This window comes from Eucalyptus grandis, chromosome 7 (genome assembly GCF_016545825.1).
Source record: "Eucalyptus grandis isolate ANBG69807.140 chromosome 7, ASM1654582v1, whole genome shotgun sequence".
Lineage (NCBI taxonomy): Eukaryota > Viridiplantae > Streptophyta > Magnoliopsida > Myrtales > Myrtaceae > Eucalyptus > Eucalyptus grandis.
In genome coordinates this window covers 41,477,967-41,541,937 of record NC_052618.1, presented here as the reverse complement: position 1 = coordinate 41,541,937, position 63,971 = coordinate 41,477,967, and the positions used below count along the sequence as shown (strand labels likewise).

General features: G+C 40.1%; 4 protein-coding genes across 6 annotated transcripts; 3 read left to right on the top strand and 1 right to left on the bottom strand.

The window, feature by feature from the left end:
• Nucleotides 1-10,090: 10,090 nt before the first annotated feature.
• On the top strand, nucleotides 10,091-14,104 carry LOC104453531 (transcription factor ICE1). The gene is given in 5 exon segments (XM_010068117.3): nucleotides 10,091-10,596; nucleotides 10,599-11,614; nucleotides 12,133-12,357; nucleotides 13,082-13,252; nucleotides 13,754-14,104. Coding segments are annotated over 5 exon segments (1,680 nt in total). The 5' UTR covers nucleotides 10,091-10,412; the 3' UTR covers nucleotides 13,838-14,104.
• Nucleotides 14,105-15,730: 1,626 nt separating this feature from the next.
• LOC104453530 lies at nucleotides 15,731-16,568 on the top strand. Its single transcript, XM_010068116.3, has one exon. The coding sequence runs from the start codon at nucleotides 15,764-15,766 to the stop codon at nucleotides 16,337-16,339; it is 576 nt and encodes a 191-aa protein (XP_010066418.1). The 5' UTR covers nucleotides 15,731-15,763; the 3' UTR covers nucleotides 16,340-16,568.
• A 13,819-nt stretch (nucleotides 16,569-30,387) lies between these two features.
• LOC104453527 (pentatricopeptide repeat-containing protein At5g15300) lies at nucleotides 30,388-32,273 on the top strand. The gene has a single exon (XM_010068110.3). It carries the CDS (start codon nucleotides 30,541-30,543, stop codon nucleotides 32,194-32,196), a length of 1,656 nt encoding a protein of 551 aa, XP_010066412.2. The 5' UTR covers nucleotides 30,388-30,540; the 3' UTR covers nucleotides 32,197-32,273.
• Nucleotides 32,274-32,834: 561 nt separating this feature from the next.
• On the bottom strand, nucleotides 32,835-39,942 carry LOC104453528. 3 transcript variants are annotated; one of them, XR_005552912.1, is made up of 8 exons: nucleotides 39,818-39,942; nucleotides 39,603-39,662; nucleotides 38,862-38,941; nucleotides 38,449-38,766; nucleotides 37,533-37,848; nucleotides 36,664-36,990; nucleotides 33,269-35,913; nucleotides 32,835-33,081 (listed from the first exon to the last, which is right to left on the bottom strand). XR_005552912.1 is itself a non-coding variant. In XM_010068111.3 (7 exons), exon 7 carries the CDS (start codon nucleotides 35,889-35,891, stop codon nucleotides 33,546-33,548), a length of 2,346 nt encoding a protein of 781 aa, XP_010066413.1. In that variant the 5' UTR covers nucleotides 35,892-35,913; nucleotides 36,664-36,990; nucleotides 37,533-37,848; nucleotides 38,449-38,766; nucleotides 38,862-38,941; nucleotides 39,603-39,662; nucleotides 39,818-39,942; the 3' UTR covers nucleotides 32,835-33,545. The 3 variants fall into 3 exon arrangements, 2 of the variants coding, with proteins under 2 accessions (XP_010066413.1, XP_010066415.1); XM_010068111.3 differs by having other exon boundaries at nucleotides 32,835-35,913; XM_010068113.3 differs by lacking the exon at nucleotides 38,862-38,941 and having other exon boundaries at nucleotides 32,835-35,913.
• Nucleotides 39,943-63,971: the final 24,029 nt, after the last annotated feature.

Here is a 63,971-nt window from a genome sequence, read left to right as displayed (position 1 = left end):
CCCAACCACCGGGCTAGATGCCTCATTGACATCTCTGTTATTATTATAAGTGCATCATGAGTATGTACTCTACTGCCGTGAGAGATGCTCAAGTGGCAAGCGACTTAGTTTGCAAGTCGAACTTTGAAAGTCACAAGTTCGATTTTCTTGTCTATCCTCAGTTTCAAAAAACCTTTGTTAGTTTATATAAGAAGGGTGTGGTTAAGGTGTATGTCTATATTGGGCTCTCCACTTGCATAATAAGGGCATGGGTGGCAGACTCTCCCAATGGATAGCAATGCGTGGGTAGAATTACAATTTTAAACCAAATATTCTCCTATGGAGGATCTATAGTTCATCAACACTAGATAGCCTTTCAGGAAAAGAAAAACTCACTAGTTTATATTAACACGATGTTTAACTTGTTGATAAAAACGAAAGTGAAAAGATTGTCCAAAAAGTTATGAACCCGTTGTACGGCAATTCATTCATCATAAACATTTCAATTTTGTCAATTCGGTCATGAACATTTTGACAACTTACCAAATTAGTTATAAACTTTTTAATTGTACCAATTTAATTCTAAATCTTCAACAATTTGTCAAACCCGCACTAAATATTTTAACAAATTGCCAATTTAGTTATTTCGGCTAATTTTAGCCAAATATTGGTCACATGGTTGTCTAGTCAACGCTAACTGTCCTACATGGTATAATTAGTACTAATATGGGCAAATTTTTTACATTTTAAAAATTTTCAATTTTTTATTTATTTATTATTTATTTTCTTTTTTTTTCATCTAAAAAAAACAACACCACAGGGGGCCACCGACCATTGGTCCAAGGTTGGCGACCTCTGCCAGCCACTGAGTAAGGGCTAGCGACCTCTGCCAGCCATTGAGCAATGGCTAGTGACCCTTGCCAAGCCCTGAGGGAGGGCTGCAATGGCCTCATTGTGGTCCATGATGGCCTGACGAGGTGAGGGCGTTGCGACCCTCACCCAGGCCTTTGTTGGCCACAACGAGGGCCACAATTGTTGCTCGTGGTTGGCAAGGGCTTCACAGCCCTTTCCTAGTGGCACATTGGGTTGCCGATTCTTAGCTAGTGGCTAGGCCCCCGCCCTGTGTTTTTTTTTGGTAAAAAAGATAAAATAAAATAAAAATAAAAACATTCGAATTTTTTTTAAAAAGATTAAAAATTTGTCCATGTTAGCGGCGAGCACACCACGTAAGAAGATTAGCGTTGATTGGATCATCTCATCACCAATATCCGACCAAAATTAGTCAGAGGCACTAAATTAGCAATTCGTTTATGACTAATTTGACAAATTGTTAAAAGATTTAGGACTGAATTTGCAAGTTGTGAAAAAATTTAAAATTGAATTGGCAAAATTAGAAGGTGATAGGATTGAATTGGCCGCTCTATAATAGGTTTTTGGACAACTTTCCTGAAAAAAAGACCACTCCTTCTCTATCTTCTTATTTGTTCTGGTCCGCAGATACTAACTTTTACATCAAGTACTAAACTCAATGGATCACTTTTTGATGACCCGATCCTATGCAATTACTGTCGTTGTTTTAACATAAATAGTGACATATTCAAGAATAAAGTAAGACTTAAGTTTCTTTCTCTTACTTTCTCTGTTTACTTACCCTAATCTAGTGATACTCCATCATCTCTCCTCTTCTGGGGAGACCCAAAGATCTATCCCGCACACAATTTCGGTCCCCCACATACTGATGCCAATCTATGGTCCAAAGCAAACGTGGCATAGCCCATCAAAGGTATTCGATCCCTCGATTCAAATTTTGGGGGAAACAAAAGGGAAATTAATGTACATTGAATGCAAACGAACAAAAAGCAATAAGAGGGTTCATGTTGCTACTTGGACATGCCATATCCGCCACCAATCCCTGAGCAAGTAGAGAATTAGAGATGAAGCTGGTGATGGTAAAGTGAGGGAGAGAGAGAGAGCTCTCTCTCTCTCTCTCTCTCTCTTCAATCATAAACAGCTCGTAGAGAAAGCGACCCCTCCATGTATTCACAGGAAAATATTCATAAGATTTTTCAATTTGGGGTCATTGAATGTGTGAGGTAAAGTGCAAATTAAAACTCTTATCTCCACAGTAGATCTAAAAAGCTCATTCACTATTATAAATATTTTAATGAAACGAGTCACGAGATGTGCAACCCAAGTGTTAATGTGCAAATGCCCCACTGCATAAGTTGCCAGAGAATTCCCTTTCCTGGCGTACCACCCAACCCCACAAGCTGTCACTGTAGATAGGTTCCCATGCAAGCCTGTCATGTTGGGTCGCTGGTACATCTCCACGTCCATTTCAAGCCTACAGTACTTCCTGGAGTTTATGGTAGGTCAATCATCGTGGGGAGAGGCCTCTTTGAGGAAACCCTATTGATCTTAATAGGCTACCTTTTAGCTAATTAACTTTTTTTTTTTTTTGGGGTGGGGGCGGGCGTGAAGGAGGCATGTTCCGTGTTCCTATGTCCCGTGGCTATCGATTCCCATGATCTCCGACTAGTACCGCAGTGGAATTCTTATTCGCGAACGAATAGGGAAAGCCAACAGAAAGCTTCGACTATTTGCTTCATGGCACCGGTGTTGTTGTTGCTTGTGAGTAGAGCCAAACCCCATTGATGGATGGACAAGATAGTTGTGCTAATGCCTAGAATCAAGTTTTTGTTAGGACGCAGCGTCTTTTCTCCCCCATTTGTTAGTAGATTGATGGGTTGCATGCTCGTCACTCATATTCTAGTCCAACATATCATTGAATGTGGGATAATTATTAAAAAAAAATTTCTAAATCAATTGCATAATACCAATTCAATCCAAAATAATTTGATTGTACTAATTAAAATCTTGAATATTTTCACGTCTTGCCAATTTAATCAATTGGGCTAATTTTGACTGAAAATTACTGAAGTTAACATAACATGGCTAACGTTGAAATCAACATTTTTAAATAATAGTTTGATAATATTTTTTAATAATTTTATTTTGGTTTTTATTATTTGTTTTTTTTTTTTTTTTTTTTTATCAAGTGGCAGCGAGGGTTGGCTTGGCATTGGGTGAGGATTGACCACATGTGTGGTTGGCAAGGGCAGCCCTCGCTTGATTGTGGTTGTCGAGGGCGACCCTCATCTAGGCAAGGCGTCCCTCACTTCGGAGTGGGTGAGGGCAACCTCGCCTACTTTCTTTAGCCATCACCTACGACCGGCTATTGGCAAAAAGGAAAAAGAAAAACAGAAAAAGGAAAAAAAATGGAAAAATTATAAAAAGTTGTCTATGTTAGTATTTTCAAGTTAAAATTGGCTAGATGAACTCAATTAATAAAACAAAAAGGGTTTAGGACTCAATTGTCACAATTAAAGGGTTTAGAATTGAATTGATATAAGTACAATAAAATTTAAGATTTTTTTTTGGTAATTTTCCCTTGAATATGCATCATCATTTACACGATTATTTACTACTACAAAATGCCATTGAAATCCTAATTCTCTCCTGAGCCTCGCCATTGCTGTCTTGTCAACAGCACGGAGAGAGAGAGAGAGAGAGAGAGAGAGAGAGAGAGAGGAGGCTCATTCACGAAGAAGATGAACCCATGCTGCATGGTGAAAGACGGGTAAAAGGATTGGTGGAGGGCAAAGGCATGATGGTAGTGAAAATATTGGTAGGGATAATGGTCCGGAGCAGAGACAACATGTCCACTGGCTATGGTACGATTAGGGGTGGGGGCAATGATCCAGGTTGAACACGAGATTCTTCGGGAACTAACCTAATTGGTCCGATTTAGGCCGGTTCTTAAAAGTCCTATGATTGAAGAAAGGTTAGGTTTGTCAATAAAAGTAAACATTTAGAAAAATCTCCAAATGTGAGATTAACTATTGGTTCGAATTTTGACATTAGTTTGGAAATAAGTTTTGATTCTCTTTGAATTTCATTCAATACTGAATTTATTATGACCTTATTATCAAGTCATTCACCTAGTTGCTCATAATTTTTTCCTTGTAACATAGGGTAGGTCAACTGATTTGACGGATGCATGCATCTCGCATTGTCCACTTTCATCAGGATAAGACTTCACCCTAGGTCGGCTGGCATGGCCTTAAAAAGTTGATATGAGTAAATGATCTTGTCATTAAGGACAAATAGTCAATTTTGAAAGAACTTATTGTCAACTTCTTTTAGATATGAATCTATCTGATTTAGAAAGGAATGACTTGTATCAGTATCTCAATTTCAATTCAAACATGGGTTTGATTCACACTCCATGTTCTGAGAAATATTTACCATCTGAAAAGAGGAAAAAACAGAGTTTTTGTCTAAAGAAATGGGTTGAGAAATGACAGGTGTATAAAACTTGATCTATTGAATTCCAATCAAACACTTAACGACTCAGTCAATCCCTTGAAGAATTCCGTCTGTCATGCATTTAGCGGGATCTTGTTCGATGTTGTGTGCGGTTTAGGGAGACGTAGTTAGACGACAACTTCGTACGGCATTAACAGTTCGAACCGAAGAAGTTCGATTCGTTCACTGAAAAATCAAACGGATGAAAGCTGGTTTCACATGAAAGATGAAAGCTACTTTTACGATCGGGCGGCGGTTTGGCCTCTAGTGGTCAAATTGCTTGCTCGCCAGGTTAGTGAATAGAAATCATCATTTGTCAACTGTTCTTGGTCAAGCTGTCCAAACTCATCTCTTGCTGTTTTCGTCCGATGCCATGGCTTCATCAGTCGAAGGAGAAATGCTTTTGCCGAAAGGTATAGGAAAACAACAAATCCATGGGGAAACGGGCGGGAAAAGTACCTTAAAAAGTCCTACAAACTTGCTGTATTATTATTAATTTAGTCTTAAACGTATAATTGGACCGATTTAATCCTAAAACTTTTCACATTGATACCATTTCAATCCATCAAGTCAATTTAAGTTAGAAATTATTGACGTGAAATACAATCATCCTACATAACATAACCAATACAAACGTTGATATGTTTTTTTTTTTGCCAATGGCTGGCCACTTGCCATAGCTAGCGAGGGTTGGCCTTGCCTAGATAAGGGTGAAGCTTGCCCTCGTGAGGCCACCTTGGCCTAGTAAGGATCGGCCTTGCTAACCATGGCTTACTAACATAAAGAATTGAAAAGAAAGAAAGAAAGCAAAAAATATTAAAAATTATTTTAAAAAATCTATATTGGTGCCAACTTTGCCACATAGGATGTTTGGCCTTTACGATAGTAGTTTTCGGTCTAAATTAGTCGAATGGATTGAATCGGTACCAATGATAAACATACCAAAAACAATATATTTAGGTGAATAACGCTTTTTTGAAAATCAGCTATAGATTATTCATTTAAAATGGGGATGATACCACGAAAAACCTCAAACTAATATACTTACGGAAAATTTACCCAAAATTAATTTAATAACGACTAAAAACCCCAAATTGATATATTCATGATAAATTTTCCATTCGTTAATTTCTAATGAATTAAATCAATAACACAAAAAACTACAAATCACTTTATTTATGACAAATGGAGGATAAAATCTTAAATCGAGGTGCCTGTTAATTGTCACTTGTCATCTAATTCAACAATTTAATGGTATAATTTCACGAAAATTAGTGAAGGATTAATTTGTGGAGGTATATTAATTTGGAATTATGATATTAGCTAACATAAAACGTGATGCTTGCGGCATTACTGCTCCGAAGGTTTTTTTTTTTTTTTTTTTTTTATCTTTTCCTTAAATCGCGCTTACACGACTCGTCAAGTTCGAGGTAATTGTAACGTTGCCGTTCGCCGTTTGTCTTCCTCGAGAATCAAAGACGGAGGGGGAGAAAAAGAGAAGAAACCGCCATTGTTGACAGCTCCGAGGGGGAGGCTTCGAAGGTGGCTTGGCCTTGGTTCCGCCCCCTCCGGAAAGCCCTCCCGGTCGGCTGCATGTCCGCCGCGTGTCCGACCCTAATCTTATCCCTCTCCCTAATGCAATTCAATTTTCACGTGAAGAGGGGGGACCGGACTCTCTCTTTCTCTCTCTCTCTCTCTCTTCTGGAAGTGAGCCGCCGTATACGGTCTTCTCTTTCAAGATTCGACTCTTGCACACTAACTTGTCCACGGCGATGAGGAGCCGCTGATTGAATCGTGATAGAATATTTAAGTTTTTAATATAATTATCAATAGTCCCATAAAATTTCATAATTCGTATATGCATTACATTACTAGAATTCAATGACAAATCGAGAGTAGTCTTATTAAACCACATCTTCATATAGTAGTTTAAACTTTTAGAACTATTAGTAGTAGTCCCATAAAATCTCACAATTCGAACATGCATTGCCAAAATTCAATTATGAACGAAGTTTCCTGAAGGCTTTCATGCGTCATTGTCTGAGCTATAGTTGTCCAATTGTTGACGTCACATCTCTTCACCGAAGTTTCCACGTATGTCGTTTCGAAGGGTGAAATTTAGTTTAACCAGTCGAGAATAATTCGGGCACGATTAGATGAGACCAACTCGTCTAACTCTAGGTCAGCCTCGAGATGCTCGAGTGCCTTTGGTCCAATCGCGAATACTCAACTTGACAAGTCTTGCAATCCTAATTAATCGAACAAGGTTGAGGTTCTAATTTTTTTTTTCGCAAAACATTTCTCTTAAAGAAAACAAGTTATGGGAATACCCTTGAAATTACATAATATACCCATATCGCTTGAGTTTTTTTTTAAGGTCTAGCTTCCGCTCAAGTTCTTCCCCAAGTTGATTGTAATTCAGGCGAGTTCGAGCTAGGGTGCCTCAAATTTCTAGTCGAGCCGATGCCGAGCAAAACTCAATCAAGCTCAAGTCAAATTTCAAGTATCGAGCATGCGAGTTGAGTCAAATTAAAACCTGGTTATGTATTGAATAGACTCTACTCCCGTTGCTATTTAGGGAGGGGAATTTCTTTAGAGCGATTTTAGGTACATTAAGATTGATATCAAATTGGCATACTAGATGATGGAACATACAATAGATTGGCCTGAATGAAAGCGTACCATCTGAATATGTACATCTTTTATTCCTAAGAACAAACATGTAGGGACCTATTTAAAGCTTGAAAAACAAAGTTGTACCATGCGGCTTATGCTATTTGGGATTTAATAATCCACATATCCAATTAATTATGTACAACCATCATTGAGAGAGAGAGAGAGAGAGAGAGAGAGAGAGAGAGAGAGGATTGATGGAGGGGAGAAGTGAGTAGGTGCGGTGAAGTGGAGTGGAGTCACGAGAAACTTGGGTGGGTCGCTATGCTTTCAGTCGAAGAAAAGGAAAAGAAGAGTTATTCCCCTTTACTTTCAAAGTCTCTTCCATCTTCCTCCTGGCGATCTCCAAATTCAAATCTCTCTCTCTCTCTCTCTCTCTCTCTCTCCCCTTCCCCCTCCCCAAAGCCACCACAGAGAATCAATTTCTCACGTTACCCATTGATTTTTATTCCGTTGACCGTTCATCAATGGAGCTTTTTCCAAAAGCTAATTGACATTGTTAGACACCCTAAAATTGACGAAAATAAATGTTGGCCATTTTGAGATGGACGCCGATCATATCGAGCAAGATATCGACTTCATAACTATACAATGTTATTGTTGAAATCATAAAAGCCAAGTTGTGATTAGCTTATGTTCGACTCATGATTTCGAAAAGGATATTTTCTGGGAGAAAAAGGACGATTCTAGATCGATACACATGAAAACGGACCAACACTAATTCTGAAGATTAAGGAGCGAGGAAGAAGACCAAAATTATCTGACAGGCATTGAGGCACACAGCAATCACCTATGGTACGATGAGCAATGACTAGAAAGGTGTAAAAGATAGATCAAGACTTAGAGAATACTCTCAACCAGATTACAAGATTATATTGCCTTGATCTAAAAGGTTTGAGTTACTTAACGATTTAGGCTGTATTCCTTTTTAAGTTGTATAATGTCCAATCAACAATACCAGAACAATATGTTTCACATATTTTCCAATTCTGAGCTCGTTCTTCATTGGGGAGTCTTTCTTGTGGGAGATTGACACCCATTTGATTTTACAAAAAAAAATAAATATTTTTCTAAAAATACTCGCATCAAGTAACACGGTTAATTAGTAATGATTTTTTCTTTGAGAAAGAAGTCTCATTACTACTAATCATAATATAATAGGTTTAGCAAATGAAACAATGACGTAGTAGAACTCCCTCTTGAGATTACTTTAATATAAACCGGAAACTTGGGGAGATAAAATATTTTATATGCATGATTAAATAAAAGGAACATGTATCTATGTTCTCTATTTAAAAATGGAAAATTAAATTAAAAAAATAGAATAGACTTACCGAAAATGAAACATTTGGAGTCCCAACTAGTTCCAAATTCCAATGTTCGACCAATTCGAGTAAGTATTTTATTCCAAGATATGTTATTTAATCACCTGTCCTTGCAAGAACACTCATACCTCGTATAATCAATGTAATCTAAATCATTTGTCCGACGTACAGATTTTAGTGTCGGCTAGTCACTTGTCCAAGCCCCACTGAACATGAGTTTGAGAATTTCATAACCGTTGACTTTACGGGGGACAAATTGAAATTGTTTTAGTTTTCTTGAGAAATATGATTTTTTTTTAGCATTTACAAGTATGTATATAAAAAAAAAAATTGAGTTTGTAGTGTTGAATGTAAGTCGAATTTCAAATTTTACAAGTTAATATTGAAGCAAAAGGTTGGAAGCATAACCATTTGAAAGGGAGCTATAAGTTATGTCAACTTCAATGTTCAAGCCAATGCTTTATTCCCGCATTTGAATTCACAGTCTATAATCTTGAGTCTCTTCTATTATTTACAATCATTAGAAAGTATTGGATAAATTTCATTTATGAATAATGTGACGGACAAAACCAATCTTCATGAAATCTCACTATTTGTTTATATGTGATTGATATGATTTATCACAACTAATATCTAATACTTGCTCAACAACTATAGAAGAAAATTTGAGAAATTAGCGTTAATTGCAAAAGGCCATATGAAGATTGCACTCACATATTAAATACCATCTCCACTTATGAACAGTTAAAAGGTACATTTTGAATTTTATCATTTTATATCTACTTGCATCTTGATAGATATTTACTTATGGAAGTTACTATTTTGCCCTTGCTTGAAAAAACAACCGGCAAATCCAATCCCCATGGCCTATCGCCAGCCTCGAATAGTCCAATTCGAAATTGGCTCGACTAGGTAGTGCTTTGGTCCCTCATGCCATAGCCAAGGGAAACTTCCTAGCTCTTAGGACAGAGTCCGCATGGCCACTGTGAACCCTATCGTGAGGCTCGCATTATCATCGCGTGATTAAGCTTGTGGATCAATCGAGTCAAGCTCTTAATGCATCGTCGGTTGCCGCCAAGGGATGGAGAGAAAGATTGCTATGATGTGGTGTGAGAGAGAATATGTGTATCGGAGATAAATGTGTCATGTCCGTTCGTAAATTATGTGAATCAAAGATTTTAAAAAGGATTTAATGCAAAAAAATTAAATTATGTTTGCCATAACACAAATACTCAAACTTTTTTTTTATATTTCCAACAATTCTAAACTTGTCTATTATGACACAAATATCTTAAATTTTTTTGTATCGTAAAACATCCCGAATTTATACTAATGTAACAAATGTATTGTGAATGGAATCAAAATATATATAAATTTGGCTCTTTTCTTGACATAAAGAAAAAAGATCGTGGGGGAGTAAATATGGGATCTTTACTAACACGAAATAAAAAGTGCAATTGACATAATTAGAGGGTCTTTTTTGTGCATTTGCCTTTAATGAAAAGGCCAGAAAATGCTTTATTTGGGCGAGTGGAAATTTCGAGCGGGTATTCTCACAATATTCCTAAATTAAGCCTCTCCCAAAAATAACGGCTCGCCAGACCCGGAACAGCAGCGTAATAACGACGGCACCGGGAGGGGCAAATCCGTCCGCCGGGGAAAAATCTCGGAAAACAGAAGAAGAAGAAGTAGTCCCTACAGAAAAAAACGAGCTTCCCACCAAGTTTCATCATCGTCGTCATCAGCATCAACAGCAACAGCAGAAGAGAGAGAAAGTAGAGAGAGAAAGCAGAGAGAGAGAGAGAGAGAGGGAGAGAGAGAAGCACGCAGACAGATAACCGCTAAGCGCCACCGTCTCCACTCATTTTTTCACCCCCCTCCTCCTCCACCTCCTCCTCCTCCTCTTCTTCCCTGGAGTACAAAAAGGGCGACAGTGAAAAACCCTACAGCCCTTTTCACCAGTACTTCTCCTTCTCCTTTCTCTCTCTGTCTCGGTCTCTGTCTCGGTCTCTGTTTCTCTCTCTGTTTTTCTCTCTCTCTCTCTCTCTGTGAGCAGAAAAGGGAGAGATGGTTCTGGGTCCCAGCGGCGTCGCCTGGATGGACAACGTGGGCGAGGAAGACGAGGTCTCCTGGACCCGGGACGCCGCCGCCGCCGCCGCCGCCGCCGCAGCCGCCGCCCACCACCACCACCACGACGGCGGCGGCGGCGGCAACGACGACGAAGCGGCGCGGCACAAGGAAGGCGAGCTGGCCATGGAGGGGCCTCGCTGCCCACCTTCAAGTCCATGCTCGACGCCGACTGGTCCTACTTCGCCACCAACCCGCCTCACCATTCCCAGCAGCAGCAGCAGCTGCAGCCCGCTCCGGAAATGGCCGACCTTTCCTTCTCCTCCGCCGCCCCGATTCCCGATAACGCCCTCCTCCTCCACCATTCGCACCACCCGCACCCGCTCGACTCGTCCTCCTCGTGCTCGCCGTCGCAGGCCTTCGTCCTCGACCCCTCGCAGACCCACCAGCCCTTCCTGCAGCCCAAGCACTGCTTCTCCTCCCTCCTCAACGTCGCCTGGAACAATTCCTTTGACAATGGATTCGATTTGGGCTGCGACGCCGCCGGGCTTTTTGGCTCGGTGCAGGGCAATCAGACCTCGAGCGCGCCGCTTCTCATGGGCGGTTCCGAGCTGGGCTCCGGTTCCGAGCTGCTGCCCGTGCCCAGTCGGCTCGTCCCGCTCGGTGAAAACTCAACCCAATTGCCAGGCGGCGGGTTCGGGCTGACTGGGTTCGAAGGCTTCGAGAGCCCCGGCAACCCACTGTTCACGAACAGGTCTACCAAGGTCCTAAGGCCTCTTGAGGTTTTCCCCCAGACGGGCGCCCAGCCGACTCTGTTTCAGAAGAGAGCTGCCCTGAGAAATGGGTCTGGCAGTAATGGCGGCGGGGCTGAGAAATTGGGGAATTTGGAGATCTCGGTGTCGAGGTTCGGCGAATTGGACAAGAAGAGAAAGAAGATTGATGATGGTATTAATGACGAATTGAGCTTTGATGGGTCCGGTTTGAATTATGATACCGATGAGGGTAATGAGAGCGGGAAGGCTATGGAGGACTCGAAGCACGAAGGGTGCAATTCGAATGCAAACAGCACGGTCACAGTCGGCGATCAGAAGGGGAAGAAGAAGGGGCTGCCGGCGAAGAATCTGATGGCTGAGCGGCGCCGGAGGAAGAAGCTGAATGATAGGCTGTACATGCTTAGGTCGGTAGTGCCCAAGATCAGCAAGGTGGGAACTTTCTCTGACAAAGTTGCAATTTTTTTTTTCAAAAGTTTCTCTTTGCGAGTGTTTTATTGATTAAATGGGTGTTATTTGCATGTTTGTGGCCAGTTCGTCCTTCGAGAGCGGTAGCTTATCTATATAATACCTGCGTTTTGTCTGAGATTGCTTTTCATGTTTTAGTGCCTAGTCTTGTGTTGCCATGATCTCTTATGTGGACCATCTCTGCCTATTGCACAGAGAAGTAGCCATAATGGCTCTTTACTTTACTAGCATGTCAGTTGTGGATTAGAAAGGGTTTTACGAGTTCTTGTGAACCCTTGGGATCTTCAGATACAAGTGCTATGCTAAAAAAGACGGTGAATAAAGCAACTCTCCGGCCATATTTTAAAATAATAGATGATAAATAGATTCGATGCGTCTTAGGATAGGATGTGAGAACTTTGTGCACTGATTAAAGAATAATTTTTTTGGCTTTCTGAAGCTCTGTCATCGTAACTTCTGATGTTCTGAATTATGTCTGGCAGATGGATAGAGCTTCAATTCTTGGGGATGCTATTGACTACTTGAAGGAGCTTCTGCAAAGGATCAATGACCTCCATAACGAGCTAGAATCGACCCCGCCTGGAACCATGTTGCCCCCTTCGACTAATTTTCATCCATTGACACCAACTCCGCCCACCCTTCCTTGCCGTGTGAAGGAAGAACTGTGCCCGAGCTCCTTGCCAAGTCCCAAAGGCCAGCCTGCAAGAGTAAATTTCTATCATCTGATCATGTTTGCTGTTTTAATCTTGATGTGTTGCTTCAGTTGCATCGTGCACTAAACTTTCTTGAAAATTCTGAGCCTTAGGTGTCTGGTGCATTCATGGAAACTTCGGGTTCCAATGGAGTGAATTTTTGAAATATATCTACCATCACGAAATTATGTTCTCCTTCGCATTAAGGAGGTTGAGAAAATGGTAATTAAAGTGGTCCTTTCGATTGACTCAAGTTACAGAGAATACTAATTTGATGACAGTCCTCTTTGTTTTTACCTTTTAAGTCAAAGATTGCTTCATATTTGATTTTTGTGAGAAACCTTAATTTATCGCCAATCAAATTTTGATTTCATTCACTTCTCTAAATTTTGAACTTGCTTTCAAATGGTTTATAAGGGATTACACATCCAAGATTGGTCTAACCATCATTTCATTTATTTATGTTATAGCACTAAAATCCTTTTGCAATGTAGTTTCTTCCTTCGAAGTTGAATGCAAAACAAGGACGCATGGATTTGGGTATTAAGTATTAAGATCTACTTTAAAGCATCTAAGTAGCATTAATACCTAATCTAGCCTTGGATTCACAAAATAATATGTCCTCCCTTTTCCACAACCAAATTATTATTTTACATCAATCATAATAATTTCTTTTACATAGTTCATGTACATTACAATTTCTAATCTGTGCATAAGCACCCTGTTTTGCTTTTTGCAGGTGGAGGTTAGAGTGAGGGAAGGGAGAGCAGTGAACATCCACATGTTTTGTGCACGCAGACCGGGGCTCTTGCTCTCCACCATGAGGGCTCTAGACAACCTTGGGTTGGACATTCAACAGGCTGTCATCAGCTGTTTCAACGCATTCGCTATGGACATTTTCCGAGCTGAGGTGCGTTTCGTTCTCTTTCTCCTTGTCCTAGTCATAGTTCAACTCAGCACGCAAACTATGCTAAACTAGCTTTCGCTAGAGGTGCTGAACTCGTGTTCTGCTGCCACGCGCCTTTCATTCTTGCTGATGAGCTAGCATTGAGATGGCTAACTGAAACATAAATGAAGATGATGCACATCATGAAATGCACGATGCAATAGGAAACGGAAGAAAAGCAGAAGAAAGGATAACTCGTATTAGCATTAATTAGAACAATATGGCTGTAACAAATTAAGTAAAAATATTGTTGTGACGTCTTTAAAGATACTACCATCTATGCATCTCCATTTGGCAATCTGTCAGCCTGTTCTCATTCACAAGACGATACCAAAACATATGCATTTTCCAATGAAATCCTTGAAATGCACCATCATAATTGAAGCATTGCAGCTTATGTTTGCCTTCTTTTTCAATTGTCATTTGTTAATCATTTCTCCGATTTTGGTGCTTCTCGTGTCTCAGCAATGTAGGGAAGGTCAAGATGTCCTCCCAGAACAGATCAAGGCACTTCTCTTAGAGTCAGCTGGCTTCCATGGGATGGTGTGACTCAGCGGGAGTAGATTAACTGGAGCGAAGCCGATGCTAACCCTAGTTTCCGTTGAGCTGTTTAGTCTTTTTAATTGTAAATGCTGCCTCCTCTGGTATGCTTAAGCAGAAAGTAGGTTTAGCTAGTTTAATGTTGCAATTTCGAGGTTGAATTACCTTACTTTACCTAAATGGGATGTACTTCCATGAACATGCTTCTAGAGAGCAAGACGATGTTCCTAAGTTTCCAGTTTCATAGATAGAAATTCGCTCTCCCTTTTCTTTTCAGTTTTTATTGTTCTTTCATTTGTGCTCCCAGTTCATGTGCTCGTGCCATTAGATGCATTTCTGGGGGATGTGATGGCTATGTGTTTTCTAGTGGCTGCACTTAAGACCTCGTGGGAACTGTGAAAGTCTGGAGGCCTATGCTTGGTAAGCCGCCTATCAAAAGCAGTGTGTGATTTTGATAGCTGTGCCGCGGTTCAAGGAAACTTTCGGTCCCCTAACTTGTGTAGTTCGTGTAATTGGGTCTGAATGGGGAAAAGGCATTAAGAGAGAGAAACCACCATCGTCCGGTTGCCACCGAAGGTTTGGCAACTCTGTCCTGCCCTTGCTAGACATGCGTGAGAGAGCGAGCGAGCGAGAGAAGGTAAAGAGGTGTCGCCTTGGTCGTGGCGAGGGCGACGATGGTCTTGCCATCCTTACTAGACCGCTGCTTTAGAGGGTTTAATTGCCAAAGACAAAAGGGGTGGTTCCGACGCGATGGTAAGTGGGGGACTAAAAGTGTACTAAAGCCATTGTGGACCAACTATTGCAATGCATGCTCTTCATTGTGGGGTGGATTGTCAAAAGCTAAATTGCCCATCTCCGAGGGAACAACTGATAAGTTGGTGTGAAATGTTGACAGCATAAAAATGATATGGAATGCGCATCTTGAATATCTAAGGTGGAGGAAGGTGGAGATGTAGATGTGATACAGACAAGATAGTTATTTTGGAAAAATCTTAGGAAGAAGAAGACAAAGGCGACTGGGATGATTTTAGGTGTATTTATTTCGAGAAAAACTTCATGATAAGAAAATATTTTTCTGGAAAATTATTTTTTAGGTAATATTTTTCCATTTTTCAGGTTAAGGAATTCATTTCCCAACTTTAAGCATGCATATTTTCTTTGATCATGAATGATTTTCCGATGACCAATCATTTTTAGTGAACAAAAGTGTGAAATTTTGAAAAATTAATTCGTGAAAGATTCCTTTACTAAAAAAATAGTACACCCTTGAAGCAATTGCTTCTTTAAGGTTACAACCGTGGCTTTACTTCCGGTTACTTCACAATTCTTAATATCATAGTATTAATACTTGTACATTAAAATATATGAAAATGGCGAAATGTCACCCTTAATGTCTATGGATGCAATATATATGACTGTGAGGTATGATCTCACTTATTTCTTAAGTTCTTTAGATAATCAATCGAGCTTATATTCATGAAGAAGTAGATATTATGGATAGAACTAAAGGCTAATATTAGAGGGGAACAAAAAATCACCCATCATTTGTATTTATAAGATTTCCCTCTAAATTAAGAATTGGAATCTTTTTTTTTTTTTTGGAATTTTGGGATAACGTTAAATTAAATATAATAATATTTGAAATTCTAAATCGAGGTATTCCATATCGAATAACAGCAAGATGGCGAGGCACCAAAAATTGTAATTTAAAAGAAAAGAAAAGAAAAGAATATCCCTTGAAAGTATTAATAACTTACGGTATAATTTGATTAGCCCTACTAATAAGTAACAATTTATTAGTGTCTTGGCCAAATCGAAATAAATCAAAACTTCAAGGGCTAATCTGCAATTTCCATAAGAAAAGGCGGCACTTCTCTAAACCCTATAAAACCCACCCCCAACGGCAAATCCTAGGGTTTTCACTCTCCTTCTTCCATGGCGTGCACGATCGACTTTCGCACCCTTGACGAGGGCTTCGGCGGCAAAACCTACAAGCGCAAGCGCGCCGCCGCGGCTTCGGCGGCCGCCGACGATGGCGCCACCATGGAGATCGACGGCGCCGGCCCCCCGCCGTCGAAGCGGGCGGCGATCCCCTCGCTGGAGGACCCCGACCGGCCGACCACCGCCTCGACGTTCTCCTTCGGGAGGCCGACCTACGACGGGGTGATCGCGGGGCGGGTGTCGGGGCGGAAGTGGAAGCAGCCGCGGAGGCAGCGGGCGTCGGCGCAGCGGGCGAGCGTGAAGGGGACGGGCTTCGAGGAGCGGGGGAGGCAGAAGGAGATCAAGAGGGCGTACAGGGAGAGGATGGCGGAGCTGAAGGAGACGATAAGGGCGAACAAGGTGGAGAAGAGGAGGAAGAGGGAGGAGAGGGAGAAGAAGAAGAAGGAGAACATACTGAGGACGGGGACGAAGCTCCAGAAGATCACCAACCCCAAGACGCTGAAGAAGCTCGCCAAGTCGAAGCAGAGGAAGTTGCTCAAGGTCGTCCCCGACGAGCTGGTCAAGAAGTGAAGCTTCCTGTGTTCTTTATTTCAGTGTAACTTTTCCTCCGGAGTCGTAATTTTGGCAGTTTCTGTTGTTTTATGTATAAGAAATGAAGTTTTGAATGAGATTAAGATAAAGTTTATCTCTTGATCTTGCCTTCTTTGAGTCTTCATGTTGTTTGGTGGTTCAATGGGCTTGAATCTGATTGATATCAGCCGATTGGAGTGGCAAAATCCGCAGGCTGTAATGGGTTTAACCTCTTGTTCAATCTCTGGTTAGGGATGAGTAGATAGATCAGTATCATAGTGATCTCATAATCTTGCCTTGTTTTGAAGTCTTCATATTCTTTGGCGAATCACTGAATTTGAATCCGATTGATATCAGCTGATCGGAGTCTTGAAATTTGCGGAGAGTGTAGTGGGTTTATCCTCATTTACAGTTTCTGGTGAGGAATGTGAAGATTGATCACAGGATCGTGTTTATCTCATAATCTTGCCTTCTTGAAAGTCCTCATGTTCTTGGTGATTCACTGAATTTGAATCTGATTGATATAAGCTGAATGGAGTCTTGAAATCTGCAGAGGGTGTAATGTGTTTAATCTCATTTTCAGTTTCTGGTGAGGGATGTGAAGATCGATCAGAAGATTGTGTTTGTCTCATAATCTTGCCTTCTTGAAAGTCTTCGTGTTCTTGGTGATTCACTGAATTTGAATCTGATTGATATCAGCTGATTGGAGTCTTGAACTCTGCAGAGGTGTAATGGGTTTAACCTCATTTGCAGTTTCTGCTGAGGGATGTGAAGTTCGATAGAGATAAGGATCATGATTATTTCATAATCTAGCCTTTGCGAAGTCTTCATGTTCTTTGGTGATTCACTAGCTTTGAATCTGATCGATATTCTGTTGATTGGAGTCTTGAAATCTGCTAAGTGTAATGGGTTTAACCTCATTTTCAGTTTATGGCAAGGGATGAGAAGATCCGATCAGGATTGTGTTTTATCTCATGATCTTGCCTTCTTGAAGCCTTCATGTTGTTTGGTGATTCACTGGGTTTGAGTCTTGATTGATATCAGCTGACTGCAGTGTTGAAATATGCAAGGAGACCAGTGGGTTTAACAACATTTTCAATCTGTGGTGAGGGATGAGAAATTCGATCGATGCTTGTGATGCACAAAGTCATGATTTTAGAGCCTGCATGGCTTCCTCGACCAAATGCTTAATTCTCAGCCTCTGATCATCCCTGTTAAGAACTTTTGGACAACCGTCACTACTTCCCTTTTCACGGGGGGTTTATGCCAACACCGATGAGTACGTAGTATATGGGTTATTTGGGGGATGAAAATAAAGGAGGGCTTTCTTCGATGATGATCTTTTTGTATGGGACGGGGACGCTAATAATACTTGAATTTTTCCTCATTGTTTAAAGCCATCTAAGCCATCTCTGAAGTTTTGGGTTGTTCAATTCGCCCCTGAACTTCTTAATTTTTTGTTCAATGTGGCCGTTAAATTTATTGATTTTCTTTTTCTTTTTAATGGTTTCATTCTTGAATTCCATTTGTTTATTTAATTTCATCATTGAACCATTATATTTTGGTTCTTTCTCACTAACTACCTTCGTTTTAGCTTAGGATCATCTGCGATATAAACCTCGATGACAATAAATACTTCTCAACATAATTCATTGACACTGCCAAATGGGTAGTTCTTCTCTACCTTCTGGGGAGCTATGGTTTTCTCCTCAGCAGCAGACCTTAATCCAGCCCCCACTAAAACCCTAAACGTCCCACCATAAGCTGAATCCTTATACGGCAGGTCCTCTCTTTATCTCTTCTAGCCTTCTCTCTCTGTTTACAGCTTCGCCATTGAACCCTTATGGCCAGTCGATACCCTTCCATCCGCCCATGGCTGCCATCCCCTTTCAACCCATCCCTGTATACATACCCACGATCCCTACCCTCTCACATTCCCCATTTCGAGTCTTCCTTCCTCCACCTACTGAAACAGCTCCTGTCAACCATTCTGGAGATGCAACGCGACACTTCAGCTGGGTCCGAACGCTGCAGGCCTGCATTTGCGAAGAATGGGCAGGATCTCCATTAGCAAAGTCCCCTCTTCTTCTGGGTAATCTTCCGAGTTCTGTCTTGAGTAGTCTCGTCTCTGAGGTTTGTATTCTGCTTAAATCCCTTTGGGCCCTGCATCTTGGAAATTTATTAATGGGTGATCAGTATAATGAAGAGCGAAGACCGGTGGCTCTCTGTAAAAGCCTGGGTAACCTATGGTCTGAAGATGATGTAGTAAATGTCAAAGAAGGCATCTCTCAAGAGAAATTAACAAAATGCAGGTAATCATTGTTTGGGAAGCTTTACTCTAAACCAAATGTGAACTTTCAAGCTTTCCTAAACACAATGAAAAGAGTATAGAGCAGGGATTTTTCTCTTTTTCCTTTAACTCACAAGCTGAAAAATGGGAAGTCTTAGACTCCAGGCCGTGGTCTTCTTCTAGTGATCTCTTAGTTTTACAGCAATGTAACTTGGATATTCTAGAAATCTGTTATGAATTCACTCATTGTGCATTTTGGGTGCATTTTTATGGACTCCCATTGGGAAGAGTTACAAATGAAGTAGTGAAAGAAGTAGCATCAAAACTGGGCAATGTACTAGAAGTGAAATTAGAAGCCAAATGGAACAACACTTATAAGGTAGGCAAGGCAAAAATAAACCTGAACCTAGCTAATCCTCTCAAGACCGGTGTTATTATCAACTTGGGGAGTAAAAGGCTTTGGGTAGAATTAATATATGAAAAGACTTCCGCATTATTGCTGTTCTTGTGGAAGAATTAGGCACTATGCCACCTTTTGTAAAGAGATACCTTATGAAGAATTTGGGCTAGAAGAGAACTTACCAGGCAAATTTGGGCAAAGGCTAAGAGTGAAAGTGCGGGAACTCATTCTGTATGGCAAAATTTTCAATGGTAAACAAGTTATTATCCAAGAAGAAGAGGATATGGTGTTAGAGACCCCTCTTGCTTTTGAACTTGAGAAAGATAAGAAGTTGAAGGAGAAAACCAAGGACACAATCCTGTCCATCTATGGATAGTAGCATGTGGATGATGATCTCAACAAAAGGGCAATCATTTGACCTCTTCTTTAGCACTAATGATCATAGAAGATAAAGGAACACATAATGATCATAGAAGATAAAGGAACACAAAAAAGAGGAAGCAGTTGTCTAAATGATGAGTCTACTATGGCGCTCTACAAGGAACGGCTAAAGGAATTGGAAACTTATGTGATGAAGCTAAATAAGGACTAGTAAGGTGCAAATTTAGAGGCACCAAGCTTCCCACATCCAAAAAAAGGAAGAGATTTTGCCCGTATGGTGCTCAATCTTCAAAGACACCATCAATTGACAAAACTCGGCTAGTGGAGACCCCTATTATAGCGGCGCAGAAGTCAACTCAATGGGCTTTGGTTACTAGCCCTAATTAGTCATTGGATTATCCATGAAGTTCTTAAGTTGGAATTATCAAGGGTTGGACACACCCCTAACAATTCAAGCATTAAGAGTCCTAGTGACTCAAGAAAGGTCAAGTATTGTCTTTTTAATGGAAACTAAAAATCAAGATCAAATGGTGTAATGTTTGAGAAGGTGGCTAGAATTTCAAAATAGCTTCTTAGTGAGTCCGAAGGGATTGTAGGGGACTTGGCCATTTTCTGAGATGACCAAGTAATGTTATCAGTTGAGTCGCACTCGAATACTTTTATTAATGTTCAATGCCAACTTCAAGATAGTAGACAATGTATGTGGATTACATTTCTGCATGTTCCTAATGACTATAAAGAAAGAGTGCTATTATGGGAGGCTATCCATAGAGCAAGTGTTAGAAACCATCTACCCTGGATATGCATGGGTGATTTTAATGAAATATTGTATCATTGGGAGAAAGTGGGTAAAAAAAATGGTAGAACATTACTGGCTTACAACTTTTAGAGATTTTCTGCATGCTTGCTCTTGAATAGATTTTGAATGTAAATGGTGTGTATTTACCTAGGCAAATAATAGAGGAGGAGGAGAATTTGTTAAGAAATGGCTGGATAGAGCTTTACGTACTCTACAATGGAGAATTGCCTATCCAAATGCTGAACGTATAGCCTTGCCAGCCATTGGTTCAAATCACAGTCCACTAATTCTATTAGTATCTCCAAAGAAGGAACGTAAGAAAGGAAGTTTAGATATGAAGCATTCTAGTAAGAGGATAAGGAATGTGCACATATAATGAAGAGAGTATGGGTTAAAACAGATTCCTAAAGACTGAATATGGTGGAAAAATTGCGTATAGTGGCACAATAGCTAGTTGAATGGAACAAAAATAGATTCTCTAATACTCAAAAAAGAATATATTAGCTGAGAAATGAACTCCAATTATTGATGAATAGTCTTGAAGTGTCTAATAAGAGTGAGGAAGTAAAGAAGATAAACTAAGAAATTGAAATTTTGGGGTAGCAAGAGATGTATTGGGGAATGCAATCTAGAATCAGTCGGCTAAAATGGGGTGATAGAAACACTAATTTTTTCCATGCAACAACATTTCAAAGAACTTGAAACAGAATTACCATGCTACAGAACACAAAAGGGGATGGGGTGAGAAAGGAGAAGAATCTTAAGGAGATGATGGGGGTCTACTTTAAAAATCCTTACAAGTTAGTGGGGTATGGAAACTTTTAGCCTATCCATCAAGTCCCAAGCTCGATTGATGGAATATGAGCCAACGACCAATAGAACTTGTCACTTTGGAGGAAATTACTGCTGCAATACATCAATTAGGAGCTATCAAAGCTCCTGGGCCGGATGGACTGAATGGGTTTTTCTTCCAACATCATTGGCAAGATATATATTAGGATATTTTCAAGAAGGTGCAAAAATCTTTAATATTGGCTGCTTAAGCTCCAATATGAACAGAACCCCAATCACCCTCATCCCCAAAATTCCAAACCCAAAAAAGCTTGAACAATTTCATCCTATAAGCCTATGCAACTTTGTTTACAAAATTATTTGCAATGTACTAATGAATAGGCTGAAACGATTGCTATTAAACCTAATTGCAGCAGAACAAAGCACATTAGTGGGTGGTAGACAAATTCAAGACAACATCTTGATCGTACAAGAGGTCCTTCATAGAGTGAGAACTCGTGAGAGGAAAAGAAAGTTCCAAGCTGTTCTAAAGTTAGATATGCAAAAAGTGTATGATCGAATAAAGTGGGACTTCCTCCAGGAATGTTTAATCAAGATGGGTTTTTGTAAAAAGTAGGTGCAATGGGTGATGTAATGTGTTTCAACAGTATCTTTTAGCATTAAATTCAACGGGGAACCTATGACATTATTTAGGTCAACATGAGGTATTCGCCAAGTTGACTCGTTATCTCCTTATCTGTTTATTCTAGTGGAAAATGTGCTCTCTCACTTGATGAAGCAAGCAGCTGTAGTAGATACAATTTGTGGAATCAAATTGAATAGTAGATGTTCTACTCTCTCACATCTATTATTGGTGGATGATTATATCTTTTTCCTATATGGTATTCTATTGAAATGTCAAAATTCGGCAGCTATCCTACATTAGTATTGTTTTGCATTAGGCTATACTATAAATCTAAATAAATTAGGAATATACTTTAGTAAAAGATGTTCGGAGAGCCTTAGGAAGAATACGGTTTTGGAGTTGAGAGTTCCAGAAATTGATAAAACAGGAAAATACTTAGAAATTCCTTTGGATTGGGGTGCCTCAAAGAAAGAAATGTTCACCTGGATTCTTGCTAGAGTTAATATGAAGTTAGAAAGTTGGAAGGAAAACTCATTGTCAAAAGCCAGGAAGGAAATATTGATTAAATCAGTGATGCAAACAATTCCTCAATATGCAATGTCTATTTTCAAAATCTCAATTTCAATTTGTACAGTCATTGAGAAGAAAATAGCCAACTTTCGATGGAGAAATAGTGACAAAACAGTTGGTTTACACTAGAGAAAGTGGGAAATTTTGAAGCTTAAGAAGGATAAAGGGGGTCTTGGATTCAAAGATCTACTAGCTTTTAACAAAGCTAGATTAGGGAAATAAGCGTGATCAATTTCTCAGCATCCTGAGACTCTTTGGAGTCAAGTTATGTTGGGATTCTACTTTCCACAATGTGACTTTTGGCAAATTGGAAAAGGTTCTCGTCCTTCGTGGGGTTGGCAAAGCCTAATAGTAGGAAGAGATGCCATATCCTCTCAAGTTATGTGGGCGATTATGAATGGAAAGAAAATTTCTATTAGAGATAAATGGCTGAAGAATAGACCTATTGGTGGCCCAACAACAAGAAACAAGCCACTTAAAGTGGCTGACTTAATAGAGCGAGTCCTCTCTCTCACCTTGTGTGAGCTTCCCTCTATCTCTTAGGTGATAGCTTTCCATTCCTCAAACCCTAGCTACCCAAAATCTGCATCCCCTCCAATGGTCGTTTCTATCTCTTCATCCCCAGTCGAGGGATTTGGCTCAGCCCCATTAAGCACACAAAGCAAGAAGCCTCCATTTCCGCCCCTTACTATTGCTGTTTCATACCCTTCCAAACCCCAGAAACCCTAACCCGCTTCTCCTTTCCATGGCCGCAACACCTCCTCCACACATGGGTTGGGGAATCTGCCCATTGCCACTAATCTAGCGGTAATCGAAAACACCCACACTCTATTGTTCTTCTCCCTTGCTACTACCCAAAGATATCCAAACCAATCTCAAGTCCAAAACCCCGTTCAAATACATTTCTAAACCATCCACAAAAAAAAAAAAAAAACCCAAGGGCAAAATCCATCTAATCGAAAACCCCAAGCTGAGCTTTCGAAGCTCTTTTTAGAGCTCCCTTCACTCTAGAATCAAAGAAATTTTGATCTACCACCCCGCATCCACCCCATTAAAGAGAGAGAGAGAGAGAGAGAGAGAGAGAAGATAGCAAAATTCATATGGCTAGGAACTCTGAGAACCAACTGAGGATGGCAGCATTGTGCAGGAAAATGGGTGATCTATGGTCTGAAGAAGACATCACAATGCTGGCAATAGAGATTTTTGAAGAGTAAAAACAGGAAAGTGAACTCCTTCTCTATGGCAAACTTTATTCTAAACCCAACATCAACTTTCAAGCTTTTGTTAGTACGATGAGGAGGGCAGGGAAACTAGAGTCCATAAAATGTGAATAAATAGAACCTGGATTTTTCTCATTTATTTTTAGTTCTATGGATGATAAAAGAAGAGTGCTCGTAACGGGACCTTGGTCATTTGCCAGCAACTTACTTGTTTTATAGGAAGGAGACCCAAATATTCCTAAATGTTGTTATGAATTTACGCATTATAATTTCTGGGTTCAGATCATGGAGCTCCCTCGAGCTCATACTAATGAGGCTTATGTATGACAAATAGTAGAAAAATTAGGCAGGGTTGAAGAAGTAAAAGTTGAGGCAAAAAACAACAACTCGCGTAAAATGGGAAAGATGAAAGTGTGCTTGAATTTGTCAAATCTGCTAAAAATTGGAACAATCATCAATGTGGGAGACAAAAAAATGGTGGTTAGACTTCAAATACGAAAGATTTTCCCACTTTTGCTACTCATGTGGGTGGATAGGCCATTATGCTAATTATTGACCAGAAATCCCTTGTGAAGAAACTAGCCTACCTCAAGATCTCCCTGGAAAATATGGGTCATGGCTCAAGGCAGAAGTAAGAGAACTAAGCTCGTTTTGGAAAGCCTTTTATGGGAAAATAGAACCTCTTGCCGAAGATGGGGAGATAATGACAACCACTCCAACAATATCTGTTGATGGCACTGAAAGGAAGAAAATCACAGAACTAAGTGAGATGGCAATAATTCCATACAGCGCAGCAAATGTTCCCTTAGAAGGGGAGAGTTTAACAGCAAACATTTCAACAAGCCGAGGAAAGCAAATGCAACAAACACAAATCCAGCCACTCAACTTAGCTAGGCCAAGAGTGGGAATGAGGAAGTGAAGGTGGAAGTGGAATCTAGCTCGGGAGAATTAATAGACGTAAAGTGCAAGGATCTCAATAACATATGCCTAATGAGAATTTCTTTTCTCCATGCCCCTACCAACTACCAACAAAGATTACAACTATGGTAGACCATTTGTTCTATTAGTATGGTCAATACCCTACCATGGCTTTGCATAGGTGACTTCAATGAAGTATTGTATCAATGGGAAAAGGTCAGACGGTGGGAGGCCAACCGGTATAGAATGGTGACATTTCGGGAACTCTTGAATACATGCTCACTTATGGACATTGAAAGCAAAGGATGCTCTTACACATGGACAAATAACAGGGAGGGAGAGGAGTTAGTGAAAAAGAGGCTAGACTGAGCCATATGCAATCTAGAATGGAGAGTCCTATTCCCAAATGTAGAGGCCTTTGCATTACCAGCAATAGGGTCAGACCATTGTCCAATCCTACTTTCTTTGGACTCTAATGGGGTAAGAAGGAAGAGAAATTTCATATTTGAAATCTTTTTGCTAGAAAACATAGAATGTTCAGAAGTCATACGTCAAGCATGGGAGGATGAAAGCTTGGATCACCCGAATATTAATGCTAAAACAATACAGGTTGCAACAGCTATGGACAAATGGAGTAGGAAGACGTTCCAAAATGCTTCCAGATAGATCCAGTCACGCCAAAATAGACTTACTGATCTCTCCAACTACGCAGAAGATGGCCCACACAGTGAGGAATACAAAAACATAGTAAGTTAAATTGAAACTTTATGGCGACAAGAAGAAATGTTCTTGTTTATGAGATCTAGGATAAATTGGATGAGTTGGGGGGATCGAAACATGAAATTTTTCCATACCACAACAATGCAGAGGAGACAATGCAATAAGATTTCTATGTTACAGCTTGATGACCAATAATGGAGCCGAGATTTTTCGACCATTAAACAACATATCATAACTTTCTATCATTCATTGTTCACCTTAGTGGGTGAGAGGAATTACCAACCCATTTTAGACCAATGCACACAAGTTGTAAATGAAGAAATGAATGACTCTTTAATCAAGCTAGTGTCAAGAGAAGAAGTCAAAAAAGCTGTGTTCCAAATGGGAGCTACCAAAGCCCCGGGACCAGACGGGCTAAATGGACTATTCTACCAAAGCCAATGGATGCTTCTCCAGGAAGATATTTTCAAGATGGTTGATTTCTTCAAACAAGGTACATTCGACCATTAGATAAATGAAACCCATATTGTTCTTATTCCCAAAGTAAACAACCTAGAGAATGTCACTCAATATAGGCCAATAAGCCTTTGCAACTTCAACTATAAGATCATAGCAAATGTTATGGCTAATAGGCCGAAACCCTGGCTTCATGACCTCATATCTCAAGAACAAAGCGCTTTTGTCAGCAACCGACAAATTCAAGACAACATATTCATTGTCCAGGAAGTGTTGCATCAGCTAAGGGTGAGAAAAAGGAAGAGAAAATTCCAAGCAGCCCTAAAACTTGACATGCAAATAGCCTACAATAGGGTCGAGTGGGACTTCCTATGTGACTATATGCTTAAGTTGGGTTTCAGTGAAAGATGGGTCACCTTAATAAAACAATGCATCTCCTTAGCTTCCTTTAGAATTAATGTCAACGAAGAACTATGTGAATTGTTCCAGCCAACAAGAGGGATCAGGCAAGGGGATCCTCTCTCTCCCTATTTGTTCATTATTATGGCCAACCTACTATCCTTTCTCATGACTAAGATGGTAGAAGATGGAACTATTAGAGGAATCAAACTAAACAATAGTTGCCCAACTCTATCACACCTTCTATTTGCTGATGATGCCATCTTCTTCCTAGACGGAACGACCCAAGAAGCCCAAAATATAGCATCTATCCTAAATCAGTATTGCTTAGCCTCAGGTCAAGTGATAAACCTCAACAAATCAGGTATTTTCTTTGGGAAAAATGCCCTCAAATCCCAAAGACAAATCTAGTAGCTAAATTGCGAGTTCCAATTATAGAAAAAACTGGGAAATACTTTGGAATACCTTCAAATTGAGGTCAGACCAAAAAACAGATGTTTACTTGGGTTCTTGCCAAAGTTGACAGAAAACTAGAATGATGGAAAGAGAATCTAATCTCAAAGGCGGGCAAAGAAAGTTTAATCAAAACAATTGTTCAAGCAATGCCACAATATGCCATGTCCATATTCAAATTACCTATATCCATTTGTAGAGCAATCGAGAAGAGAGTTTCATCATTCTGGTGGAAACAAAACACAGCAAGAAAAGGTATCCACTGGAGGAAATGAGAAAACCTGAAAATGAGGAAGGATTGTGGGAGTTTAAGCTTCAAAGACTTGGTGCAGTTCAACAAAGCAATGTTAGGGAAACAAGCTTGGCGCCTGATCAATAATCCAAACGCACTATGGAGAAATTTTTTTAAAGGTATCTACTTTCCAAAATGAGATTACTGGAGTGCATAGGAGAGTCCAAGACCCTCTTGGGGATGGCAAAGCATTTTAGTAGGTAGAGATGTTATAGAACTAGAAATTAAATGGGAAGTTGGGGATTGGAGAACAATTCGGGTGAGGGAAGATAAGTGGCTGACCTCTGGAAAGATTGGAGGACTAGCAAATCGAGATGACCCCTACTTGGTCGAGGGCTTAATTGATAACAACTTAGGCCAATGGAATATGCAGAAACTCAACTCCATTTTCAACGAAAAAATTGTCAAGGAAATCGCAGCAATCCCCCTGAGTCTTAGCTCCGGACCTGATAAATTAGTGTGGACAGTGAACAATGCAAGCAACTATCAAGTCAAAAGTGCTACAATGTTATATATACTCGAGACAATACCAAAGTAGATGAACAACCATCCACATCCTATTAACCCCCTAAATAGTTATGGAATAACATCTGGTAGCTACAGATATTCCCCAATGTACGTTTCCTACTGTGGAGCATATGCAACAATGCAATTTCAACGAAGGAAAACTTACATAGAAGGAACATCACACATAACCCGACTTGTTCACTCTGCGGCCAAGCTTCGAAAACGGTGGAACCCATTTTCACTCACTGCGAATGGACAAAAGAATTATGGTTGGATCCAAGAATGGCGATGCAAGGCTCCTCTACAATGATAAGTAGAATTGACAAATGGGTGTGTGAGTTCTTCACCTCTAACCCCGACCCATAACCAAAAGCCCTTTTCGCTAGGGTTCTTTGGTAGATCTAGATAGCTTGAAATAAGTTTTTGTTTCAAGGGAAGAGGACTGACCCAAGATCCATCTTCGAAGAAGCCACGACTATGACCCATCTTTACGCGCTATGGAACCCCAAAGGAAAAAGAGGTGAACCGCAACCAACAAGGGAAAGAACGAACTGGAACCCTCCACCACCGACCTCCCTTAAGCTTAACGTAGACTCGTCTTGATGCAGCACATCCATGGAGGGATCTGCAGCTGGAGTATGTAGAGATGAGCGGGGCAAACTTGTCAATGGCTTTGCGAAGAAAATCCGAGCTCCCATGGCACTAATTGCAGAAACCTTAAGTATTCGGGAGGTTCTATTGTGGCTAAAAGAAAAGAAAGGGAGTTGGCAAGTACAGAACTCCAAGTACATGCACAACCCCAAACTGAACTCAACTCAACAGAGAAGCTCCCCCACGTGCTGATTTCCTCAAATAATTCCTTAGCTGTTGAGAGTATAATGGGCCACTTGCCAGCACCATGGGCTACTCAGTCAAGAGTGAATGATTGTAGGAGACTAATGGGCCTTCTTCAAGGGGTAGATTTAATATATGAGCTTAGAAATGCTAATCAGGCCGCAGATTGGATCGCCAAGGCCCATCGCACAAATACCTTACCACCGACTTGGAAACAGAATCCACCACCTTCACTATGTTCTATTTTATGTCTTGATCTTGGAACCTTATGTAATCCATCTAATCATTAGCAATGAAATCCAAATTTCTGACCCAAAAAAAAAAGTGGCTGACTTAATAGACATGGAAGCGGCAAAATGAAAAGAATTATTGATAAGAACTCTGTTCAATAACTAGCAAGTAATGGAAAGCGGATATTTCAGCAATAGAGATACAACAACTAGTCCACACACAACAACAACAACAACCTCATCCTACCAGGTTAAACTAGAAGAAGTTTGAAAATATATCTGGCAATCATGAATGCAATCATGAATAGCCCCCAAAGTCAAAATTTTCCCATGGAATGCATGTTAAAATGCTCTGCCTACACTGAACAACTTATATAGGAGAAAGATAGTACCTGAACCTGTATGCCCTATATGCAAACAGGAAGCGGAAATGATCAAGCACACCTTGCTACTCTACCCTTGGACAACTCAGATATGGAGCGAGAATCCCCTACAAATTATAATCACAAGAGTGGGGTTAACTCAACTCGATGAGTGACTGCATAAGCGGAAAGAAGATCCACAAAGCACTTATAATTTTAACCAAATAGCACAGCCCTATGGTGCATCTAGAAAGATAGAAATCATTTCATCTTCAGGCAATGTCCCCTGAACCCGTGACAAACACTATTCAAAGCTGTCGCTTTTCATGAAAACTTTGTGACTTGGAACTAGAAATCAAAAGGGAAGATGAGAAGTGAAGACCCACCTCATAGATGGTGACTCCCGAACCTTGGTATGCTGAAAATTCATATTGACGCCTCCTTTGCAGGCGAAGCTAACACACCATTAGCCACCGACACAAATAGGGGAGCGATAGCTTGCATTTGCCAAGACTCCTTGGGCAGATTAGTTGACGGATTCTCCAAATCGATGGTAGCCACCTCGGCAAAATAAGCAAAGGCCCTCGCACTCATTGAAACCCTAGATTTTCTCTCACCTAGGTCTAACTTGAAGTTGCAAGTACATTCTAACTATAGTGAACTCATGCAAGGCATTCTCACTTTAGAAGCATCTAACTGGAAAGTATAGCCACTAGTGGACTGGGCCAAGACTAAGTTGAAGGAATTTCCAAGCCTCACATTGGCCCATTACAGCAAAGACACTAAACAAAACAGTAGATTGGCTTGCAAAAACCCAACGAGTGAATAGTCTCCTTAGTAATTGGGTAGCCAACACCCTTGCCTGCTCTCTTTGATTTATTATGTGCCGATTCTCTTGATGTATATGCACTAAACTTGGTTAAGTAAATTATATCAATTGAATTTTCGAACAAAAAAGAAAACATAGTTCATTGACAAGACATGCATACTATACATGTTAATGTGAACTTTTAATTTTTATTCATTATGGCCGTTAAAGTTATTGACTAGTAATTTTTTTGTTCAAAATTTCTTCCTTTAACTTTTTTGTTTGTTCAATGCATCGTTAAACTATTATATTTTGGTTCTTTTTCTTTAACAGCCTTCACTTGAGTGGTGAGAATCATAAAACATTCTTTAAGATAGATCTCAATGATCCTTACATACAACTAGTAATTTTTTGACACAATTCATTAACAAGACATATACACTACAAGTATTAATGTGATCTTAATTTTTATTTAATATGGCCGTTAAAGTTTGGACTTTTATGTGTTGGTTCAACTTCATCATTAACTATCATATTTTGATGAGCTCTCTCTTAGAAGTTTCTCTTACGAGAATGGTGAGTTATCAAATATTCTAAAAGATAAACCTCGATAACTCTGATCTAAGACTCTAATTTTCGACTCAATCCATTGACAAAGCATACACACTACATGAATTTATTGCTTCTTTGAAATAGACTAATATGTATGATGAATTTCCTATTCAATTCCAATTGCAATTGTGAATTCATTGTTTGATTGTGTTTGAACGCCCGTCAATGGAGTTCATAATCGATTCCAAGTATTTTAAGTGAACTACCACGAAATTAGAATCGGCTCACTTCGATAGGTAATTGAATTATGCCAAAAATGATGGGATTTGGCTGGACTTCAACATTTGATGCATATAAGTTTGCTTATCGGTCACACATAATACGAGAAATAGTGTGAATTATTATTTTTTATCGTTTGTGGAAAGCAATTATTATTATTATTATTATTTTATTTTATTTTATTTTTTTGACTTAGTGATTCAGTTTCAAGAAGCTCGTGAACCAGGTTTGCGAGATTTAAGGTTTTTCCAGAAACGGGACAGTGGAGAAGCTAACTTTGTTCTTGTCATGAAGAACAGAGATTGCTTCACGTAATGATCAGGAAGAGAACCAACGACCGGAGCTCCAACCGCCAACAACGGTCGAGCCTATGGCGAAACTGCACGGACCTCCACGCGCTGAAGCAGATCCAGGCCTCCCTCGTCGTCCGAGGCTTCAATTCGAACCGGGCGGCCCTGCGAGAGCTCGTCTTCGCCGGCGCGATCGCCGTCTCGGGCACCATCGGCTATGCCCTCCGGGTGTTCGCTCAAATTGCTGAACCGGATCTCTTCATGTGGAACACCGTCATAAGAGGCGCGGCTCAGAGCCTAAACCCTTCCAATGCCGTCCGCCTGTATTCCCAGATGGAGAGCCGGTTCGTGAGGCCGGATGACTTCACGTTCCCCTTCGTGCTTAAGGCTTGCACTAAGCTTTCGTGGGTCAAGATGGGTTTCGGTATCCATGGGAGGATTATCAAGTTTGGTTTCGAGTCTAACACCTTCGTGAGGAACACCCTTATCTATTTTCATGCTAACCGTGGCGAATTGGGCATTGCAAGACATTACTTTGAGGGCTCGGCGAAGAGGGATGTCGTGGCCTGGTCGGCATTGACTGCTGGGTATGCTAGGAGAGGGGAGCTACTTGTCGCTCGGCAGCTATTTGATGAGATGCCTGTGAAGGATCTGGTTTCTTGGAACGTGATGATTACGGGCTATGCGAAGAGAGGGGAGATGGAGAGCGCGAGGAAGCTTTTTGACCAGGCTCCGGAGAAGGATGTCGTGACATGGAATGCGATGATCGCGGGTTACGTGCTTTGTGGTGGGAATGAGCAGGCGTTGGAGATGTTTAAGGAGATGAGAAGAGTTGGAGAGAAGCCAGATGAAGTGACAATGTTAAGCCTGTTGTCTGCTTGTGCGGAAATGGGAGATTTGGAGATCGGGCAAAGGATGCACCATTCGCTCTCGGAGTTGTGCTTAGGAGATTTGGGTGTGCTACTTGAAAACGCACTCATAGACATGTATGCCAAGTGTGGCAGCATCGAGAGGGCATTTGCAGTGTTCAAAGGCATGAGAGAAAAAGACATATCGACATGGAATTCGATCATAGGAGGTTTGGCTTTTCATGGCCATGCCGAGAAATCTATTGATCTGTTTAGGGAGATGCAGAGGTTGGAAATCAATCCGAACGAGATAACCATGGTCGGAGTTCTAGTTGCATGTAGTCATGCTGGCAAAGTCGAAGAGGGCCATCAATATTTCAACATGATGCAAGATAGATACGGTATTGAGCCAAACACAAGGCACTGTGGGTGTATGGTGGATATGCTGGGACGTGCTGGGCTACTGGAGGAAGCATTCGAGTTCATTCAATCGATGGAAATAGCACCTAATGCCATCATTTGGAGGACTCTGCTTGGGGCTTGTAGAGTCCATGGAAACGTTGAGTTAGGAAAACTTGCGAATGAGAAGCTACTGTTTATGAGACACGACCAGAGTGGCGACTATGTCTTGCTTTCTAACCTGTATGCTTTCAAAGGGGAGTGGGATGGCGTCGAGAAGGTGAGGAAATCGATGGGCGACAGGGGAGTCAGGAAAGAGGCCGGGTATAGCCTTGCCGAAGGAGATGGCAAATCACTCATGTACCATTTGTTCGATTCAAAGCCTAAGTTAAGCTCAAGAGACAAAGCGTATGGAGTAGTTACGAAAGGATAGAGAATTTTGCTTCTCTGAAATGAAAACGCTACCAATTTTACATCCTGTCTGAATTTGAGTCCATATTGTTTTTTCCACTCGAAGGAATACTACCAAACGGTGGTACTCGCGTCCGTGAACAATGGGAGAAGATTGAATGGCCAGTTCTTGGCTGTCGTGTAATCGTGCAAATTAGGATGACGGAAGAATCACCATTGGTAACAGATGAAGAACTGGAGGAACACAGAGACTAACAAGGTGGTCATTTTTAATGGATCGAGTTTATGCAGTTATGGTATCGTTCATCATAAAGAGTCCTTTCCTTCCTTGGTAGTGGTTTATAGCGCAGAAACTGTTGGCAAAGGTCTTTTTCAAGCCTGGCCACATTCCGATGAGCGAAATATATGAACGTGGCCTGGAAAAAAAAACTTTACACAACGTTCAGCACCAAACCTCGCATGCCAACTTCAGTTCTAACAAGCCCAACAAAATTTCAAGACTCGGATGACTGCCGTAGCTGCTGCTACTCCGTCCTAAAGAGACATCAGAAACCAATGGACCACTGCCAGATCATAAAGACAAGTACATATAGGCATAGTTCAAAGGCTTTCGGAAGACGAGACTGTACATGAGATAAGTAAAGAGAAATTGTTGTCCCATCGAGAAGTTCTCTTGTTGATGTAAAACAGAAATGAATGTAACGATTTCCACATTCCCTAACAGCAGAGACATAAATAATCGGCATTCAGAAACAACATCGATGCCTCGTTGACTACATTTTTGTTCTCTAGTCACAACATCTCTAAAATACACAGGAACAATAGCTTGGCCTATTCTTGGTCCACCCTCGCCAAGATCCAAGAGATCCTGAGTTCAATTCATCTCTTTTCCCTCCCCTATCTTTACCTATCCCAAAAAAGGGAGGAAAATTTAGATACACTTGGCTTTTTGAGAAGATGTATACATGCCTTGTAAGCAACTAGAGTCAAAAATCAGCTCCAACTAGATATGCCTGCTGAAATATAAAGCCTTTGAAGGAAGATATCAATCTAACTGCGATCCGAAAAACTAAATTTGAGAAAAAAGCACCCACCACTGAGTTTCCATGAGTAAGTGAATGGACACAGATCACCCCAACTAAACTAAAACCAAGTGGCTAATAGTTTAGGAGGGGTCATTATAAGACAGTTCTGCACCTCCGGGTGCAACTGCAGTCAGTTACGGTAGTTCTTCTTGTAATTGGTCAAGGAAGCAAGTAGCTCGATTTGAGCACTTACTTTGTATGCACATCAGACCAAACAATACAGCGCCTGACACCAGGTCCATAGAAAAAACCAGCAAGTCTTTCTGCCACTTGTCAGGTGCTCTGTCTAATCTTCCATAGTTGCCACCTCCCGAGCATCCTCAGCACTTAGAACAGGTTCTACAGTTCTTTCAGCCCCAGATGTCTTGGTATGAGAAGTTTCCCCTTCATCATTCTCTTCAATGTCTTCTGCTTTAACATCTTCGATAACTTGAAGAAGCTCCAAGGGGGTGGCAGCGGGGTCCAGTTCAAGGCATCCCTTGGGAGCATTAGGAGCTTCTTGACCAGTAAGCATGTACGAGGGAACCTGATGTGAAAACCGGAACATCTCTTCTCTTGGAATCCTTCTGATTTCCCCGAGGTCCAGATGCCGATGAAACACTGCCCTGAATCCGGCAACTTTCACCAATGGGATGACGAGCACGCCTTGTTCTTCATCAAAGTCTTCTAGCACCTCCACCATGTCATACTTATGTATTATCTCATCTGCAGTTACCTCGTTCCAATTAGGGGACCAATTTCTATAGAGAGCCCATACATCGCCCTTTCTTGGAAATATGCGAATAACACCACGCACACCTTTGGTCCACCGGACCTTGTGAGAAAAGGCATTGAGCGAGTCATAAATCTCGTATTTTCCCACTCTGAAATCTCCACAAGTTTTTGCGAAACCAGAAGCAACCCAATTCAAGGGGCCTAATTCACTGTTAGTCTTGGAATTAAGCCAGCTAATACACATCTTGAATGGATTTAAGGAAATCACTTCCTGAATCAGGGCATAAAATCTAGGCATCCCATCATCATCATCATAGACTGCCCAGACATGGTTTTCTCTAAATGATTTTTCTGTTCGGTCTTTATCGAAATCATGGAAATCTGGATCCAGGACAGTCATTGTCAGCATCTGCGAAGTTCCAGCATCCGTACTAGGAATGCCTGGGAAGGACTTAGCAGCAGAAAATTCTTTCTTCAGATCCAGAGACTCTCTCGGCTTGGTTTTATCATCAGTGCCGCCATCTACAGGAACTTTTCCCACTGACTCATTAGTTTTGTCATCATTCCCGTTCCTCTCCCCCTTGCCTGCAGTTTTAGCTATAGTTGCCGATCTCGATTCAGTTAGGCTCTTGAGAATTTCTCTCTGGGCCTTCATAACCAGTACTTTCTGAACTTGAAGCTCAGTCATTTCCCTTACAGCATTAGGCCTTGTGATGCCATTAACAGAAACTGCTCCAAAATTTGCTTGTTTGGAAAAAGGTGCACCCACACCACCACCCGCCATTCCCATTTGATTGGTAACATCCCTCCCATGATCGCTGCCACCAAGATCATCCATACCTTTTCTTCTCTTCACAGCACCAGTGTGACCAGTCGATGACGTGCCGCTGTTCTTTCTGGAGAATTGCTTCCTCCGAAGAGCCTCTTCTCTTTTTGTTGCTGCCTGAGCCTCCTCTCGCTCTCTCTTCACTTTCTCATATGCCTGTTGCACCACACTCGCAGCTTGAGCAGCGGTTGAAGCACTACTTGTTCTTGAGAACGGACTCCAGTTTGTGTTGTTTTGCATGTGTGAATCATGACCACTGAAGCCCCCCACACCAGTACCGGAAGAAGGCGCATTACTCCTGCCTGAGTTCATTGTGTCCTTGCTATTCACTTGATGATTTGTGGACTGCTGCTGCTGGGAAAAGTTCCAGGGAGTAGATGACGTAGTTCCATCAGATGTTGGTGGAGCTATTTCTATTGCAAAAAAGGGCTTCTGGCAGTTGGGACATAGCAGGTTGTGATTGAGGTATACTCTGAGATACTCATATTGCATTTTGCAGCGGTGACAAACTGTCCAAAATGTATTTGGCTTTGTCTTCTGGGAAGAGTGCCGTGCTCGCTCCGTAGTCCTATGACTCTTAGCAGTCATATTTGTTGTAGCAGTTGCATTTGCAGTCTTATCGAAATTGTAAAAACTATTGGTCCTTGGAGTCGCTGATGAAGCTCCGGTCGATTTAGGAACCTTTGGGAAGGTCCTTACAAATCTCTTCTGGTCATATCCTACCCTCTTAACCTTATCTGATAATAAACTCCAGGCCTGTGATATTAGTTTAAAAGCCCCTTCTGCTCCAATAGACTTGTTCTTATCAGGATGCAGCATGAGAGCAAGCTTCCTATATTGTCTCCTCACTGTCTCTTCATCAGCTGCCGGATCCACACCGAGCACACCATACCAATCTGGCTCCCCATTGACTTTGTTCTCTGCAGAAACATACACATCAAGCGTTGCTAACATTTGGGTCATGCCTTCCAGTCCCGGATAAAGACTATGGGCCTTCAAAGCAAACTTTTTGGCTCCTGCCATGTCCCTTGCTATGAACTTTGTCTCTGCAATTTCTTTTGCCCTCGTGGCCTCATCTTTATTGCATTCCATTCCCCCTGTACCTACACAAAGCCTGTAAAAAAAGTGATCAATTTTTTTGCATCTTCTTACAATTTAGTCAGGGGAGAGAGGGAAGGGGGATAAAGAAGAATTTACATAATTGTCTAGTAAACTAATGAAACATCTTTCGCAATTCCCAAATATCTCAACAAAGCCAGCCAATTAATTTAACAGATTCAAGCGACCCCGCAACGTTAAGTCAACTAATCGGCACACTAGCAGGAGGACTTACCGACACATATCAGGTCAAAATCTACCTTAAAAAGCACAAAACACAAAAAGAATACTCAGAATTTTGCAAAACTCACACTTGTGGATCAAACTACCAATAGAAAGTCTACAACACTTTAATGAAACATTGGAGCTATTAGAGCAGGACCCAGAGCCAAGGCAACGGCAAGAACATTAATGACAAGGCAAAAGTCACGACATGATAGCATGCATATCAATGGAGGAGTCTATGGCTTACCTTAACTAGGAAGGAACTGATTTACATTGAATCTCGTAAAGGCAACTTAGCTAATGCTTACTTCACACGAAAACTAAGCAAACATGGACCATAGCAATGTAAACAAAACCACAATAGCCAGACTACTAATCATGCCTGATACAAATACATTTCTAAATCAACTTAACGAGATAGAACCCATTTTTCAGAAAACTCACTCAAATTGCTCGCATCAATAGAAAACCATAGAAACAGCCACAAGTGAACACACAAAGCAAATTAGCCCAATGCTATGCAACAAGAATTCGTGTTTACCTAATAATAGAAGCAGTTGCTTGACGTCAAGTTTTGAGTTCTCAAGGCCACCATGTCCAGACCTCCATTACCATTTTATTCTGTTCCTCATGCGAATCCCAAAAGAAAAGCCAAAACCAGGCTTTCGTTTTTCTTGTCAAAAGTCACAACAATTAAAATGCCCTAAACTCGTTGAGGAAGTGTATGGATGTGTGACGTACCGGACCATTAATGAACCAACTGACTGGTCTCTAGTGAAGCTTATAGATCAACACTAGTCCAGTCAGAAAGATTCAAGAAGAGCAGGAGAATCAGAACCAGAATACATGGCGAAATAGTGACAAACACCTGCAACAGAGAGCAGGAAGAGAAGCAGAGGATGAGTTACTATTCTTCGCAAAAGGATTTAGGCAACACATACTAATTGAAAGTGCAGATTGAACTACCAATTGAAAGTCCACAAAACATAAATGAAGCATAGGAGCTATAAGAGCTATTCCGCTTTGAAGGAATATGAGCTGGAACAATAACAACAATATCATTAACATGGAAAAAATCACAAATTCAAAGCATGCCTATTATCAACGAGTCTATGGCATTACCTAAACCTAAGGAACTGAATTACACTGAATCTCGTAACGGATGACTTAGCTTATGCTTACTTCCCACAAACACTATATATACATGGACCACAGCGATGTAAACAAAACCACAATAACAAGACTTTCAATCATGACCAATACGAATTCATCCCTAAATCAACTTAGCAAAGAGAACCATTAGTCAGAAAATTCACTTGAATTGCTTGCATCAATAAAAGCCCTAGAAGCAGACCATTGAACATGCAAAGCAAACTAGCCCAACACCATACAAAAAGAATTCGTGTTTACCTAATAATAGAAGCAGCTGCTCTATATCGAGTTTCAAGTTCTCAAAGCCACCATGTCCAGACCTCCATTACGAACTTATTCTTTTCCTCACACAAATCCCAAAAATAAGAGCTAGACAGGGGCTTCGTTTTTCGGATCAAAAGTCACAACCTTTCAATATGCCCTAAGCTTGTCAAGGAAGTGCATAAATGTACGAACCAAGTGCCACGTCTCTTGTAAAGGTTTAAGATCAATGCTTGTCTGGTCACAAAGATTCAAGAGAAGCCGGAGAATCAGAACCAGAATACACAACCTTCAAAAGAGTAACAAGCAACACCTGCAACAAAGAGAAGGAAGAGAAGCGGAGGATGAGTTAACATTGTCATACTTGTAGAAGGATTTGCGCAACACATTTCAAGTAAAAAATGTACCTTAAAAAGCACTTAATGCACAAAGAATACTCGGAATCATACAAAAATCGCACATTCAGATCGAACTATGGAAAGTTTAATAAACATAAAGGAAACATAGGAGCCATTAAAGCGGAATCCACATTTTAGGAATATGAGCCGCAGCAATAACAAGAATATTGATGACATGGCAAAAGTCACAAACTCAAAGCATGCATATCGATCAAGGAGTCTATGGCGTTACCTTAACTAGGAACGAACTGAATTACACTGAACCTCGTAATGGGCAACTTAGTTTAAGCTTACTTCACATGAAAATAAGCAAACACAGACCATGGCGATGTAACCAAAACCGCATTAAGAAGACTATTAACCATGATCGATACGAACTCATCCCTAAATCAACTTAGCAAAGAGACCCATTTGTCAGTTACTCGAATTGCTTGCATCAATTGAAGCCCAAGAAACAGACCATGGAACACGCAAAGCAACTAGCCCAACACTATAAGACAAGAATTTGAGTTTACCTAATAATAAGCGCAGTTGCTTGATGTCAAGTTTCAAATTCTCAAAGCCACCATGTCCAGGACCTCCAGTACCAACTTATTCTTTTCCTCACCCAAATCCCAAAAACAAAAAAACCAGAGCAGGACTTCGTTTTTCTGGTCAAAAGTCATAACATTTCAATATGCCCTAGGCTTGTCGAGGAAGAGCATCGACTATGAGCCAATTGACACGTCTCTAGTAAAGTTTAAAGATCAATGCTTGTCTGATCACAAAGATCAAAGAAGAACCGGAGAATCAGAACCAGAATACACAACCTTCAAAAGAGTAACAAGCAACACCTGCAACAAAGAGAAGGAAGAGAAGCAGAGGACAAGTTAACTTTGTCATACCTGCGGAAGGATTTGCGCAACACGTTTCAAGTAAAAAAATATACCTTAAATAGCACTTAATGCAAAAGGAATACTCAGAATTATACAAATCTTGCACGTGCAGATCGAACTACCAATAGAAAGTCTGCGAAACATAAATGAAACATAAGAGCCACTAGAGCAGAATCCCCATTTTAGGAAATGAGCCGCAGGAATAACGAAAATATTAATGAAACAGCAAAAGTCACAAACTCAAAGCGCGTGTATCGATTAAGGAGTCTACGCCGTTACCTTAACTAGGAATAAAATTGAATTACACTGAACCTCGTAACAGGCAACTTAGCTTATGCTTACTTCACATGAAAACTAAGCAAACACGTGCCCTGGCGACGTAACCAAATCCCGCAACAACAAGACTATTAATTACAACCGATGCAAATTCATCCCTAAACCAACTTAGCAAAGAGAACCCATTTGTCAGGAAAATTCACTCGAATTGCTTGCATCAATAGAAACCCTAGAAGCAGCCACCGGTGAGAACACATACAAAAACCATTTGTAAGCCCCACCACTCCACAACAGGAATTCAGGTTTTACCCAATAAACAGGAGCAGTTGCTCGACGCCCAGTTCCCAGTTCTCAAAGCCGCCACCATGGGCAGGCCTCTATTACCAATTTGCTCTCTTCTTTTCTCTCACCCAAATTTCAATAAAACTAAAAACCAAATGCCAAACAGGGGCTTCGTTTTTGCTTGTCAAAGTTCGTAACTTTTCAACACACCCTAAGCGCATGGATGCGTGACGTACCGGGATCATCAACGAATCAATCCGCACGTCCCCAGTAAAGGCTAAAGATCACCGCCTTGCCTGGCCAAGAAAAAAAGGTTCAAGAACGGCAGGAGAATCAGAACCCTGATACAGAACCTGTAAAAGAAGAGTGACAAGCGCCACGCCTGCAACAGAGATAGAGAGAGAGAGAGAGAGAGAGAGAGAGGGAAGAGAACCAGATGACGAAAGCTTACCATCCGTCATTGCTGGCGAGGGAGATCAGAGAGATGGACACGGCAAGAGCACGGGCAAGATGGAGAAGAGCGACGCAGCCGATTACCTCTCCCCTCTCTCTCTTTGGTCTAGGAACTCAAAAAACTTTATCCCATTTTTCGATCTTAAATGAGAAAATTTATAACACTTGTCATTCGCTAATTCGAGTAAGTCATGTCATCAAGGAAAGGAATATTTACGAGCCCGTTTGCAGGGCTAGGCCCATGACTGAATTATTACTGTACAGTAAAAACCTATAAATTACATGTATTGACAATACATATATGAATCTTTAAAATAGATATAGCTTAAAATCGACCTAAACATGACTATTATGTTGACTATTATGTTGGATGTGTTGTATATGTTGAACTATTTGCTAAAGAAAAACTGCAATGCCTCCTTTTATGATCGGAACTGTTGCTTAAAGCTACACCTATCAACGATCATTATCGTGTGGCAAAGGTATGCATAAGTCCTATGACTTTGCCCGTCATGTAAGCATGTCTAATTATACACTTTTAGTCATTAAGCCTTGTTTTCGATCGATCGACTATGCTAGCGCATTAAATTGCTCAGCGAGCATCTTAACGTTTGCCTTATTAGTTTGGCTAACTCTTTCCAAGTTTATACATTTATATTAAATTATACCCATCGATGATTATTATCGCGTAGCAAACATATGTGTGGGTCCAATGACTAGGGCGGTCGTTTGAGTGGGTCTAAGTACAAACTCTTAGTCATCGAGCCTTGTTCGATTGGTCAACTATGCTGGAATATTAAATTGCTTACCCTATCAATTTGGCCAAGTTAGTCCTAGTCAACACACACATATATAAGAAATAAAATAAGATTTTTCATGTAATAAGTGAGTTAGGGCAAGGCTCTCTTAAGCATCTGCTAGATTCAACTGGGTAAATTAGATTACTTTTTAGTCCAAAAATCTAACTCAAGATTAAGTCTTCCTCTGGGGTCTTATTTGGTAAACATTAATGACAAAATGAAATAAAATGAAAGGAATCGCCTGTCCAAAAAGAGAAGAAAGGAATCGAAATAAAAGATATAAAATGGGAATGATAATCAACCTCTAAATCCCCGTGCTTGGTAACATTTTATGTTTTAAATAAGGTTCCAATTTTCAAGTTGTAAGTTGCTATAAAAATTTGGCAATTATTGAATTTATGATTTGCATTTTACCATATGAAACTTTCTTCTTATAGTCACTTTCCAAATAGAAGCTTCAATTATTCGTGTATTTCATAAAGTTTCCATGTATGTTGATTTACTTACTCATTCATTCTGATTCCTATCATATATTCCTAACTCTCCATGTTAGTGAAAAGGGTGGGGCCATTTTCACCCCTAGATGACTAGATTCACTCTTTTTTGTTTAAATAGACAAAATCTGCCTAAATGATTTCCATATTTGTACAATTTTTAGATATTTTCCTTTTATGATTTTTCGTCAAATTCAAATTTATAGCTATTTTGGAAATAAATCTAGTCCCTTATGCATCATCATTACTTTTGTAACAACCGGTTTATTCTTCATTATTCTTCGTTCCACCTATGTCAAAAGCTCACTTTCCTAGTGAATTTTTTATTATATAACTTCATTAGCCTAAAAAGAATATCGAGTTTCTTTATTGCTTTATCAAAGAATCTGTGTTTTTCCTTATTATTGGTGAGACACTATTATACTATGTATGTAACATATTATAGGACTATTTAATACACTCAAAATATCAATGTGAAAAAATTATGCATATTGAAGCATTTTGATATTTTCTCAATGACACTTCACGAATGATATCGATTTTATTTTATTTTATTTTATTTTTATAAGAAGTAAGAGATTATATTGAGCTTTTTTTTTTTTAAGGGTTAATACCTTAAAAAATCCCAAACTGGTACACTTGTGAAAATTTACCCCAAACTATTTTTTTGACCATGAAAAACCCAAAACTGGTATACTTGTGACAAATTTACCCCGACTGACTATAAAAAATCATAAACTGGTACATTTATGACAAATTTACCCCAAACTAATTTATTCGACTGCAAAAAAACCCCAAAATTGTAAATTTGTGATAAATATATCCTATGCTAAATTGGATTAATACCACAAAAAAATCACAAAAATTATAAACTGTGAGAAACGGAGCGTAAAATCCTAAATTGGTATACCAGTCAATTGTCACGTGTCATTTAATTTAATAATTTGAGAATAAAATTTAACGAAAACTAATAGAGGGTAAATTTGTCACAAGTGTACCGGTTTGGGGTAAATTTGTCAAAGGTATACCAGTTTGGGGTTTTTGGTGGTAAAAAAATAGTTTTGGGTAAATTTGTCACAAGTGTACCAGTTTTGGGTTTTTCAAAGTATTAACCCTTTTTTTAACTATACAAGAGGAGATCATGGCACCAAAAAACTTACACTCAAAACGAACAAAAATCGTAGCGAGTGGAAGGGTGCCGAGACAAGAAAAACAGCTAGTAGCAACAAACAAACAGGCCACAAGAGGCAGCAGGACAACAAGGAAAGCCTAAACAGCGGCAGACCAACAAACCACAAAAAACAAAAGAAGGCAAGGCCCCGAACGACAGTCAAAGCCCCTCGAGCCAAGCTTCAACGACTACATAGCTTCGGAAAACCATAATCGAGGGCCACCGAGGAACGCAGCAAGGAGACAAAGGAGGCGTAGAGTCTCGAGCATCCAGCCTATTCCAAGGAGGTTGAGGCATAACCATCACGAACTACCCACCAGCCACCGAAGCAGTGCAGCGAGCACAGCATCATGGAACAAGTGGATTGGCTTCATTAGAAGAAAAGATAATTGGATCAATGCCCAAGCATGCTGGAATCTCTTGTTCCTAGCATTGTCCTCAACATTTTTGAAAGTCACAGCCTTGTCTCTTACAACCTTGAATAGGTAGTTCTTCAAGGTCGGGACCTCAAGAGTTTGCTCTCTAAAAAGAATGGCATTCATGTTCTTCCAAATCATGTGACAAAGAGCCCCAAGGGAGAATCGGGCAATTTATTTATAGAACTCTTTACCTAAGAGTAAAGTCATAGCCCACCTAAGATTATCTGCCCAAGGTCTATTGTGCCAAGGGAGATTGCACCTAGCAGCCCAAAGGAAAGCAAGGCCGACAGTGATACGACAACCGAAGAACAGGTGATCAATGGAGTCCGGTGTGTCATTGCGGAAGGCATAAGAGCCGCTATCAATTCTTCCATACAATAGTAGAAGGTCTTGGGTAGGAAGTCTGTGTTTAGTGATAAGCCAAAAAAAGAATTGGTACCTCGGAGAAATGGAGGAATTCCAAATGAATGCATGTCACGAAACTCGATCCTTCTTCCGCCTAATGGCCTCCCAAGCCGATGCAACCGTAAACCACCTAGAGGAGCCATCATCCCAACGGAAGAGGTCTAGGTCCTGAGAAAGGCTAGGAAGGGGGATCTGCCAGGAATCCAAAATATCCTTTAAAGCTTAGCCCAAGGGGGAAAAGAGATCAGCAACGATTACTTGTGTGGCTAACCCAGATTTGAAGATGAAGGAATTTGAAAAAAAAAAAAAAAAGAAGGTTTAAAGGCCCCCTTGGGTGCCAATGGTCGAACCAAAGGGAAGTAGAGAAGCCGTTCCCTATACTCCACCAAGAAAGAGTTCCGGAAATCCCTCCTAAGATGGAGGATCTTCTTCCAAGCCCAAGAGTAATAGGTCGGCTTACTAGCAACCCATAAGTTTTTCCTTTTTAAAAAGGTTGAATGGATCCACTTGCACCATAAGGCCTATTTGTTAAAAAACAAGATCCAGATGTGCTTGAGCATGGCCACTTTATTATAATCCTACAATCTCCAAATGCCAAGCCATCCTTCCTCTTTTGAAAGGCAAACCTCCTCTCGGGAAACTTTAGCGCCTCCTCTTCCCAGTTGCGGGCCTTTCCAAAGAAATTGTCACAAGATTCGTTCAACCTGATCCAAGACAACAGTGGGTAAGAAGCGACCGGCATAGGATAAGAAACGGTGAGTCCAGGATTGTACTTTTGCCATAATACGGCCGAGGAGGGCATGACAATCGACCTTACTTAGCCTCTTGGTAATGATTGGAACCCTAAATAGCGAACCCGGGAGATTCCCTTCATTAAACCCAAGAGCTTGCAAGATCTCATTCCTTGAAGACGCCGATACTCCAACCAAGAAAACCTCACTTTTGCGAGGGTTAGGAAAGAGACCACTCCACAAGGAAAAAATATCAAGGCCTTCTTTAAGGATGCAAACCGAGGGTAGGTCACTTGATGATATAGGAAAACGTCATTTGCAAAAAATAAATATGATAAGCCACCTCCAATAGAAATTGAACTCCGGCCTTAGAGTGCGATTATAAAGAATACCCAAGAAGACCTCCATGACCAAGGTGAACAAGTAAGGGGAGATAGGGTCTCCTTGCCTAAACCCTTGGCCATTAGGAAAGAAGCCATGTAATTCTCCATTTAAAGTAATTAAGAATTTAGGGGTGCGAACACATACCATGATAAGTTGGATTAAGTGCTCGGGAAATCCAAAGCCAAAGAGAACCCACTCGAGAAAATCCCAATCTACTGTATCATAAGCTTTTTGGAAGTCCACTTTGATTGCACACTTAGTAGAGTAAGGCTCAAGGTGAAACCCAATAAAAAGTTCCTGTGCCAAGAGGACGTGATCCGTAATCCGCCGACCATTCACAAAGGCACTTTGAAACGGGCTTATCACATCTTTAAGGACTGCATCGACCCGATTAGCAAGAACTTTGATAATGCATTTATAGATAGTATTACAATAGGTTATGGGCCTGTAATCAGCCACCGAAGTGGCATTGGGGACCTCTGGTACCAAGACCAAGATGGTGTTGTTGATCTCCCGTAATAACCTACCGAAGGTGAAGAAGTCCTTCACTACATTAGTGACCATCTTCCCCACAGTCTCCTAGTTGACCTTGAAGAACTCGACACTAAATCCATCAGGCCTAGGGGCCTTATTCCGAGCTAAGGAAAACAAGGTATCCCAAATCTCTAGATCAGTGATGGGACGAGAGAGAGAAACAACCACCTCCTCATTTAGGGGATGACGAATAGCCTCCCAAATTTCCCGAGCCAAGGGTCTACCCTGTATGTCCCACAACACCAAGAGGTCCTAGAAATAAGTGACGAACGTTTGCTGCACCAACCTTGGATCTGTGACAAGGCTCCTTGAGCTATCCATGACCGAGATTATTCTATTCCGCATCTGTCTAATGTTGACATAGTGATGGAAGAATTTAGTATTTCGGTCTCCTTCAGAAAGCCATCTGATTCTAGACTTTTGCCTATAGAAGGACTCTTACTACCGGCGAAGGTCCGCAAAGATTCTTCGATGCGTCTTCTCCATCTCTGCAAGAGCAACATTGGTTGGGTCTTGCTGGAGGCTAACCTAGGTAACTCGAATCATAGTCCTCGCCTCAGCAGTTCTGGAAGAAATAATGGAGAAAGACTCCTTATTAAGCCGCTTGAGGCGGGTTTTAAGAGACCTAAGTTTGCACACTAGTCTATACATGGAAACGCCTTCTCCCAGTTCCTCCCAAACTTGCAAAACAATAGTATTAAAATCTAAATGCTCCATCCAATAATAAAAAAACTTGAAAGGTTTTATCTAGACCACCGAGTTCAAAACCTTGACCGTCATCGGTGTAATGATCCGAAATACCCAGGGGAAGGAAGGTAGCCTCCGAGTAAGAGAAGACTTGAGTCAACTTAGAATTCACCAGAACTCTGTCAATCTTCATTTGCTTCCGCCCAGCACCAAAAGAAGTTGCCCAGGTGAATCTAAAGCTAACATATCTCCAATCGTCAAGCTCCACCTGGGCTAAGCACTGACCAAACTCATCGAAGTAAGGAATCCAAATGTCTGTGCCCCCCAGTCTATTGAACGGGTCTTTAATGGCATTAAAGTCACCCGCCACTAGCCAAGGCGAGTCTTGCAAAATTGCACTCTTGAGAATGAGGTTCTCCCACAACGGCCTTCGAGAAGGGAATGTGTGCTCAGCATAGACCACTGAGATACAAGAGACCACTCCTGATGTTAGCATCTTGAGATTCCCATGGATCACCTAAGTGTCGATCGATGAAACTTCAAAACTAAGCACAACAGGGTCCCAACCAATCCATATCCTACCTCTAGGTGAGTAGATGTAGTTTGCCAGCCAACACCAATCTCTCAAAAGACTTTTAGAGATGGTAGAGAAGCGAGACTCCGGGACTTTCGTTTCCAGAAGACCAACCAAGTACAGACCATTTGAGGACACCAAGGTACGGACCTTGGCTTGCCTAAGAGGGTCAACAAGACCCTTAATGTTCGAAAAGCCTATGTACATTGTAATATATACTAATATAGGAAGAAGATGGAGGAAACAGCTTACCTCCGCTTGGGAGGCTTTCGTCGATAGGCCACCAAAGCAGCAGGGGTTGTAGCAGGAGGTGGATTCGGGGCAAGGGTCAGCAGCTTATCTTGCATGATGTCCCCTTTTAGTAGTAGGAGAGGCTTTTGTGGACAAACAAGAAGAGAACAAGTCCTCATCTTAGCAACTAGATAGGCTGGCAGAGACATCCGCATCTGCAAGTCGATCGGGGCCAAGATCGAAGCTTCACTTGGCCTAACCTTATCCGCCACAAGGCTAAACAAGGAAACCACCGACTTCAAAGGATAACTAGGTCTCTTCATAGGCTTGCGAGAAGAAGTGGAGGGCAAGCCCTTCTTGAAGACGGAATCCTTTGGCCTCAAGATTTGCCCCTCTTCGTTGGAGCTAACCGAACGAGAAGGGGTCCGTCCTTCGACAGTAAGGGCTTTTTCTTCTTCCCCTTAACCTGTTTCCAAACTTGCTCGAGCTCTTCATGGACTTCCACCTGATATGACTAGTATAAGTACCTAGAGGGGGGGTGAATAGGTATAACGAGTAATTTCTAATGATAATCGCACAATACTAGACAGATGATAGAAATGAGACAATGTTTCTTCGTCAATAAACAAACAACGATCAAAGTAAGACTGAGAGTAGGGAAGAGAAAATTAAACACGAGGTTTATAGTGGTTCGGCTTATTTCAAGCCTACGTCCACTCTTCTGCACTGACAGCCCACTGGCTAGATTCCATTATGAACAAAGAGATATTACAGCACTTGTTCTTCCTTGATTTCTTGGTGTAGAAGATCTACCACACTCTCTCAAGGTATCACCAAGTATAGACTCTCTTTGCGTGTACAGTTTCGCTCAATATGAATCGACTAATAATCAAGGGGCTTCAGATTCTGGAATTTCTCTATCGAGCACACTTACTAGAATAACTGGAACATCTTCTTTTTATACTCCTTTATGCCATCATACCCGTTGGCACTTACCAAAGAAATTCTTCCAATCTTCCCGTTGGATAGAATCAATTAAGAAGGTCATTCGAGCTATTAAAGGAACATGTCGATAGCCCATCAATCCTGTTCGCCCATACAATCAGGATCTTGATTTCCAAGAATAGAACCTTCCAAGAATATTTAGTCAATCATCGGATCTTCAAATGATCTTGATTTTGAATAATTAATCCGTTGTAACAAATCCAGCCAAGAGATCTTCTCTAGTTGATAAGACCAAATCCTTAATCAAACACTTTAGCTCTGGATCGCCTTCGTCACTGGATTAGAAACTGTCAATGAGAATAGTCTTGAGTCTTGAGTCTTGTGTGCTGAGTCTGGTGATCTGAAAGTCTTCAAACTCTAAGTAGAAGGGTCTGCACAGCTTCCATACTAGACTCGATAGAAACGTTTTGTCGACTTCAAAACACTCTAGAGAGATTTCTCCAACAATCTCCCCATTTTTTATGGTGACAAAACTTTCTGTAGATTTGAACAACTTTGACCCGCAAAAACATTACTCAAGCGTATGGATATCTCTTAAAGATTAATAACTCAACTAGACTCGCATCCACAGAAAATAGGTTAGTCTTTCATGAGTAATGCCATACAATAACACTTGATATAAATAATGCAATAGTCAATTTCAAATCCACACACTCAAGTCGATCAATTTCACCAAGTCCACCACACCCAAGTCATACTCAAAAGTAGATATCCAAACAAACTAAAATAAAAAATAGATTCAAAATCAAAGTTCGGATTCGGTTCAAAGCGGCAATTCTCCCCTTTTTGTCATCATTAAAAAGGTGAGAAAGAGTCAAGTCTGCTTGGGAATGCGCACAATCTGGAAATCTCCCATCGACAGTACGACGCCTTCCAGCCTCTTCAAGTCTTCCCGTAGACGTGCCACCTCTACTCCTTTGGCATTTGCTTGAATTTGAAGAGCGAGGTCTTGCATTTGATCCGACAGGGTAATAGAAGACGCTTGTCCAGATTTCTTCAGGACTTGAAGTTTACATTCCAAAGCATATATTTGACCTTGCATTGCCAGAAGAAGATCAAGGATACGACGAAAATTTGCGGTATTGTCCGTCTGCGTGCTGGCATTTGCTCTATCAGATGGAGTGAAGGCAGACGATGGAACTTCGGTGTAATCGCGCAAATTTGGCGTTGAGGTGTCATGTCCTTCTTCAGGCATTTGAGAAGCATGAATATCTTCTGGATTTGCTTGCAAGCGACTCACACCTTCACCGTGATTAGGAAATGGTGTAGTCCTTCCTTGCTCGACATCTCCCCTGTTTCTAAGGCCTCATTTGGGGAAGAGTGATGGTCATGCTTAGTAGAATCTTGATTGCCTTTCTCTCGGCTTCATCTGCGAGACTTTTCTTTGACTACTTCTTCTTCTTCTTCTTCAACTTCTTTCTCCTCTTCTTCTTTTTCTTTCTCTTCTTTCTCCTCTGCTTCTCTCTGTTCTTGTTCTTCTGCTTCTTTTCCTTTCTCCTGTCGATCCATTGATTTGGATACAGACCGACTGAGTCTTTTCAATGCCAAGGCAGAGATAGTGAGTTCATCCTCTTCATCTTCATCCTCTAAGATTAGAGCTCTTTTCTTTTTGGATGGAGCACCCATGGGCTCCTTCCCTTTCCTTTTCGACGCGAAGAGAGGCTGGATGAGATTTAACTGGAGTTTTCACTTTGAACTTTTCCATTGCCTTATCAAGCTCTTTCAGACGCATTTTTGTCAGCATTTTCAAACCCACCACCATTTTGTCGCATGGTCGAACACAAAGAGTCTGTGGAGGTTTAATGTTCAAGTGTCTAAAGATCTTAGTCACAAGTCCTGAGTAAGGCAACTGGCCCTTATCCTTTACCATTGCTCTGTACATGTGGAAGAGAATGGTGTGGGGGAAGAGAGAACTTCTTTCTGAATTGATCGCGTACATCAATTTCGCCTCGAGTTAGACACGTCTGTCTTTGATGTTGATTTTGGCTGAGATAGTTGATCACGATTTTGTGCGTAAGATGTTGATGGCATTCATTCTTGAGTAGGTAACTCTTCCTTCGTACTCCTGTCTTTGACAAGTTCCGGTGTGGTACGAGCGATTGAAACCTTGATCGGTTGATATCGTCCTCTTTCAACTCCAATTATGTCCGCCAACATGTCCACATCTACCTCATAGTCTTGGTCTTGAACATTGAAGGATATTCTATTCGCATCTAAAAGCTAAGATTCGAATAGAAATATGCTGTCAATTGTGCATAGCCGTCTGTGATGTCAGAGCAAAATTGCTCTAGTTGAAGCAAATTGAACTTCTCCTTCAAGTTCACATTGATGGCATCCAGAAATCAAAATCAACACTCTTGGGGTTTATTACCCCCCGTTTCAACAATTTGAAGAACAGATCCTCCTATTCCTTTGATTTGAACAACTCCGTTCTTTTTCCCTTCACTTTCGCAGCAACACCCATCGGGTTGGAATTCTCTAAAAGTTTATCATCGTCATTCCCGTCAGTCGGATTAAATCCCCCTACACGAGGGTCACTTGGAATGTTCGCAAGTGCTTCCTCAGCCTTTCCTTTGGGAGCAATTCCCAAATCCTCCATCCATCGCAAAAAGACATACTCATTTCCATACCCTTTGTCTTTAAGGAAATCATCTACATAGTTCAGCGGTGTTCCTATGCTTTTCAAAACATGATAGAGCTTATAAATAAAAGAGGGTTTTTAGACTCTTACAGGGTCTGCTTCCTCGATTATTTCTTCATGTGATAGTTGGTCCACACTCGTGGGGTAGATAATGGAGATTGACGTGGGCGAGAGTGAATCGGGCTCTGTTCTGTCTCGGTAACTCTTCTTCCTCGGTGAGATCGAAATGGGTAGGACCCTCCCTCATTCTCTGTGGTCCCCCTTTGCGATTCTTGAAGACCTTCTAGAAGAAGACATCGTTTCTTGTCGTTGAAAGATTCCTTGACTCGCTTTCCCAAGAAAAGATGACAACTTTCTCGAAGATGAATACGAAATTGAAACAGGATTGGGAGGAGAATGCCTTTTTAGGGTTTTGGAGTTAAACGAAGAAGACAACTTACTGTATATAACCCAGTTAAGAAAAGGAAAAACCCAATCGACACAAAGGAAAGTGAACAGTCGTCCCTTTTTAAAAACGATAACTGCCTTTTTAATAGAGGTTATCTTTTTTGAAAAGACAAGATTCCGTTTTTCTCGGAAATTAAAGATAAATCAAATATAACTGAGCGAATGATCGTACCTTTTCGAGATTGAATATTAAAACAACTTACAGTCTATACCCGTGAATGATTGAATCTGAGAGTCTGAGAGTCTCTAGACTTTGATTTCCTCAAGCTTCAAAATGTTGAGTCTGGAACGGATGATGTCGAATTGATTCTTCTCCAAAGGCTTTGTGAATATATTCGCTAGTTGGCTCTTTGACTCAACAAATTGAATCGAGATTTCTCCATTTTGTACATGATCTCTAATGAAGTGATGGCGAATCTCTATATGCTTTGCCCTTGAGTGAAGGATTGCATTTTTAGTAAGATTGATTGCTTATTTGGTCTTTGTCACATCTAATCTCGGTGCATGAGTATTCAATTCCAAAGTCTTGTAGCTGTTGTTTTATCCACGGAATTTGCGAACAACAACTTCCAAGAGCTACATACTCTTTTCGTTGTAGAGAGAGCCACAGTGTTTTGTTTCCTTGAAAACCAAGACACCTCCGTCCCGTTCCCAAGCAATTGGCAAGTTCTCGAGGTGCTCTTTCTATCAACTCGCAATCGGCTAGATGCGTCGAATATCCAAAAGATTAAAGTCTCCCTTCTTAGGATACCAAAGACCGATGCTTGAAGATGAAGCAATGTATTTAATAATCCGTTTCGCAGCACTGAGATGAGATTCTCTAGGGTCTGATTGAAACCTAGCACAGATGCATACACTCAACAAAATGTTAGGTCTAGAAGCAGTAAGATAAAGAAGTGAACCGATGATACTCCTATACAGCTTTTGATCAACTTTCTTCCCTTCTTCATCTTTGTCTATCTTCAAAGAACTTGACATTGGTATGTCGGTCTTTTTGCACTTTTCCAATCCAAACCTTTTGACAAGATCATTAGCATATTTTTCTTGATGAATAAAAGTTCATTCCTTCAATTGTTTTACTTGAAGACCAAGAAAGAAGGTTAACTCTCCCATCATACTCATTTCAAACTCATCATGCATAGACTTAGAAAATTTCTTACACGGACTTTCATTAGAGGATCCAAAAATAATATCATCCACATATATTTGAACAAGTAGAAAGCTTTTGTTTTCATTTTTGATAAATAGAATAGTATCTACTTTACCTTTAACAAAACCATTATGTATTAAAAACTTACTTAGTCTGTCGTACCAAGCTCGAGGTGCTTGCTTTAAACCATACAAGGCATTTTTCAGTCTAAAGACTGAGTCTGGTTTCTTTGGGTCTTCAAACCCTGGTGGTTGTTCCACGTAAACTTCCTCATGGATAAATCCATTCAGGAAGGCACTTTTGACGTCCATTTGGAATAACCTGAAATTTTTATAACAAGCAAAAGCAAATAATAATCGAATAGCTTCTAACCTTCTTTGGAGCGTAGGTCTCATCATAGTCTATCCCCTCTTCTTATGTATATCCCTTGGCCACGAGTCTTGCTTTGTTTCTTACAACTTTTCCTTTCTCGTTCATCTTGTTCCTGAAAACCCATTTAGCTCCAATAACAGATTTACCTTTTGGTTTATGAGTCAATTCCCGGACATCATTGATCTTGAATTGCACGAGCTCTTCTTGCATAGCTTCAATCCGGCTTTCATCGATAAAGCTTCTTCTATGCTTTTGGGTTCTATTTCAAAAACAAGTGCCACAAAGACTAGACTCTTCACGCCTTTTGGATGGTGCGAATTCCTTCATTAATTTCGCCAATAATGAGATCTTTGGGATGACTAGTTGATTTGTCTGATTGATGATCTCTTTCTTTACTTGGATCTTCACGAACAACTTGATGCTGGTCTTCCAAAGTTTGAGATGCTTCTTGAGACGTAAGCTTTGAAGAGTCTGGAGCAGGTTCAGGTTCTTCATGTTGAGTCTGACTGGACTCATTTTGCATTGAATCTTGAAATTTGACATTCATTGATTCCTCCACTGATTTACTCTTCTTGTTATAGACTCGTAGGCTTTGCTTGATGTAGAATATCCAAGGAAGATGCCTTCATCGATCTTTCTTCAAACTTACCAACTTGATCTTTTGCATTTTTCAAAAATAAAGCATTTGCAACCGAACACATGAAAGTATGAAACAATAGGCTTCTTACCTTTGAATAACTCATAAGGGTTTTCTCTAGAATATGTCTTAAAAAGACTCTATTTATGATATAGCACTTATTTGTTGAAACGGCTTCAGCCCAAAATTGTGAAGAAATCTTACTTTCAATTAAAAGAGTTCTAGCCATTTCTTGAAGAGATCTATTTTTTCTTTCCACAACTCCATTTTGCTGAGGAGTGTATGGAGAGGAGAACGCATGCTTGAAGCTAGATTCATCACAAAATTTTGTAAAATCTTGATTTTCAAATTCACCTCCATGGTCTATTCTTATACTTGAGATAACATATCCTTTTTCATTTTGAACTTTTTTAGCAAATTTTTCAAAATACGAGAAGGTTTCAGACTTACTTGCAAGGAAATATACCCAAGTAAATCGGGAGTAATCGTCCACGATTACTAGGCAATATTTCTTACCTCTAATGCTCTGGGTTCTGGTTGGTCCGAAGATATCCATATGCAGCAGCTGCAGTACATGATTAGTAGAGACATTATTTATTGGCTTAAATGAATTTCTTACCTACTTTCCCAATATGCATGGAGTGCATAGATCAGACTTTTGGTATGATAAATTGAGTAGACCACGAACAAGCTGCTTTGATGAGATTTTGGCTATACGCTTCATATTGATGTGACCAAGCTTTCGTGCCACAAGCTTGCTTCGTCTTGAATTGAAATTAAGCATTGCGATTCATCCGATTTCATATCCGGAAGATAGATATTTCCATGCCTTCGACCCATAAAAGGCGAGTAGAGTCTTTGCGATTCAGAACATATTCCTTCTTGAAAGAATATCTTAAAACCAGTATCACATAGTTGGCTTATGCTAAGAAGATTATAATTGAGTCATTCTACTAGGGAAACATTACTTATTGTGAGATTTTCAATTTTCACAGTTCCAAATCCCACAATTCTTCCTTTCTTTGTTTCCACCAAATGAGACTTTTCCACCATTTACTTGAATGAGCTTTATAAAGCAATTTGAGTCTCTGTCATATGTCTTGAGCATCCTTTGTCCAAATACCACTTTACATTTTCTTTGATGGAGACCTGCATTTAAAAGAGAGTCTCAAGTTTTCTTTAGTACCCATATTTTCTTGGGTCCATTGGTGTTAGTAAGATAAATAGTATTAGCCCATGTTTTCTTGACAGGTTTCCAAACCATAGGACACTCTTTTTCAAAGTGATCCGGGCTATTGCATTTTGAACACTTGAGAGCAGTTCGACCTACAGACTTTACAAAAACCTTCTTGAAATGATTTTTGTAGGCCTCTCTTGAAGGTCTTTGCTTAATTCTTTCTTTTACTTTAGGAAAATCAATCAAGGGAATAGTTTCCACAGTCATACCTAAACCAGACTTATTGAAATAAGGTCTTTGAGCTGAAAGAATTTTTTCAAGTTTCTCGGACCCTATTGAAAATTTCTTTGAAATATTTGATGAGTCAATTTTTAAAAGAGCATTTTCTTTCAAAAGATTTTCTTCACTTTCTTTAAGAGTAGAAACATTTATGTCTAAACATTTAACTCTTTCTTTCAACACATTTTCTGTTGTTTTAACGGCGTTTTCCTTTTTAAGTTCGGAAATCCTTTTAAGAAAAGTCTTAAGACTAACACACAGCTCATCAATATACTTAGAAACCTTGACAGGAATTTTAAAATTACTTACCTCAAGTTCACCGTCCGAGTCGATTCGAGTTTGAGTCGAGTCCGATTGCGCCATCGACACAAATTGGCATATTCATCATCACTTCCTTCACACTCTGTATCACTCCAGGTTTCGGCTTTGAGAGCCTTTCGAGGCTTTTCAGTTTTTCCTTTCTTCTTCTTTAGAAGGGGATAGTTGGGTCTGATGTGTCCCTTTTTCTTATATTCAAAGCAAACTATATCTTTGTTTGATTCATCATCATCAACGAGACTTGGTCATTTGTCTTTGAAAGCTTTGTTTCTTTGAGTTGAATCTTCTTCCTTTTCTATTCAGCTTTCTGAATCTTCTTATCATGAGAGCAAGCTCCTCATTGTCCATATCATCTTCAGAATCTGTAGCATCAGAATCATTATTCGATTTTAATGCAATGGATTTCTTACCTTTTGGATCTTCGTCTTCATCAATTCGTTCCACTTTATAAGACTGAAGAGTTCCAACCAGCTCATCGACAGATAGTAGCATGATTCTTTGCGTCTCTCTTATTGAAGTCTTTATGTGATTCCAATCCTTGGAGAGTCCACGCAGTAGCTTGTTTACCTTCATGGGATCGAAATTGGTTGTCCTTGATTTTCAAGACCATTTACAATTTCTGTAAAACGGCTAAACATGTCAATTATAGATTCTCCAGGTCTCATTTTGAAGGCTTCATATTGACCGAGAAGGATGTTGATTCTAGTCTCTTTTACTCGATCAGTTCCTTCATAGGTGATATGTAACCTATCCCAGACTTTTTTGCTGTAACACAAGAGGATATTCTGTTATATTCAGTAGGTGACAATGCACAATATAAAGAATATATAGCTTTTGCATCAAGAGTTTGTCTCTTGATTATCTCTTCCTGAGACATTCCATTTGGTCACATCAGTTTCTTTTCCTCTTTCGAGACGGATGCAACTTTAGGAGTGATTTCTTTTTCTACAACGTCCCATTCCGAGAGGATCCTTTGATCGAAGAAATGCTTTCATTTTGTTTTTCCGGATGTTGTAGTCCTTTCCATCAAAGTAAGGAGGTCTAGTATTGCTTTGACCTTCCACCAGCCCTGGAGCTAGCATACTAGCCATGGATCTTTTACTCTGAAGTAAAACACTTCAAATAAAGTGAGTACACGAGCTCTGATACCAATTAATATGACTAGTATAAGTACCTAGAGGGGGGTGAATAGGTATAACGAGTAATTTCTAATGATAATCGCACAATACTAGATAGATGATAGAAATGAGACAATGTTTCTTCGTCAATAAACAAACAACGATCAAAGTAAGGCGAGAGTAGGGAAGAGAAAATTAAACACGAGATTTATAGTGGTTCGGCTTATTTCAAGCCTACGTCCACTCTTTCCGCACCGACCCACTAGCTAGATTCCACTATGAACAAAGAGATATTACAGCACTCGTTCTTCCTTGATTTCTTGGTGTAGAAGATCTACCACACTCTCTCAAAGTATCACTAAGTATAGACTCTCTTTGCGTATACAGTTTCGCTCAATATGAATCGACTAATAATCAAGGAGCTTCAGATTATGGAATTTCTCTATCGAGCACACTTACTAGAATAACTGGAACGTCTTCTTTTTATACTCATTTATGCCATCATACTCGTTGGCACTTACCAAATGAATTCTTCCAATCTTCCCGTTGGACAGAATCAATTAAGAAGGTCATTCGAGCTATTAAAGGAACATGTCGATAGCCCATCAATCATGTTCGCCCATACAATCGGGATCTTGATTTCCAAAAATAGAACCTTCCAAGAATATTTAGTCAATCATCGGATCTTCAAATGATCTTGATTTCGAATAATTAATCCGTTTAACAAATCCAGCCAAGAGATCTTCTCCAGTTGATAAGACCAAATCCTTAATCAAACACTTTAGCTCTGGATCACCTTCGTCACTGGATTAGAAACTGTCAATGAGAATAGTCTTGAGTCTTGAGTCTTGTGTGCTTTGAGTCCGGTGATCCGAAAGTCTTGAGACTCTAAGTACAAGGGTGCATGCCTTCCGGACTAGGCGATAAAAACGTTTTGTCAGCTTCAAAACACTCTAGAGAGATTTCTCCAACACCACCACCACCAGAGCAGAGTCGAGGATCTAGATAGGGACGGAGGAAGCAAGATTGGCCTGGACTTGCTGCGTAGCTCTACTCGGGCACTGGTGGGTGGGACATCGGCACACTTGTGGCTGAATGTACCATAACTAGGGCACTCAACCGGCCTCAATTCGTACTAAATAGGAAGCGAGCATGACACCCCATTCAAAACCACATCAACCGATGTGCGCATCTTGGCTGCTTTACATAAATCTCGATGCACACCGTAACAAAAGAAATCATTTTCATTTGCTCCATGCGTTGATCCACATAGAGGGGTTTCCCCATGGTGTTTGCAATGGCACTTATCACTAGCGTCAACCAAAGATCAAAGGGAAGGTTTTTCAATCTAATCCAAATTGGAACCAATGATTGATTGTCTTTCTTTAACTCCATGAGTGACTACCATTGTTGAAGGATGAGGGGAACCCTTGCAACCGTTAGGGGCCCATCCTCAAGAATCTTTCTATGGAACACGGGGTTTGAAATATGAAAGAAGAAGAAACCTTAATCGTTAGCCATTACTTCAATGAGCTTAGGCCCCCAAGCATGCATCAAGTGTTGCTCCGTGAGCTTGAATGGGAGTTTCTTCCCTACATTATATCCAACGAGGCACTCAATGCCACTTGGGATCAACAGCCTCTAGCACTTCCTCAGGTAAGATAACAACCGGTTTATTGTCAACAAAGGAAGGGGGGGACATAAGATAGGTCATATTCTTTTACAGCGAGTCGCACAATATTAGCCCAAGAATGGGCAGGAAGAGGGTTCAAGCTTCCTGGCTGCTGGCCAGGGGCTTGCGGTTGCTTGGAAGAGGACCGCGTGTGGCTGCGTCCTCGAGAGCGCCCCATGTGAACTGAAACCTTAGGAGGCAACTGTTGGTTTTCCAACGGCATAGCAAATGCCACTTCAATAGAGTCGGCCTAACCTAGACGCATAGAGGAATGGGCAACGAGGGTATGAGAAAAACACTTCTTTAATCTACCAGCTTCAAACTAGGCCTCACTTAAAGGGCCTCCCACATCAGCAGTAGAGGAAGTCATAAATGCAACAAAAAACCTTCAGCCAGCCCTATAAACAGCCCTCAACCTAACACAATAAAGCCATAACATAGTTTATGGGCATACTAGGAGGACTTCGATGGGATGAGGAGGGAGAGCAAACAAGACTGGTCTCCAATGCTGAGGCCCACCGAGCAGCTAAAATGCCCAGCACGAGTAGGCATATGGACGGGATGAATAGTTCTTCAACCGCGAACCAGGGAGGGCCAAAAACTTGCAACCCAAAATAGAGGAAATGGCTCGGTAAGGATGGAGAGGGAGGTGAGGCGAACCTATCCTCCAAAGCTTGGCTCAAATGACCGGCCCTACTGCACAAGATGAACAGAACTCCAGGCGAGAAGATGCAGGAACAATATTACGCCCTAGAGTGAACCAGAGCTAGAAATGCAAGCCGAATCAAGGGAAACGAGTCGGTGGGGAGAGGGAGGGAGAGCAGACAACCCTACCCTCCAAAGCTTGCCTCAAACGAACACCTAAAAACCACCAAGATGAGCAGACCACCAAGCGGGATGAACAGGAGCCTAATCGCACCTTTGGGAGAGTCCGGTGAAATTTCTTTGGCATTTGTGCAAAGCTTTGATTTAGTTGTACTTCACATTGAAAGTTTCACATAAGGAAAACGTAACTATGATTTAGTTTTAGAAAATCTTCCAAGAATGTTTTATTTGTTGCATCCAATCATCTCATTAGAAACACGCAATTGTGCTAAAAGGTTGTTCTTGTAAAAATTCTTTTAGATTCAACTCGATAATAAATCTATAGATTTGATTGACAACATAAAAAGAAGTCGGGCTTCTTTGAAAATTCTCTCTTCGGCAAAGCTAATTTCTATAGAAGTAAAATTTAAAAGCAAAAAATATAATATAATACCTCTAACATAAACAATTTACTCATAATTGAAAAAAAAAAAACAAAATATGTGATATTCTTAATCATGACAATTAGATTCTACATAAAAATAAAAAGTTAAAAAAGATTAAAAGATAAAAAAAAAAAAAGTATACAATTTTAGGGTCTCTATTTTAAATTGCAATTGAATAATTGAGAGAATTCTTTAATGATAATGGGATAAATTTAGTTAGTTGAAATAGGTTGCGTTTGGATTCGGCTTTTCCAAGCCACTTTAGGCTTCCAAAGCCCTTTGAGCTAAAAATGAGCGTTTGGCAAAAAAAATTGTAAAGATCCTTTGCTTAAAGTTTTCCTTTTGAAGGCTGAAAGCCCAAGGCAGGGATGACCCTGCCTTGGGCATTTCAGCTTTCTCGATAAGCTGGCTGGGGATTAATGAATTTTTGTTCGTTTTGCCATTGTTGCCCTCATAACTTAACGAAATTCCAAGTTTGACCCTTCTGAAAACCCTAGATTTGCTTTCCTCTTCCTTTCCTTACCCACCCGCAGGTTATCGTCTTTTCTTCTTCTCTCTCAAATCCACGAGCCTAACCCACCAATAAGTTCTCGTCTTCTTCTTCTCTCTCAAATCCACGAGCATGTACCAAGAATCATCATCAAACCGAGCTCCCCCATACAACCCAAAAGCCATCTTCTCACGCTCCTGTGGAATACGCCTCTAGTTTCGCTGCGCCTCTGGTTTCACTGCACCTTTGGTGCCGTTGCTCTTTTGCTCGACTATTTGGTCACCGCTTGGTCATCTTCTGTCTTCGCTCATCGATCGTCATCAAACCGAGCTCCCCATACAACTCGAAAACCATCTTCTCATTACGCTCCTGTGGAATACGCCTTTGGCTTCAGCTGTGCCTCTAGTTTTGCTACGCCTTTGGTGTCGCTACTCTTTATTGCTCGGCTATTTAGTCACCACTTGGTCATCTTCCGTTTTCGCTTATTAGTTCCCAGTGCTCGCCTCTCTCTTGGTGTCTACTTTCTTCGCTGAATCAAGTCATTCAGCTCTCTCGTGTTCGCCTCCCTCTTCGTTGAGAACATACTTTCTCGTCTCGCCCAATCCAAGTTCTTTTGATTTGATTCCTTCTTATTATGCTTTTTCTAGTTGTGATTGTTAAGTGTGTGGTGATTTTGTGAATGATACTTTTGATGCCATGTTTGATGAGTATATATATGGATGCTCGAGTAATAGAAACTTTTTGAGAAAGAGTTATAGAGGATTGGGGAGATGAAAATCGAGCGAAATGTCAAAAATTCATTATAGAAAACTGCAAATATAGATGGGAGAGAGACCATTATAGCGGAAGATTTCTTCGGCATTTTCTCCTCTAGGACCTCAGTATATTCATTGGAATTTTAGCCATAGAGCAAGGGACCTAAGCAGGAACATAAATTTGACAAGGCATCTTTTGATGAGTCTTTTCTCCTTCTATTTTTCTTTTTGCTTTTATTGGCTCACTCCTTGCCATCTGCAGACGAACATGGTTACGTCTACCTTCTGCTCTATTAATTGATAAAGAGTTGCTTTGGTTCATAATATTTAACTTTCAGCTAAAAGGTTTCACTCACCACAAGAGTCCCAATTAATGGTCATGCATAAGCCATGAAATGAATGATTCTCCTCCTTAAATACCGTTTGCAGATTGTACAGATTATTAAGGACCCCTTGGTTAGAAGGTGTTTGTGGTTCCTTGATGACACAAAGAGAGAGAACTCAAAGCAAGCCGGGTTTTGGTAAAGCAATCTTTGTTCTTCCCGACATACTTCGAAGCTAAACTTCAAGAGGTCTGGTCTTTAGGTGAGTTGGGAATTTTCATCGTGTAGTGCCCGAGCATGTTCCCTTTTCCTTGTTCATGTGTTCATCAATTTGGGTTTCTTTCTCGGATGTGTTTTTTAGCTCGCTCGTAAGCTCTCTGTTTGGATGTTGTGGGAAAATGCAAAGAAAACTAGGGAAGGTTTTTGGGTTTGGGCTACTCTGTTTTTTTTTTTTAATTGGGTGTGTGGGGGAGAGGTCAAAGTCCGAGTGGGTTTCACTGAAACGTGTGCGAGGACTTGCTGGGTTGGCTTGCTTTGAAATTGTGGCAAGGATGGTTCGGTAAAGATGAGGAATTTTGGAAATTTAAAAGTGGTGTGCAGCTATAGGAACTTGGGATATTAGAAAAGAAGAGGCGAAATGAAAGCTGAGGTGAGAGATGGGTCCTCAAAGTGACTCGGACCTGGTTGGGTTATGATCATCTAAAAAGCAAATCCACCTTGTTCAATGATATGATGATGTCTAGCAATTGGCGTGAGATTGCAGCATAGAGTTTCTTTAGTCGTAGAATTGCTCTCTAGGTTCATTTTCTTGGGTTGTTTGGGTTCGACTAATGTGTCATTGGTTCGGTTAGTCTGAGGGAGTCTTTGTTTCTGCTAGTAAAGTCTGAATCTTATGGAACACTTGTGTTTGAGATCATTGAGATTGCTACAGTGATAGAGCTAGGCATGCTTAGCACTAGATATCGCAATCAGAATTCTCCCGTTAACGTCTTAGTTTGGTATCAGTGTTGTCTATCCCTCGCCGTGAAGCTTTTTGCCTCTTTTTTGTTTAATGCAATTAACAACCTTGATTCTTCCCCTTGTTCGCAATGTTTTTCCTGTCACCCATATGGTTTTCAGGTATGTGCTCAATAGATCGTGAATTTGCAAAATCTTATAGGAGACTAAATGCATCCGTAGTTATAAGGATCCTTTCCATCTAAAAGAGGAAATTAGCTAAAAATGGATAATGAACATCCTGAACTCAACCTTTTGTGCTATGCATAGTTCTATCTATATATGTGTTCATTCATCTATAGGGAATTGGGTCGTAGTTAATCTCATTTGTTTTCACTTTTCAAATGTGTTTGTGTTTATTCTACTGGAAGATGGTGAGTTCATCAAAATAAAAGGCTTATTGAAGCCCGAAAGATGTAGAAACGTTTTGTCGATTGTGCATTAAACAAATTGAAAAAGGCAATCATCCTACGAGCAACAAAAGAGATGGATGGACAGCTATAATTACCAAGTTTGAAGAGCTGAGGGGCAAAAAATATGATAAAAATCAAACGAAAAATAAGTGGGATAATCTAAATGAAGAATGGAAAAGATGGAAGCAATTGATTCAAAAGGAAACATGACTAGGATGGAATTAAAGGAAGAAAACCATTTATGCGAGTGATGAATGGTGGAAGAGAAAGATTCAGGTGTTTATCTTTTTTTCTGTCACATTTTTTTTATAAGTTCATCTTTTGTGATATAACTAATGAAAATATCTTATTATAACAGGCCAATCCTAAGCTTAGAGTCTTTTGAACGAAAGGCATACATCCGGATATGGAAGTTTTGTTGGACAAAATGTTCCAGGGTACGGTTGCAACTGGAAGTATTACTTGGAATCCTGCACAAGGTTTATGCAATACTGAGAATCTTGAGGCCACACAAGCTGATATTGGTGATTGTGTAGGATCTACTGATGATACTTTAAAGTGTGACATAGGTGAAATGAATGCCCAACCAAGTCAAAGTAAGAGCCATAAAAGAACGGACCTTCTAAGTTAGCATTGCAAATCGACAGACTTTGTTCAGCAGTTGAAAGTAGGAGCAATGCAACATCGGTTGCAAGGGAATTTGACCCTTATAAAGAGATTATGCAAACATTGAAAGCAATTCCTGAGATTAAGGAAGACAGCACTCTCTCATCATTCTAAAAAGAAAGACAATAGGCAAATTTTTATGAACTTAGATGAAGATGAAAAGAAAATCAAGTGGCTGAAGTATAAGTTGGAGGAGCATAATAGTCGTCGCTAGGATACTAGTTACTTGTTTGAGCTTTTCATATTAATCTATGTTGTAATGTGAAACTTATTTTGGATTAGTGATTTGCACTACTTGTGAACTCTCTTTTTAATTATGTTTTTTAGACTTGTGTTTTTAGTTTGTGTTCTTTTGATTGGATGGAGTTTGCATATATATTATGGATGATAATTGTTTTATTGATGGATGATTACCCATCACTTTTCTTATTGTTTTGTTACTTTAAACAGATATGGACGACTCTCATGAAAGATAAATTCATGAAAAAGAGGACAAGAAATATTGGCAACTTTTGGAAATTACTCAAAGTCACAATCGCTTATTAAGCAATATACAATGACAAAAAATCTTATAGGACATCATCATATACAGGAAATACATGGGTAGGAGAGTTGATGGACGAAAATGCTAATCCGATAAAGTGTTATCAAATGTTTAGAATGGATAAGATTGTATTTAATAATTTAATGCATGATTTAGTAACACATTATGGTCTTGAAGGAACTAGGAATATTGATGTTATAGAAATGTTTGGAATATTTCTTTATATTTTAGGACATGGTATAGGTAATAGGTTAACACAAGAGCATTTTCAGCGTTCTGGAGAAACTATAAGCATGTACTTTAGCTTAGTATTAGACAAAGTATGTGAAATGGGAAAAGATTCGATCCAACCAGCTGATTTGGGAATTTACGGATGTTTCAAAGAAGATAAAAAATTATCAAAGATTTTTTCCATATTTTAAGGTATGTTTTGATTATACAATAGGAAGAAGGAATTAAAAGCAAATTTTGATTATATAATAATATTTGTATTTTTATTTTAGGATTGTATTGGAGCTATTGATGGCACTCATATTCCAACGGTGATACCTGTAAAAGATCATATTCGTTTTATTGGTCGAAAAAGTACACCGACTCAAAATATCTTAGCGGTGTATAATTTAAATATGGAATTCACTTATGTTTGGATTAGTTAGGAGGGCCAAGCCCATAATACTCATATTTTCTATGAAAATTTAGGGAGACGTGATGTGTAATTTCTTCATCCTCCTCCAGATTTGTTAATTAATGGTTTTTGTACATTAATATGTGTTAATGTAGTCTATGTTAATTAAATTTATATTATATTTGTGCAGGTAAATATTATTTAGTAAATGCTGGAATCTAAATCCGACGGGTTATTTGGGACCGTACAAAGAAGTTAGATATCATTTATCAGAATTTCAACAAGATCCTGCCTTTACAGGCTATCGAGAGGTATTCAATCGTGCTCATTCATCGCTGCAATCGAAAATTGAGCGAGTTTTTGGTGTCTTGAAGAAGAAATGGAAAATTCTAAAGCATATACCAAGTTTTCCATTTGAAAAGCAAGTAAAAATTGTTATAGCAGCAATGACTTTGCATAATTATATGCGACGAAACGCCACCAATGATAGACATTTTGCAAGAGCAAATTTGATCCAAATTATGGATATTCAATTGACATTGATAATACAAATGAGAATGCCGGTACTTCAAATGACAATTTATCTTATGACATGACGCGTTTACATGATCAAATAGCAATGAGTTTAGTAAATACTTAAGAATGTTTGTAATTTTCAATAAAAACCTATTTCTTTCTTTGATGTATATGTAATCATATTTATTATAATGAAATTACTCTTTCTTTTTAATTGAGAAAAAGTCACTTCGATGTATTTTTAACTTATGAATTTGTTAATATATCTCTTTTATATATACATCTCAGTGCAATATATATATATAAAGTCATTGAACTTGTTAATATA

Bases quoted from the DNA above. Each gene is read 5' to 3' on its own strand.
- LOC104453530 (XM_010068116.3), top strand. From the start codon at position 15,764: ATGGCGTGCACGATCGACTTTCGCACCCTTGACGAGGGCTTCGGCGGC.
- LOC104453527 (XM_010068110.3), top strand. From the start codon at position 30,541: ATGATCAGGAAGAGAACCAACGACCGGAGCTCCAACCGCCAACAACGG.
- LOC104453528 (XM_010068111.3), bottom strand. From the start codon at position 35,891: ATGGAATGCAATAAAGATGAGGCCACGAGGGCAAAAGAAATTGCAGAG.